Raw genomic sequence first — 72,089 nt, 5'->3', positions numbered from 1 at the left:
AATGCGGCTATATAAAAACTCACAACATTTGGGAAAACTCTTTTTTTTGTGCTTTTTATTCCAAAAATGATTCTAACCTTTTTAAAATAATTTTTGACATTATAAAAATATTTTCTAGGTATTTTAAAAGGTATCTAGGTCTAAGAAATTAACCTTAGAGTTTCAAAATATTTCAAACGATATTTTAAACATTAAAGCACTTACATAAAGACTTCTAAGATATTAACATTCTAAGTTCTTGAGTCTTCTTACTTTGTCCTTGGATTGAGTTCATCTTTTCTTCAAGCTACCATATACTTCGAGCTTTCTCACTTTGCCTTTCTTTGGCTCTTTGGACTTTAATATGCCTTGGCTTTCAACAACTCATTCATGTCCTCATATTCTTCAAGGTTTCATATATCATCTTTAAATCCATGCTTTGACTCTTTTAAGCTTCATTTGATCCTTGTGAGCACTTTAACTTTACTTTCTCATATATGAGCCTTAAAATATCATTACTCACACAAATATATTAAATTTCACTTGTTTGTTAGCATCAAAATAAGATAACAAGATTTTAAACCTTGTAAGGCCAACATCTAGTAAAAGAAAAGAAAAATCAAATACTCTCACATGTTACAATTGCAACAAAGTTGGGCACATCAAGCTGGACTGCCCATTACTGAAAAAGGATGCTAGGAAAAATAAGAAAGCCATGAAAGCAAGCACTTCATGGGATAAATTAAGTAGCAGTGACTCAGACTTGGACCGCAGCGACTTAGAGGTTGCTAATCTGTGCTCGATGGCACATGAGGATGAGGTGTGTTTGAGATCGTCCTCCTTAAAGGACATGTAGTACCTGGATAGTGAGTGCTCATGGCACATGACTGGCGACAAGGCAAAATTTGCGTCAATCATTCCTAAGGATGGAGGGTATGTGACGTTTGGCAACAATGCAAAGGGATGCATCATCGGCGTAGGTAAGGTCGGTAAGGATCCTTCCCTAGTTATTGATAATGTTCTATTAGTTGATGACCTGAAACATAACTTATTGAGCATAAGTCAATTTTGTGATAAAGGATATAAGGTATCATTTGAAAATGATAAATACATAGTTCAAAGTAAATCAGATCATAGAGTTCTTTTTACTGCAGATCACCATGAAAATGTATGCACTATTACTTTTGATAACTTAGCTTCACAACAAGTAACTTGTTTTTCTGCAATAAATGAAGCTAGTTGGTTATGGCATAGGCGATTAGGACACGCTAGTATGGATTTATTGTCAAAGCTAGTAAGAAAAGATTTAGTGAATGACTTGCCTAAAACACCATTTGTGAAAGATAAAATTTGTGATGCATGTCAAATGGGTAAGCAAACAAAATCTAGCTTTAATAAAAATAAAATTATATCTACCACTAGACCACTTGAAATGCTTTGCATGGATTTGTTTGGTCCTAATTCTGTGCAAAGTTTTGGTAGTAAATCATATGCTTTTGTTTTTGTCGATGACTTTTCTAGGCTCACATGGGTATTATTTCTCTCACATAAAAATGAATCATATGAACAATTTACTAAACTTTGCAGGAGAATTCAAAATGAAAAAGGCTATAAGATAACTCATATAAGAAGTGATAGAGGCATTGAATTTAAAAATAAAGGCATAGAAAATTATTGTGACCTAAAGGGCATATCACACAACTTTTTGCACCTAGGACCCCTCAACAAAATGGTGTAGTAGAAAGAAAGAATAGGTCATTACAAGAAATGGGTAGGACCATGTTGAATGAGCATGAGTTACCTAAATATTTTTGGGTTGAGGCCATAAATATTGCATGTTATGTCATGAATAGGGTATTGATTAGACCGTCACTTAATAAAACCCTTTATGAATTGCGGAACAACCATAGACCTAATATTTCCTATTTTCATGTTTTTGGTTGTGAATGTTTTGTGCTTAGGGATAATGAATTTTTAGGAAAATTTGATTCTAAATTTGATGAAAGCATTTTCCTTGGTTATGCCCTTAATAGTAACGCATAATAGAGTTTTCAATAAAAGAACATTGACTGTCATTGAATTTATCCATGTCGTATTTGATGAATCTAATCCATTTTCTAAGAAAGATGATGAAGATGATATTGACATTAGAAAATGCTTGGACAAGTTATCTATTGAAAATAATGCAAATGAAAATTCAGAAATAAATGATAAATCATCTGAAGATAATGAAAATGAGAATGAAGTTTAGGAGGTGCCTAGAGATTGGAAATTTATTACAAACCATCCTATAGATCAAATCATAGGTGCGCCATCCCGTGGTGTAGCCACAAGATCTTCCTTAAAGAACCTAGTAAGTCATTCTGCCTTCTTGTCCCAAGGAGAACCTAAAAATATTAAAGAAGCAATAGAGGATGAGTCTTGGGTGATGTCCATGCAAGAAGAACTTAATCAATTTGAGAGAAGCAAAGTGTGGACCCTCGTTCCTATTCCAAGTAATCATACAATTATTGGAACCAAATGGGTATATAGAAATAAGAAAGATGAGAATTGGGTAGTAACTAGGAATAAGGCTAGACTAGTTGCTCAGGGTTATAATCAGGAAGAGGAGATTGATTTTGATGAAACTTATGCTCCCGTTGTTAGGATGGAAGTCATTCGTATGCTATCTGCTTATGCCTCTTTAAAAAATTTTAAATTGTTTCAAATGAATTTTAAAAGCGTTTTTCTTAATGGTTATATTAATGAAAAAGTGTATGTAGAACAACCACTCGGTTTTGAGAATCATAAATATCCAAATCATGTATACCGGTTGTCCAAAGTCTTGTATGGATTGAAGCAAACTCCTAGAGCTTGGTATGAGAGGCTTAGTGGGTTTCTATTAGAAAATGAGTTTACCAATGACAAGATTGACACTACACTTTTCATCAAATCCAAAAAGGACAATATGCTTATCGTTCAAATTTATGTTGATGATATCATTTTTGGAGCGACTAATGATGAGTTGTGTAATTAGTTTGCCAAATACATGCAAAGTGAATTTGAAATGAGCATGATGGGTGAACTTAGTTTCTTTTTAGGGCTGCAAATTAAACAAACTAAATATGGAACTTTCATATGCCAATCTAAATACGTCAGGGACTTGCTAAAGAAATTTAATATGAAAAATAGTAAAATTCTTGGTACTCCTATGAATTCTTCCATCAAACTTGACAAAGATGAGCAAGGAATCTCTGTTGATGTAAAATTGTACCGTGGCATGATTAGAAGTCTTCTATATCTTACTGCTAGTAGGCTTGATATTATGTTTAGTGTGTGCATATGTGCTAGGTTTCAGGCCGCTCCTAAGGAATCTCATTTATTAGCAGTTAAACGAATTCTTAGGTATCTGGTTTGAACTATAGAGTTAGACTTATGGTACCCTAAGCATCTACCTTTGAGATTGTGAGTTATACTGATGCTGACTTTGCCGGTAGTAAGGTTGATAGGAAGAGTAGTAGCGGCACCTGTCACTATTTAGGACAATCTCTCATTTATTGGTTCTCCAAGAAACAAAATTCAGTTGCCTTATCCACAGCTGAAGCAGAATATATTGCGGTTGGAAGTTGTTGTGCTCAAGTTCTTTTGTAGTGTTAGTACCAACTGAAATCGTCGACAGTTTGGAGCAGAAAGAAATAATACCTATGCATTCTGCCTAAATCCGTCAACGATTACATCCCAAACCGTCGACGATTTGTCCCCTTTATGCAGCCTCCTCTCATACTCTTGCTCCTCGCCTTACATAACTTTCTCGATACATGCATCCTTCTCAAAATATGAGTCACATGCCCAACATTAAATTTTACGCGACTCTACTTAAATTTAAATCAAAAACTCAAAATTCATGCTCTCAAAACACTAACAAAAATACATATATGGTTATCTCCGATCCATGTTACCGACCGAAAGTGGTAAAGGAAAATTGTTGTCAAGGAAATGATTCCCTTCACTCCTATGCATGTTTGGAGAAATAGAAAACTGATCAAAATGTTTGGTCCCCAAATTCAACCTACTTTCTTGGAAAAGAAAAGATGAAAATGACATTGAGGCCGTCGCTTGCATGCAGCCAGCAAAAGAAATTTAAAACCCGTTCACTCCCACCACAGCCCTCTTTTTCCCACCCCAAACCCTGGACTATTTGCTTCTCTTTGAAAGAATTATTATTCCATGCCGCATGACACTTTTTTGGTTTCCTGACAAGCACCCACCAATGGCAACAACTTCCACATATGACATATCTCCCTCTCTCCATAGACTTTTGGGTGGTACTTTACACCACATCAAAGTAAATGAGTGAAGGTTTTAAACTAATCTAGTTACTTTTAGAGTTTACTAAATCTTTGGAGAAATAGCTATAGGAAACCATTTTTCTTATTTTATGTAAAATTTGAAATTCATTAATGATATATTTTTTTTTATAACTTGGGGATTCCAGTCAGCATCGCGCCACTTTGGACACTATGGTGCGACACTAAATTCGGGGGGATGAAAGTCGTCTGTCCATTGATATATCCCTGGTAATTCACCGTGGTAAACTCTAAAGAGGTAATTGAACCCGTGACCTTAGGGTCACTGAAGAATTAATGACAAAATGCTATATAAATATTTTGATTCACTAAAGTGTTGAGGGAACCACATTATTAGGATTCAAACTAAACCATATCCTTCACTTATATAGGTCTAAAAGATAACCTAATATTTTGTGATTGGTGACTTCCAAATTCTATGTAGAGAAATTGTTCCTAACGAGCCTTTCTCCATTTTTTTAAAACTAAAATACAAAAGAAAATAAATAAAAAAAATTGTACAAGAATTACTTAGAAGTAATGGTTCCTCCACGTATTGGAACCCACTAAGTGTAGAATGACATGTTTCCACTTGAACTCATATAAGCAAGGCGTCCACAATATTTCAGTAGACCCGAATACTAATATTACAACTTATGATTGGTGAATTTCAAATTTTACGGGGAAGAATTGTTTCTTCTAAATATTTTTCAATATATTGTTGGGAACTATGTAAAATATAAAGCCAACTATTATAGAATGGTATGGTAATTAATATTTTGGACGAAACTCACATCGATCTTTGGAAAATTACACCGGAACATATATACTTTTCACTTCAATAAGTTCAATTGCTAATTAGCCATTACTTGAAAAAAGAATATTATTCTAGATTAATCATCAATCGTAGTGATAATTAATCCAAAACTGCCCAACATTTTCTCTTTTTTCAGGTCAACAAGCCAACAGTAGTATATAAGGACACCCTGCCCTCGATTTTGTCATAACTAAAACTCCATAACTTGCACTAGTGCATTTATATCCCATCTTCATTCACTAGCCTCTAGCCTACACAAGCTAGCTACTTTCTGTCTTACTGCGAAATTGAAAATGAGTAGATGGGGAGCGGGGTGTTTTACCTTGTTGTTTCCTCTTCTTGTTCTGATCTTACTGGGCTTTGCCCTCTCCTGCAGGAATACTGAAGCCCGGCCATTGTCGAACCATTTGAAGGTGGACGGTTCTGCAGGGAGGGAAGAACTGCGAGGATTCTACGATGTCTCGGTGCACTGGACGATCAAGCGATCGGGGCCTAGCCCCCGTGGTGGAGGGCACAGACCGATCCAAAAACCTTTAAGTTCTAGGGGGAATTAAAATTTAAGGATTAATTTGCTAGTGATCTATGCCCCAGCCTAAGCTGCCGGGGACACTTGAATTTTCTTGGCATGCACTGCTAGCTAGCAGGAGCCATGACCAAAACTGTTGTTGAATTTCTTGTTTTTCTTTTTTATGCATTCATCTGCATGTTTAGTATTAATTAGTATGGCACCTTTTTTATGAGCAATGATTGTAGTGTTCGTTGTTGATGGCATATCAACTTGATTCAAAAGTTTAAGTCAAGTGTTCAACTCTTGTCATTTATATAAATAAGTCACTCATTTTCATTTAATTTTTCAATGTGCAAAAGGCAAAATTCTTAATATTTCTTTATTCTTGAGAGTTTATTATGAACTGATTAGCTCTGAAAAATAATTTTACTTTTCATTTTAAGTTTTTTAAAGAATTAAGAAAATGCCATTTTGCTTTTTAGTTTTTCATAGTATTGGTATAGAAAGTAGGAATGCATGCCTGGTTTTATTTTTATTTTTTCCAGTTTAATTTTATATGTAAAAGGTGGAAAACCAGAAAATAATTAAGATGACCATTTGATAAATTTTTATAGAAAATTGAAAATAAAAAATATTTAAAACTTTTATCCACAATTGAACAAACCCTTAAGCCCTATTTGGAACTATACAAAAATAAGAAAAAAAAAGTAAAAATATGAATAAAAATCCGCCTTTTCATGTTTGGAGAAAGTAAAATAGAAAATAAAATATGTAATAAGTGAATTAAAGAAAAGTGTAAGCGGAAGCCTTGAATTCTTATTGAATTAATTTTTCATGTGTACATCCCAATCTTATATACTAAATCACCTATTCCAAATAAGGAAACAATCCCCTTACCGAATAATATCAAATCCCCCACATTTACTCACTTTCCTAATTTGTTTATGATTTACAATGATACTTAGGATTTTAACACTCCCCCTCAAGTTGGATCATAAATATTAATCATTTCTAACTTGCTAATGAGATCATCAAAGTTCTGTCGTCCCAACCCTTTGGTGAAAATATATGCAATTTGTTCCTTGATAGGTACATAAGTCATATAGATAATTCCTTCTTCAATTTTCTCTTTGATAAAGTGTCTGTCCACTTCCACATGTTTAGTCATGTCATGTTGAACTGGATTGAGAGAGATGATGATAGCTGTCTTATTGTCACAATAGAGTTTGATAGGAAATTTCACCGGAACCTGTAATTCTTCGAAGAGTTGCCGTAACTACAGTCCTTCACATATCCCTTAAGCAATTGCCTTGAATTCAGCTTTAGCACTACTACGAGCCACCACATTCTGTTTTTTGCTTCTCCAAGTTACTAGATTTCCCCAGACGAATGTGCAATAACCTGTGGTGGACCTTCTATCTTCCACTGATCTTGCCCAATTTGCATATGTAAAGATCTCCACTTCCTTGCTTTCACATTTCTTAAAGAAGAGTCCTCTTCCCGGGGATCCCTTAAGATATTGAAGGATCTTGCACACGACATCTAAGTGGGCTTCTTTTGGTGAATGCATGTGTTGGCTTACTACACTAACAGAAAATGCAATATCTGGTCTAGTATGTGATAGGTAGATTAGCTTGGCAACCAATCTTTGATACCTTTCCTTTTCAACTAGCATTCCACAATCTTCAACCCTCTTTACCGCTTCAATCGGGGTTTTTCTGGGTTTGCATCCAAGCATGCCAGTTTCAATTAGGAGATCAGTAATATACGTTCGCTGAGAAACACTAATTCCCTTTCTTGTTCTCGCCACTTCCATGCCCAAAAAATATCGCATTTGTCCCAAGTCTTTAACTTCAAATTTAGCAGTTAGAACTTTCTTCAATCTCTCTATCTCTACTGTATCATCACCAATAAGGATTATGTCATCAACATACACTATTAGAATTGTTCTCTTACCTCTTTCAGACTGTTGGAAGAACAGGGTATGATCTGATTGCCCTTGTTGATAACCTTGATTCTTTATTACTTTTGCAAATTTGTCGAACTATGCTATAAGAGATTGTTTGAGTCCATACAAGGACTTCTTGAGTTTACACACTCTATTCTCTTCACCTTTCCCACTGAATCCTGGTGGTATAGTCATATATACTTCTTCTTCTAACTCACCATCTAAAAAAGCATTCTTAATATCAAGTTGTTGTAGTAGCCAATCTAAGTTGGCTGCTAAGGATAAGAGGACCCAAACTGTATTTAAGTTTGCCACTGGTGCAAATGTCTCTGTATAGTCAATGTCGCAAGTCTTTGTAAATCCTTTTGCAACAAGTTTGGCTTTATATCTTTCAATTGTCCCATTAGATTTATATTTCACTGTGAAGACCCAATGACAACCCACTAGCTTTTTCCCTCTCGAAAAATTTATCAACTCGCAAGTTTCATTTTTTTTTCTAGGGCCTGCATTTCCTCCATGATTGCCTCTCTCCATTTAGGTATTTCTAGAGCTTCCTAAATGTTCTTTGGAATTATCATCCTGTCAAGGTTAGAGACAAAAACACGATATCCTGCAAACAAGCTTTTATAAGACATGTATTTAGACCACGGGTATTGAGTACATGACCTGATTTGTTTTCTAATTGGAATAGGTAAATTGATATCATCAGGCACAGGATTATCAAAAGAAAGCACAATTACTAGATCAGGATTGGGCGTGGACTCATGGTTATTCAGAGCCATCACCGGTTCCAACGCTCTTGGTGCCTCAGGTATAAGATCCTCCCTGTTCTTTGTGTTTGGATTTCTTGAGTAAACAAATATGTCTGCATTGTTTTGCTTTATTGTATCTCCCCATGAGGTTAAGTGTTCGGTTGTGTTTAGTAGGTCAGGAAGTGATGCAATGGAAGGCTCGATAGATGGGTCAGGGAATGAAGCAATGGAAGGATCAATAGGCAGTACAGGTTCAAATGACGCAGATGTAGTAGTAAAGAGGTCAAAGAACCAATCTTCACTCCATTTCTCCCCCTGAACAGAGGGCTTTGGGAAATAAGGAGTGGTTTCAAAGAAAGTAACATCAAGACTAACAAACAGCCTTTTCGAGACAGGATCATAGCATTTGTAGTCTTTTTGGGTAAGAGAATAAGCAAGGAAAACACATTTAACGGCACGGGGATCCAATTTATCCTGGTGGTGTGCATGAACATGAACAAAAATAGCACAACCAAAGATTTTCAGTGGGAGACTGGAGGGGAGTCGAGAGGTTGGAAAGTGTTCTTGGAATTTATGAAGAGGGGTGACAAAGGAAAGTACTCAACGACATTCGATTAATGATATGTGTGGCTGTTAAGATGGCATTGCCCCAAAAATAGTTTTTAATGTTGGTAATGAACATTAATGCCTGAGTTACTTCAAGTATATGTCTATTTTTTTTGTTCAGCAACCCCATTTTGTTGAAGGGTATCCACACAAGAACTCTGATGAACAATCCCATTTTCTTGAAGATAAGTTCCCAGAATAGTATTAAAATATTTCGTACCATTATCAGTACGTAAAATTTGAATATAAGTTTGGAACTATATATGAATCATGGAATGAAAATTGATGAAAATGGAGCGGATTTTAGTTTTGTCTTTCAGCAAGTAAACCCAACAAAGATGAGTATGCTCATCAATAAAAGTAACGAACCATTTTGTATTGGTGCGATTAATGGAACGTGAGGAACCCCATAAATCACTGTGAATGGGCGAGAGGGTTTGTATATGGATGATGGGAAAGAAGAACAACGGTATTTTATAAGCTCAAACACTTCACATTGAAACTCAGAAGACATTTTATTTGAAAAAATAGAAGGAAATAAACGTTTTAAATATTGGAAATTGGGATGACCCATCCTTGAATGTCATAACAAAAGTTCACTATCTCTAAAAATAGATACAGAATCACAAATTGCACTATTACATAGTTCACTCAAGCTTGCCTCCTCAAAGTAGTAGAGTCCCTCATACGCCTTAGTAGTGCCAATCGTCTTCCCCGATGATAGGTTTTGAAAAACACAATGAGATGAAACAAATTTAGTTGAACAATTTGAGTCTTTTTGTTAACTAGCTGATGGATAACAGGTTACAAGATAACTTAGGAACATGTAGGACAGATTGTAAAGTTATAGAGTTAGATATGTGAATACTTTTTTTACCAGCAACTGGTGAGAGAGAGCCATCTGTAATTTTTACTCTCAAATTCCCAACATATGGTGAGTAGGATGAAAATAATTGATAAGAACCAATCATATGACCAGATGCACCCGAGTCAATTATCCATGGAGATTTGTAAGAGGATTTAGTATTTAAAGCTTACAAATAATTACCTCGGTGAGCTAGGGAACCAGAGGAAGACTGACCCAATGTTTGAATTGACGAAATCATTTTATACAGCTGATCTAACTGCTTAGGACTAAATGCACTACTTAAGGAGGTATTGGTTTTTTCTCCTTGTAATTTTTCAGTTGACCCGTCAATGCTATACTAGTACCCATAATTTTTTTGGTATTGTCTCGGCTTCCAATCTACCGGTTTTTCATGAATCTCCTAGCAAGAATTTTTTAAATGACATGTTTTGCGGTAATGTTCATACCATAATTTACCTTTTTGTGGTCGTTGACTGGATTCCCCCTCGGCCTTTTGATACAAGGGCCGAGACATTAGGCCTATTAGTGTGCCCATTTGGATTTGGGGCGGATACAGGAAGGTTCAGCCTGACACGGTCACTTTGGGGCCTCAGCATCACATGCCTTCTACTCTCCTCCCTCCTAACTTCTACGAAGACCTCTCGGGTTGAAGGAAGAGGTCATTGGCCAAGGATGCGTCCCCTCACGTCGCCCAAATCTCGGTTGAGGCCGACAAGGAACTCGAAGACCCTTTCGTTTTCGAGCATCCTTCGGTATCATGTGCTGTCGCCGAAGCACTCCCACTCCTCATTGATGCTCAGGTTGAGCTTCTACTAGAGATGGGTCATCTCCATGAAATAATCAGTAACATCTCTCTCACCTTGCCTCATCTGCCACAATCGGGTCTTGATCTCGAAGATTTGCAAGTCGACGTTGGAATATGTTTCACGAACGGCGTCCCTGACGTCCTTCGCCATTGGCAAGAACAAGTAGATTTTCCCGATTGATGACTGCATCAAGTTGATGAGCCAAGCGATCACCATGGAGTTTTCGGACCTCCATTTTTGTAAGGCTACAACGTCGGTAGAGTTTGGTTTCCTCTGTTCATCGATAAGATAACCTAGCCTCCCTTTTCCTTTAATCGCCAATTTTATGGATTGAGCCCACTCACGGAAATTTTTTCTGTTTAATTTCTCCACTGAGAGTGGAAAGGCTGTGTTGTCTAGTCCATTCGAACCCCCAACAGATGTGGCCTCTGAGTCATCATTGATATTTTCAGAAGAGGCCGACCCTGTGCTGTTGACGATGTCGCTCACTGAGATTGAAAAACCCTAACTCTGATATCATGTAAGCGGAAGCCTTGAATTCTTATTGAATTAATTTTTCATATGTATATCCCAATCTTATATAATACAATTACCTATTCTTAACAAGGAAACAATCCCCTTACCGAATAATATCAAATCCCCCACATTTACCCACTTTCCTAATTTGTTTATTATTTACAATGATACTTGGGATTTTAACAAAAAGTTTGATTTTGCATCATTAACATTTCCTTTTTCTTACTTTTTAGCCATACTAAAGCAAACATTAATTCATTTTTAATTATTTTTATGTATAAAAAATACAATAAAAAATAAAATTATTCCCTATTTTCTTTCGCTTTTTTTTTTTAATGGAAGTATATATCTGTTTTGCTTTCTCAAAAAGAAACCCATCAATTTATAAGCAACAAATAAAACTCGAACGCAAATGTAAATAAAAATGAAATGGATTAATGGTGCATTCATTTGACAATGAAGGGCTTGGTTCCCTGAATTAAAATTCATACTCCTAGTGAAAAATCTATTGATCAGCATCAATGCAATCCTGAAATTCATGTACCTGAACTAGTGGAGGAAGGTTTCTGTTACTGTCAATATAGGAGGTCTGTACAAGAATCCCACAGCTTGACGATGATCATTATTTTTAGGCATATACGTTTGAAAATAAATTAAAAGTGATCGAGGAGGGTAAAATGCATGCACCAAAATTTAAGTGCCCTTTAAGTCTTCTTTTGTTTTCGGTTTTTTCTTTTCAGAAGGTCAAAGAAGAAAGTTGCGCCAAAAGAAGCCAACACTGCTCCAACGTAAGGTACGATCGGCATACCCCAATCATTCTCACTGAATAATTCGGTCTTCTAGCTTTCATAATTAAGGTTATCTTCCCAAGTAGCTAGCTAGGGCAATTAAGCAAATGAAAGAGATGGGGCTAGCTTTTGTTTGGTAATGAATCACAGCACAGTTTTAATTCATGCAAAACTAAAATTTTGTTCATGTTCCAAATTCTATAATGTAAAGCCTGTCCATCTTCTTTTCCGACCATTCTTCTTCCTCTCTAGCTATTTGTCTTCTTTTTCCAACTATTGATGGCTTCCTGTTTAGTTGAATCCTAGAATTATGAGCGATAGTCGAAGTTTTTTGTTGAAATTCCAAGCATCCCAGATTTATAGCTTATTGACATGGTGGATGATTGTTTTTAAGGTGGTCTTTTTAGAAAATTGAGAAAAGGCGCAGAAGGTTTTTTTGCATGTGTCAGCCTCTTTTAGAGGGAGTGAGGTTCAATGCCATGGTTTGTTCATTTTGATTTTGTATTTCTATCAAAATCTTGATGACCGCAGCAATACTACGTCTGTTTAGAGAGGAACCCTCAATAGATGTGAATGTGCAAAGTGGGGTTGTGGATCATTTTGCAAATAGAGTGACTTCGAGCAGTCTAGAGTCATTGGGAGATAAGTAAGAAAATTTGCTCACATTCGGCCATAAGTGATGTTTTCTTCAATCAACAAAGGCACTTTTTAAGTTTATGGTGTTTTAAACCGATGAAGTCATGAGTTTAAGTAAGAACATAGAGATTCCAAGCACGTTAAAGTCATGATGTACAGTAAGGTTCATGTTTTTTTCTTCTAGATTTATCACGTACTCTCTCTCTCTCAAGCACATACACACACACACACACACACACACACACACACACCATACATGCACACATACACACTCTCTTACCATGCTACCATTTTTAAAAGAAAAATAAACTTGTGTGGATGGATGAAATTAATAAAAAACCCTACTTCAAACTATTCACTTCAATAAGAAGTTTCACATTATCTATGAAACTTTATTTAGATTTATAAACACACCCATAAGTTATTATAATAGTGCACATGAATACATTTGCAAATGCTTAATTTTTTTTAACTATTGTATAATTGTGATACTGGAGTATGAAAATTGCGTACATACACCAATGATCTTTATAAACAATCTCACACGATAATTCATAATATGGTAACATTTTTCTCTCTATGTCTTGTTTATTTTATTTTTTGTTATATGCCTCCTCTTATTAATGTTGTGATGATCTTTTGATTGTTTTTTTTTTTCCTATGTTTTTTAATTTTTAGTTTTTAAAACCTTTTGTTGTAAGCCCAACATAAAAAAATTCAAATTAATTTCATTGTTAAGTAGTTCCAAGTTTCCCCCTAAGTCTTATATACACAACACATATTTATATTGTCCTTCAAATTAAGTGTATGTTGCTTCAACACTTGTTTTGAAATTTGTTAGCATGAGTGTACTTTTATATTTGTTTCGGGAGGTTAAACAAAAAAATGACATGTAGATTTGTTCAAAATCAATTTTTGATGTCTTTTCTTTTTCCACATTCTTTTTGGATATTTTATTTTGGTGAACTTTAGAAACAAAAATGATGAAATTGCATTTATGGTGTGATAAACCTTTGAATCATTCAATCTTCAGCTTGAATTTTTAAATAGTCCAAATTAAATTATTGTAAATCTTTAGCGAAAATTCATTATATTGAATGGGCAGGTACATATAGAGAAAATAATGGTAAAGCTTCATCAATATAAAAAACTTTTGTGTTTTGAGTTGTTATTGTTAGGACCCCGTGAGCATTTAGAAGAAAGTGACACCAAGAAATTTACGTAGTTCGGTCAAAAAATGACCTACGTCCACGGAACACACACCAACTATTCAATAACTCGCCAGAAAATGTTACAATTCTCTCTCTCTCTCTCTCTCTCTCTCTCTCTCTCTCTCTCTCTCTCTCTTCCTCCCTTCTTCCTCTCAGCTCTCTCTGCACTCTCTATGCTCTCTCTGCACTGCACTGTGCTGTTGTTATATCACTTTCCATAGCCTTTTTATATAGGCTTGGATTTTACATTGTAGTCAAATGCATCAATACAAATTAATCACAAATTGGAAGTTCATAATCAAGAGATAAATGGAGAATAAATTCACACGTTTTCCGACTCAGCTCAACGCGTCTCCAGCTGTGTTTCTGGCTCCATCTCTAACAATCTCCCACTTGGAGACAGAGACACCTCCTCAACCAGAGTATCATGAATAAATGATGTGCTCATAATATGCGTCTTCAAGCATAACAACTTTAGTTCCTCTGTAGTCACCACCTTCCTGTTTGCTCAATTTCTGCGGACAAATCTGATGGCTGTCATCTTCACAACTGGTGTAAAAATGTCGGTGTAGTCAATCCCTTCCTTCTGCTCAAAGCCTTTGACTACCAACTGAGGCTTGTACCTTCTGGAGCCGTCATGCTCCTCTTCAATTCTATACACCCACTTGTTGTGAAGGCATTTGGGTAACTTCCACATTCTGTTGGAGGTGAGGGACTTCATCTCATCCTTCATCGCAAGCTCCCACTTGCTCATATCTGCCACCTGACATGCTTCATCATAGCATTCGGGCTCTCCTCCATCTATAGGAAGTAAGTAATCAATATACCTTCTATCTGGTATATGGGACCGAGTAGATCTCCTAAGCTCCGGAACTGGAGTAGGAGACGGTGGTGCGACAATCTGCTCCACTAGTTCCTTCACCTGAGGATTCTCGGTATTCTGCTGATGTGTCCCAACATATTCATGGGTGTTTATCTGGAAACTAACCCTCTTCTGTTTCCTGACTATACAATCCTCACACATGTCAACCTGCACTAACTATAGACCACTTAATTTTTCCTTTGAGTGCATCACCCTGAGTCCCTTCTCGCTCATGTGACCAAGTTGTTGGTGCTAGATGTTGCTGTCATCATTTCCTGCAGCAACTGAAATAAACATGGAGGCATTGGAGGTTAGAAAAAGTGTTCCGCTTTTCTTACCTCGCGCAATTGTTAGTACACCCTTTGAGACTTTCCATTCATCGCCAATGAATTTCGTCGTGTATCCCTTATCTACCAGCTGACCAACTGAGATCAAATTCTTTCTCAGGTCTGGAATATACCTCACATCCTTCAGCTTCCATACTGACCCATTTATATTGATCTTCACAACTCCCTTGCCGATTACGTCGCAAGGTTGATCGTTGCCAAGGTACACCTTACCAAAATTACCCGATGTGCACTCCTCTAGGCAATCTCTGCAGCATATGGCATGAAATGAGACTCTGGAGTCTAAGACCCAAGACTCTTGTTTGCTCTCCGAAGAGCATATCAACATCTCATCATTCTCAGAAGCAATATTTGCTTCTGTCTTTGCCCTCGTCTCGAATTCTTTCTTCTGACTCTTGCACTGGTTCCTGTAATGACTAGTCTTTCCATAGTTCTAGCATTTAATAACTTTAGTGCTCTAGGAACCTATATCTTGAGTACCTCTGGGATTTCCGGATTGAAACTGCCTGGGCCTAAATCTGCAGCAATTGTTTGATCATCCATGCCTGTTTCTCTTTGCCTTAATTCTCTATGTTCAAGGCTGAATTCGAATTGAAGCTATGGTTTGACTACATTCTTATTTCCTCCGTCAAAATCATACTGATGACCTCATCGTATACAAGCTTCAATTTTCCTGTGAAGCTACTGATGGCAGTGACGACACCATTCCAATTTTCAGGCAACTGACTGAGAATCAGTAGAGCTCGAATCTCATTATCAAACGTTATCCTGACTGAGGCATGTTGATCAAACAACTTATTGAAGTTATTCAAATGTCTGTTGAAACTCTCACCTGCAGACATGCTCATCGTAAATAGTCTTTTCATGAGATGTACCTTGTTTGCTGCTGAAGGCTACTCGTACATATTTGAGAGCGCATCCATCAGAGACTTTGTGGATGTTATATGCTTGATATTGAATGCAACAGATTTTGACAATGTCATTCTGATGGCTCTGAGGGCTTTTCGATCAAGCAACTCCCACTCATCCTCATTCATGGATGTTGGATTACCCTTCAACGATAAGTGCAATTCCTTCCCAAATAAATAGTCTTCTATCTACATCTTCCAGAAACCAAAATTGTTCCCGTTGAACATTTCAATTTTTGAGCTCTTTTCATTTGACATCTCGATTTGCTAATCTATAGATGGAATTAGCTCAAATGGATAGTACCTTTGGATCCAAAATGATCGAAACCCTAGAAATTGTTCGAGTCGCTCGAAAACAAACACAAAACGACCCTGAAAAGCTCATCAAAGTTTTTAGTCAAACCTGGTCAAACTGCTGACGTGGCACTGCGATATGCTGCTGACGTGGCAGTGGGGGTCCACCTGCTAACTTGGCATTGGGGTCCACCCGCTTACGTGGCAGTGGGATCTACTTGATGTCATGGCAGTGGCCTACTAACGTGGCGGCTCCGGTTGACGTGGCTCTTGCTGGTATGTTAGCTGACGTGGCCGGTTCTGAGGCGCGAGTCAAATCCGATCTGTGGGTCGGATCTCGGGTTCACCCAAGACTGAGAGTTTTTCGGGTCGGGCCGGGTAGATAACCAGGTCGGGTCGAGGCGGTCAGGCAAGGAAGACGCGTATGGCGTGTTACCGGCACGTGGAGAGGTGTCTTGCTACGGCGAGACGCCTGGGGTGCATGCATGCTTGTCTAAACTCCGTTCGAGCTCCGGTGGATACCCTTCTCTTCGTCTCAGCGAGCTGAATGCGATGGTGGCCTCAAAACACAATTTTGATCTACTAAACAGAGCTCTGAATTTTGGGATCTCTTCCAATCTGGCTTTTCTGCTCCAATCGGGCTCTAATACCACTTGTTAGGACCCTGTGAGCATCCAGAAGAAAGTGACACCAAGAAATTTATGTGGTTCGGTCAAAAAATGACCTACGTCCATGGAGCACACACCAACTATTCAATAACTTGCCGAAAATGTTACAATTCTCTCTCTCTCTCTCTCTCTCTCTCTCTCTCTCTCTCTCTCTCTCTCTCTCTCTTCCTCACTTCTTCTTCTCAGCTCTCTCTGCACTCTGCTGTGCTGTTGTGCTGTTTTTATATCACTTTCCACAGCCTCTTTATATAGGCTTGGATTTTACATTGTAATTAAATGTGAATCAATACAAATTAATCACAAATTGGAAGTTTATAATCAAGAGATAAATGGAGAATAAATTCACACATTTTCTGACTCAGCTCAAAGTGTCTCTAGCTATGTTTCTGGCTCCATCTCTAACAGTCATGAGTTTGTCAATATCCCTGGTACTATTGAGGATATTAATCCAATTCCAAACATCATCTATGAGATATTAGGGTCTCAATTTATTATTTTTCTCTTGATACTATATTATATTTAGGATGCTAAGATGCTTACTACCAAGTGAGATACTAAAATTTAGTTTTTGGTCTTTTATTAATTGTAACCTTTTTTAGTTGTCCATGTCTAGGCTACAACCCTATTTTTGTTGATGTAACAATTGAAAATGAAACTTGATTTCTACTTAGAGTTCACATAACATGATAAAAAAATATGATGCATAACTGTTAAGGCTACCATAATTTGATTTGGGATTCATCACAAATTAAGGGTCTGTTTGGTAACATTGTTGTTTTCTATTTTTTGTTTCTATTTCTACATAGTGAAGAAATAACTTATAAAAATGAGTTTATTTATGTCATTAGTTTTCTATTTTTGTTGTCTATTTTCATGGTTTTCAATTATTTTGGCAAATTTTTATTATAAATTTTAATATTCAGAATAGTTTTTTGGGATTAAATCATTCATTTTATACACTTTTAAATTAAAATTAAACAAAATAATCTTATGAATTTAAATATAATTAAAATAAAAATAAGCATAATTTAAAAAAATAATAATAAAGCCAATTAAAAAATATTTTTACTATTTTTCAATTGTCATGCACAACAAAAATTTTATTTTAAAGTCAAATTTGCAAGCACAACAATTAAGTCAAATAGTTATAATATTTTTATTTTTATTAGAATATTTTTAAATGTGTATAATTTTGCAATTTTAGTATTTTAATCATATTTTTATAATATTATTTGATCTAAAAATGAAAATTCGCATTTTTTAAATATTTTTTTAATTTTTTTAGTTTTATAAATATTAACTACATAGGTTGTAGGTTTATAGTTTTTAGTTTATGATTTTGGTTTTTGGTTTTCATTTTCATAAGTTTTGACAGTGATTCCAACAACCCCAAGGTTATGACATCATATTCCAATTCTATAATTTCTTAGTAGAAATTTCATGTCATTTCCATATTTCGATTTGATGTAACGATAGCTAAAACATTTTCTAGAGGAAAATTCAGAATTATCTATTGTCTAGTAAGGAAAATTTCGTTATGTTTCATTTTCAAAAATTTTGATTATCCCCTAATTTTTCTTAACTTGAATAAAACCATTTAACCATATGTATTTTAATATCTTCCTATTCAAAGTTGCTTCTATGTAGAATATTATTTAATAAAAAGGAAATGCTTAAAAATTTTTAATTTTTCAGGCTTCATTTTGTTGCTTACACCATGTAGATGATATATAATTACATATAGACATATTGGTGCTCTTTGTTGCAAAAATTTGGACTTTCAAATTACTACCATGGCAAATACTCATTTTTTTTTTCTTTTGCGTATTTGACATTTATACTAATGTGACATTTTTATGATTTATTTTATGTAGTGTGCATGGAGAATCAAAGAGAATGTTATTCCAATGGATAGATCCATTATGGGACCTACAACCAAATTAATATAAAGCCCATTTTTTGATGAATTTGGATAGACAAAATTATAATAATAGAAAAAAAAAATTTCGTGTATATTAATATTGAATTAGCTTTGTGTATACTAATCTTGAAAGTTGTATTTATTAGAAGCTTGTAGATAACTCATCCTCCAAATGTAAATTGAAGCGTTGAAGAAACTTCATAAACATAATGAGGCAAGATCATATAAGTCCAGCATCATTTTTTATCATTTATTTTATTTCGCATCAACGTATACTAATTTATCAAGAGTTTTATTTTCTCTTCAGGTGTAAAGACATTTATAGCTATATTTGTAACTGCAAATTGTAACCCAAGAAAAGCATTTATAGTAAGTAAATTGTTGAGTTTTAAGGATTAGATTCTTCAATTTGAGAAATTGTACAGGGGAGCTTTCTCTTGACCTGTCTGTGTGTTTGTTTCTTTAATGTTAGACATGTGGCAAATTGATCTTACATTTATTAATATCAAAGAGGGACCAATTTTTAGTAAGTGTATAATTAAGGAAATAGGCACACTGACACGTGGAGGGAGAGATTCCCTGTATAATTTATCTTGAATTTGATCTAATTTATGACTACTATATCGTTTACTTTATGGTTACTATTTATGAATTCAACATAAAAATTTCTTGGAATAGTATTTGATGTAGAAGAACATATTATTTCTGCACACAGGTTTGTAAAATAACATATATGGCCATAGAAGTAAATTATAGAAGAACAAGATGCAAATAGCTGAAAGGGGAAATTCATTAACCATGGATTCTCATTCACAAAGCTCAGAAATTACACCTGCTCGACTCTCTTCTTCCATCTCTCTACCTTCCACTATTAAGAAAACCACTTCTTCTAAGGTTACAAACCTAGTAGAATACTCGTACATTCCTGACTCTGCACAGATACAGGAAACCTCTCTCCCTCTTGTAAATCCTTACAACATTTTCAGAAGAAAAAAGTCTCTAGCTAATCAAGTTCGTACTTTGCTTATTTCACATAACCGACCACAAGTCAAGGAGTTCGTTCAGACAACTGCTCTTGACAAGTGTCTCATTCCAGCCTCATCCAAAGAACAGTATGTCGATCTTGAGCTCGATCAAGATCTCATCAACCAGTGGATTCAAGAAGGCTATACGCATCTTCACTTTGGTGCTGTCAGACTACTGCTCACTCTCCATGGCTGAAAAGGTCTTCCAGTCTTAGCCAGGATCACCTTACTCAACACGACGTATACGCAGTATAAGCATGCAGCAATCGGTACCTCGCTAACCACTCTCCAAGCTGGTAGCGTGTGTTTCACATTCTTTCCCAACTTCAACATTCCTCTCAGAGACAAGAACCTCAGAAACTGCATGAAGGTTCAACTGCAAATCACCGGTGCTCCACAAGTCTCATCAGCCTACATGGCTACCCTGCATCATCAACTTATCTACAGATTGCAAGATCATGCTGTTGATCTTCCTTTACCAGGACAGTCTGAAGATACCATCCTGATCACTGCGGAACGCGAAGATGATGTTCCAACCATTCTACAGATCCCACGTCAGATCCCTAGAGAAGAACTGAAAGAACTCATTCCTCTTGAATGGATTTCCAGCTATGAGCAGCTTCATCAACAATCTTCACCAATCCATCTCTCAGATCCAAAATTCCATAGACTTCCAGATGGTACGGTAAAGACAGTATTCAACCCGAAAGATACAGCATCATCTAGCACACCTCCGGTGTTCCAGTCATTAATGATAAGACCTGTTACTTTCGAGGATGACATTCCAGTCAATCATGTTGAAGCAGAGGGATCTCCCATCTATACAGACAAGATTGAAGGTCACTTCATATGGGATGTTGATCCCTCCATGTGTGATCCAGACTGCTCTTGTCGCCAAACACAAAGCAGACAAACTAAACCATCCTGCAAACCGTTTTCTCCTCACAGAAAACCCGATGACCCATCCAGCCCATGGATAGGCATCCGACGTCCAGAACCAAAACCAAAACCTTTGTGGATCTATGATAGAGCCCTTGAAATTCTTCGAGAAGAAGGTCTCCTTCCTCCTGAAGAACCAGAACCTAAACCAGAACCCTATCAAACTGAACCCTACCAAACTCCAGTTTCCAAACTACCAGAAATTCAGCCAATTCCCTGTTTCATGGCTTCTCCATATAACAAACAGTTTCCACCCTTGGAACCCAGATCATACGATTCCAACCTTCATTCTAGACCATTCATCCAACCCTCTGAAGTTCAACCAGATGGATCAAGGAAACTTCCATCACAAGCTGAACAAGTTCTGAACTGGCAAACCCAGAATGCTAGAACACAGAACACGACGCTGACTTCCATTGACAACAAAGTTGACAGACTCATCAACCATGGCGCTCAGATGAATCAACATTTTGATACCCTTGATTCCAGAATTGAAGCATTATATGACGACCTCAAAAGGAGAATTGATGTTCTTAGCTCTGAACTCAGACATTTCATCTCTGAAGGATACTTTGGATCCTTATTCAGTGCTAAAGAAGAAGAAATCAGAAGACTCAGAGAAGAAGTATCACAGATTGAACGAGAATATCGTCCATCTCCTCCTACACCAACCTATACACCTAAAGCCTTTCCATATTCTCCGTCATATTCCTTCATTCCACATTCACCACCTACACCATCCTACAGACAGCCTGATTATTCCAAACACTTCAAATCTACTGCTGAAATCCTGAAGAAACATTCCCTTATTCCAGCAGCTCCTGTTGCTCGCAGATCTCCAATTCCAGCAAAACCTTTGCCACCTGAACCTATTCATCAGCCACCTGAACCTGTTGATCAGAAATTCAAAAGCCCATTTGTTTCACCTGATCAGTCTCCATCCTTCCTTGCTGATCCCATTCCGGAAATGCCTATTGAAGACAATAGTGATGTTTCCACTGAAGCTGAAACATCCTCCTCCTCAGATCAAGAGATCACTGATCTCACCAGTATGATGATGGCATCTCCCACAGAACCAGGATTGTCCAGAACTCAAGAATTCCATGAAGAGACCGATACCACAGTCCCTATTGTGGAAGAACCCTCTGAAGCTACTTCGGCTCCTCCTCAATCGGTTCCTTATCATTCAAACAACAATTCATGGTTCTCTTTTGATGGATTACCTCCAACTAAGTGGAGAGACAGAATTGGTGAATTCGGTGCATGGATTGACCTCCAACTCTCAAAGCCCGGGAACACATTACAATCAGTCCTTGTTGAATTTACATCCAGATTTACTGGTACACTAAGAGATTGGTTCCAAAGTCTTGGTGAATTCAGACAAGTTACGTTCATTAATTCCCAGATTCCCTCCTTTGCCTTGGGAACACTCTACAGAGAATTTGTTGGTGATCCAGACATTCATGCCAATGTTGTTCGTCAAGAATATTTTGAAATGAGATGTTGCTCTTTAAAGAAGAAGGATCTTGATTTTCATTATCAAAGGATGTCTAAACGGTATTATCTTCTTGGTGGATTTCATGATGATAATCTCAGACAAGTTTACATTAATTCATTACCAGAAGATATCCAGCCAGACTTGCAGAGAAAGATCGCTTCACTCTCTCGACCTCTCAAAGATATCTCTTTAGGAGAAATTCATCAACTGGCACTCACTGCTCTTGAGAAGTTATGTGACACTCATAAATTGTTCTCAAAGATGATCAAGCAGAATCATAAGTTCACGAAGCAATGCAAAAAGCCCTATTTACAGATCAAATGCAAAGAGAAAAATTGCATCTGTAGTCCCAAAAAGAAGAAGCATTTCAAAGACTACGGTTCTGACAAGCTTTCCAAGAAAGATCACAGAAAGAAGAAAAGATTCAGATTCTTCAAAAAGAAGAACAGAAGAGGACATGACAAATCTCCAAGATGTTTCATTTGCAAGAAGAAAGGACACTATGCAAAACAATGCCCGATGAACAGGACAAAATCTGCAAAGCTTACTCAACAGTTACAAAATGAAGAAATTGATGCAGATGCAGAATCTATTCTCTCAGAACAAGAAGAGATGACTGAAGATACTATTCTCGTCCTCACTGATTCAGAAGATTCTGATTCAGACATTGATGATCACTCGGACGAATCTCTTCAAGTTCAACCAGTCCAACCTATCTTATTCTCTCAAGATTCTCATGTTAGTTCACATGTCCAGATCCAGCTCCTTCCTAAAAAACATGGTAAACCCATTCCTGCTGTTGCATTCATTGATATAGGATCTCATAAGACCATGATCAATCCTAAAGTCTTACCACCAGATTGATGGTCTTCCCACACTCAGTTTTTCAGAGCAGCTAATGATCAAATCTTTTCAACCACCTTGATTTCCAAAAGGAAAATTGGGATTAAACTCCTTCCTAATTGCATCATTTGGACTCAGGTAATCGGTAGTCCACTTCCTCAAAAAGATGTTCTTTTAGGATGGGATGTTTATTGTCTTTCAAAATCCTTAAGGATTCTTCCCACTGGAATTAAGTACAAAAGAGAATTCAAGCCTTTTACCCAGACAAACAAGATTTATTCTCTTTCGTATTCCTCTTCAGATTTCCAGCCCATTCAAAACAAACTTCTGAAGTTATGTGCAGAAAGTCATGATCAGTTCATTCATGATCATCCACTTTGGAAAAATCCAGATTTCTTTATCCACATTCCCTTCAAGCTCAATGAAGATGTTAGTCCAACTAAAGCTACACATCCGGGAATGTCTCCATCAGACCTTAAGCTTGCCAGAGAAGAATGTTATTCTTTATTTAGACAAGGTCTCATTGAACCAACCAATTCCTCTTGGGCATGTCAAGCATTTTATGTTGAAAAAAGATCAGAGGAAAAAAGAGATTGGTTATTGATTACAAGCCGTTGAATGTGTTCATCAGGGATGACAAGTTCCCTATTCCAAAAGCCAGAACACAGTTCATCCATCTCGCTGAAGCACAGATATTTTCAAAGTTTGATCTCAAAGGTGCATTTTGGCAACTCGGTATTCACCCAGATGACAGATACAAGACAGCGTTCTGTATTCTGAATGAACAGTTCCAATGGACAATTTTACCCTTCGGTTTAAAGATCGCTCCGTCACTGTTTCAAAAAGCGATGACTAGGATCTTCAATCCTATTCTGCATAGTACCTTGATATACATTGATGATATATTATTGTTTTCGAAAAGTCATGCAGATCACCATCAGTTTCTTGAACATTTCCACCAGCTGGCATCACAGTACGGGATAATGTTATCAGAAAAGAAAAGCGTGATTGGACAAAAAGAAATTGATTTTCTGGGGATGAAAATTTCCCACGGAACCATCTGCCCAGGTCCATATCTCGCAGAGCAATTATTGAAGTTTCCAGATACTAATCTTTCTGTCAAAGAAATTCAACAATTTCTTGGCATAATTAATTATATAAGAGACTTCATCCCACACGCAAGCCATCACACCAGCTCCCTATCACAGCTGTTGAAAAAGAAGCCTCCCCCACGGGGCCCTGATCAGACAAATGCTGTCAAACATTTGAAAAAAGGCTGCAAAGGATCCACCGCCTCTGACTATTCCATCTACCGGCAATCTTATCCTCCAGTCAGACGCAAGTGATCATTTTTGGGGTGCACTATTACTTGAAGATAAGGATAACAGAAGAGCCTATTGTGGACACGCAAGTGGAGAATTCAAAGACTCGCAGAAGCATTATCACACCGTATTCAAAGAGATAATTGCGGTGAAAAATGGAATCCAAAAGTTTGACTTCTACGTCAGATCGAAGCACTTCACTGTTGAAATGGACAACTCATCGTTTCCGAAGATGCTTGAATTCCACAACAAGATTCTCCCTGATCCACAGATTCTCAGACTGAAAGACTGGTTTTCCCGATATGACTTCTCCGTGAAGTATATAAAAGGCGACCATAATGTTCTCGCAGACATGTTATCTCGCCCTAGGAAAACAGCCTTCCTCATAACCGGTCACCAAGCCATACCACTAATACTCATGGCTTCGTCCTCATCCTCTCCTCCTGATATCCTCTACCTCAGTGCCTCTACCTGGATATACTTCCCTCCAGAAATAGACCCTGACATAACTAATCCAGATAAAATCAAATCTTGTGCCAGAATCTTCTATTATCACTATGCCAAGACCATAGGCCAATACCCTACCTTTCCAGCCTACCCATTCCTTAACCCATACGTTATCAAACCATCCTCTTTCCATACACATGTATTATGGTATCTCTGGTATATTTCTGTTTTGCAGGTACATGTTGTATTCTTCCCTCTACAAGAGACGTATGCCCATCTTCATGATCCAGCCAACCAGAAATCCCTATTCTGGACCTTCCTCCAGATGTTCGATCCACTATCCACATGGAGAAGGAAGCTGACAGCTCTCATGGGAAACCACAACCTCTGGAAGATGGACCCAATGGAAGCAGAAGCCGTACACAGTATTTTCATACTCCATCGACCGTATTTCTACAATCCTACCAGAAAGCTGTTATGGTCCCAGAATCAAGCTTATGAATGGGATACCCTTTACAACCTTTCTACCTGGCCAAGATCCAAGTTCTCATTGCTGAACCACCTCTGTGAAGTGAATGACCTGAGGTCCTGCTCCGACCTCGTCACACTCATCCCTAACGAGATTCCTGCTCCAAAGCCACCAGATCCTCCAGATCCAGATGATCCAATGGACATAGATGATGAAGACAACCCATACAAGAAAATGACGTTCTACCATCCGATTCATGGACAGATAACGGATGAAGACTACGTTGACCTGAATCTCTCACCATCATGCAGAAGTCCAAAATGACAAGCCACGTCCGTGTCTACTTTATGTATTATTGTTGTTAAAGTCCACATTGGTGGGCCGTCCTATGTCTGTGTGTATTGTAAGTTTGCTTAAAGTCTAAGGTTGTTGGCTTGATGCGTCAACAAGTCTTGCATAATTAAAGGTGGTGGGTCACTCCCGCACAAATGCAGCCGCCCATGTGCTGTCACCTTTATTTATGTCTGTCAGTAGTTGAATCGTCTTAGTCAAGTTGTCAGATGATGCCACAAAGTCTTCACCTACTTTGCTTTATGTCATCGTCCATCTTTATGTCTCTTTCGAGTTTGCTTTATGTCACTCTCGTTGTTTGCGTATCATCTAAGCCTCGGGGTCTCAGACCTCTATATAAAGGGACTGCCTTCCCTTTTGTAAGGCAGAGCGAGTTAGACTGAGATCAGAGGAAGTTGAACGCAGGAAGAAATAAAATTTCCTTTGTGTTTCTCTCTATGGCTTTCTAATCTCCTTCTTCCCCTAAAGGCTAACTGCCTGAAGGACTTCTATTCTCTTACTTTTATGGACTTGTAATGTCTATATGATGTTACGAGGGATATCTTTACAGTGGATACCCGTAACCTGCCGAGTCACTGAGGAGTGGCATAAGGCTAACTTCTGGTTTAACGAAACTGTAATGGGTTCCTTGCAACGATCGTATCATGGCGCCGAGTATACTCTGTGCTTGCCTCTATGAGGATCCTGCACATCAGAAAGGTAGTACGGTCCCCGAAGACCTCCTCTGGTAAAGCATTTGGTTGAAAGACCCGAATTTTTCGTTGAGTGGCCGTGTGGAAGGCCTGTGTTGGAGATGTGGTCTTAGATTGATTGCTTTCCTTTGGAAGGTCTAATTAAAATATAAAATAATAATTTTTAAAATAGTAAAATTCATTATATATTTATAGTGTTTAAAAAAATTAATTTTTTAATAGTTGAATATTTTTTTTACCAAATGCGTTATACCTAGATTTTATTTTTAAAAAGGAAAATTTGAGGGGAAAAAAAGGGAGATCAAACTGAGCATAAGAAAAAATATTTTGAAGGAACAGTTCCTTCACGTAGGATTTAGAACTTACCAATTATGGAATACCATGCATCTTAATACTTGGACCCATAGAAGTGAAAGATATGGTTTGATATGAGTCCCAATAATGTGGGTCTCAAAATATTTTATTAATCTATATATTAATATAACATCTTGTGATTGGTAAATTTCAAACTTTACGTATTAGAACTATTCCTTATGAGTGTTTCTTTGCCAGCTAAGTGTCATAGTCCCACATTAGATACGTACTAGTAAATCGTAAGGACAATTCTGATTCTGGTTATGTAAAATATTTTTTATAAGGTAAAACTATGAGATTTGTGGGCCAAATCAGATATGTATTAGAGAAATCATGAGTTTGTCTCTTATAGAATAAAATTGTGAGCTAAAGTAAGCCAAAACAAAAAATAACTCATTGAAACTGGGTTCTTGACCGGCTCTCAGAATGTGGTTGGGAGGAAAAATCTACTTTGGCATGGGCCACAGCCCTTTCCAATGACATCGGCCCACTGTCATTGTGGGTCGCTCAGATCCTCAGAAAATTCAAACGAGAATGGACTTCAATAATAATTGATGGGCTTCAATCTCTCATCCCAAGCCCAACAAAGCGATCTGGGATACAAATGCGCCTTTTACCGGCTACTGGCCACCATCCCCATATTTCCCGGTCATTTAAACCTCGCCGCCCTTTTCGGGCTCTCGTCCATCCCCAAAAAATGCCGGACGCCGTCGTTCTCCGCAGCGCCTTTCTCCGTTGGCCGAAGGCTGCCGCCGGGGTACGTCTCTGCATCTCAGCCTTTATCGAGCGGCGATGTCATTACGCCGCCAGCCCCAGCGCAGACGCCTCCTCCGATGAGCCAAAAAGCCGGAAAGTTAAGAATAAAGGGGAATGGTTCACTCTACCGCCGTTCGCTCCAACTGTCAACGCCTCTGCGTTGGGAAGGAGTCTCGCCGTCCGACATACGGATCCGAGGGGCGACACCAGCACCGCCACCGCCACGACGGCTCTCAAATGGGTCCTTCGATGTTGCCCACAGCTGCCCAGGTCACTTGTCCAGAAGCTGTTTCGTTTGAGACAGGTCTGCTCTTTATCTCTCTGTAGGTGTGTCACGTATGTATAGTGTTGAAAGAAATTTAATTCCCAATCCCGAATAACAGACATTATCTCAACTTCACATTACTCAAATTGGTGGAACAGTTTACCCAGAGTGTTGGTTTGATTCTGGAGTTCATTGGTACTCTTCCTGTATACTACTTCTGAGCATTTTTTTTTCTTACTTTGCTGATATAATAAATAAACATTGTGTTTAGGATGGCAACCCCTTGGTCCCCGGGAAGTTATTTTCTCTTTTGCTTGTCAAGAAAACAATGATCAATAATTTGCTTGATTCGTAAACAATAAAATCCTACTTAATTAAAGAAACTCCGTTGGATGTTTAAGTGGGAATACTAAAATGTTCTTTATTATAATCAAACAAAATTCACTATGTGAGTCTGTTGACTCATTTTAGTAATTTAATAACTTGCTAGTAACTTCTTTGAACCCCTTAAATTGTCAGGTGTTCTCTTAGTGAGAACACAAATTCTAATAACTTGAAAAATTATTTTCAGTAACAAAATAAAAAAAATTAAAATAAAATCACATGCAAAGCCTGTTAGTGACAATAATAAGAATAATAATAATAGACAAAAATGGTTTAATTGTTATTAACTGTGTAACATAATTCATGGTTATGTTTCTGAGTTCGAGTTGAGCCTATGAATGCATTCAATGCAATTTTCTCCACTGTTTGCAGGGTAATGAACTTATTACTATTATTGCTTAAAACAAGAAAATGGCTAGTCCTAATAATTCGTGTCCCAATTGACACCAAGTGGTACCAGAGCCCTTTGCCTCCAGAAAAAAAGTAATAAACAAAAAATTATGCACATGCTTATTGAGGGGGAAAAAGCAAAAACAAGTACAGTCAGCTTGATTGCCCATCAAACATGCATTTGTAAACCATTCAAAAGAAAATGTGCACATACAAGTATGCATTAGTAAACTTTGCAACACCAGACATTGTATTTTTTTATTTTCTGAACTTTTTCTTCATATTATCAAGTGACCATATTCTTATTTCACCATTCCTTGGTCACATCTTGTTGAGAATGTGATGAACAATGAGGTCACTTTTGACCTTTATGCGTGTTTGAAGTGGTGCAATCCATATGTTATTAAGTTGCACTCTTCTTGTCACAATTGTAGCAGCAAATTCCTCCCTAAATCACAGACATCGGATTCTGGTTTCCAATTTGGGAACTGATGAATTGTTGGTGGATTCATAGTTTCATTCCCAGAGGGAATCTCAAAAGATTTTGGGTTGAAAGTTTCAAAAGTTCTTATTATTTGGAAAATTTCTTGGAGCAAAGGTTAAAGACGATCTAAATTTTGACAAAATTTCTAAATGGCTTAAAATATAATCTGTCAAAATACTTGAAGTTCTGCTGATACTAGTGCCAAAGTCAATGGTTAGAATATGTGGTTGTATTAAGTGCAAAATCAGTTTCTCAGCTTTTGCTTTGTCACAGGTTCGAAGAGAATCCTCTAACACACGTTCTGATGCTGCTCAAGCAAATGAATGTCGACTCAGAAGGGTAAATTAACCCTGATTTTGCGCATTTGATTAAATAGCTTATTGTTAGAAGTTTGGGTTGTTTGATTATCTATTGAGCTATAGGAAGAAGCTTGTTGATGACTGTTCCTTTCACAATTATCATTCTAATTTGCATAATGATCTGATACTTGAATTATTGGAAGGTGGCAGCCAAAGACCCAATGAACTCAGGAGATCGAATCTTTCTTCCTATCACTGTTCAAGAGACACCAACTGAGAAATCGGAGTTGCCATGCAAAGAAGAAGAAATAAATTTCATACGTAGCCTTGTGTTGTATAAGGTCCTAATTTGACACTTTTAGACTCTACATGAATCACATTTCTCTGCTTCCAACTCATGATACAATTTGCTTTTGTTGATTTAGGATCCAGCCATTATTGTTCTAAATAAACCTCCTGGAATGCCTGTCCAAGTGAGCTATCACATATTCATACCTAATTTCATTATATACAAAGTTATTGTATTATAGCTCATTGACCTGATGTGAACACCTGGACAGGGTGGAATTGGCATAAAAAGAAGTTTGGATGAACTAGCTGCCTGTTGTTTGAGATATGAGTACTCAGAACCTCCTCGGTTGGTGAGTTTTTTGTTAGTTAAGCAGCCGATTATTCAAGGAGTGCTTTCTTATTTTGAAAACATGCTGTAGGAGTTGTTGTGAGTGCACTTTCTTGCAATCATGCACATGTGCATTAATCTGTCTTCTCCTGGCTATGTCACTGATTTCATGAATTGGTTATGAGGATTGACCTAACGGGGAATTCATATCCATTATAAAGCGTAAGCATAATTTCTCCCAAATCTGCATTAGTTCTGTGAGGATACACATTATACTAATGTCATTGACGATGATTGTTATCATGATAATTTTTTTTTAGCAATGTATTTAATAAGTCCATGGTAGTCTACTTACTATCCTAAAAGCTTCAATTGTTATATTGTGGGTAGAGTGGTGAACAATGTATATCAAGCCTTATTATTAACCCTCACGTATGGCCCAGACCCTCTTTAATGCCACATAAGTGGATATTATTTTTTGTAAATACTGTTACAGAGAACTGAACCTAAAAGCTCTTGGCAGCCATGGCTTTGATACCTCATTACACAATACTTGACCTAAAAGTGTCAGCTATTAGATTTGAGGTGTAATAAGGACTTAATATTCCCCCTCACATGAGTCTTCCCTTACTCAACATGTGGAAATTCCAAATAACATTTTGCCATATTCTAACATTGATTATGCATTGGGGTGCCTCCCTACAAGCGATGCATTGCACTTATACCATTTGTGTGTTGCAAAACATAGGCGAGGGTGGGCTAGGTCGTTTCCTTGAAGCAACGTGCCACGTAGGCACCCGAGTTCAGTATCAAATGTGTGAGAGTTCTCATATCATTTTGGATGTGGGCAAGTAATTAAGATAGTTTAGGAAAGTAGGGTTAGATTAAAGACATGGGATATAGGGCCACTTGCTGATAAAAGCATGGGGATAGTTGCCATAATGATTGGAAGAAAAATTAACATAATCTGCCTTCAAGAAACAAAGTGGGTGCGGGAGAAAATTAGAGAAGTTGATAAATCGGGATTTAAACTTTGATACACTTGAAAAGAAAAACATAAGCATGGGAGAGGAATTGTTGTAGACAAAGACATAGTATTGTAGATTTGAAAAGAGTAGAGATTAGAGTCATAAAAATCAAGATAGTTTTAGGTCAAGAGATAATAAATGTTAATAGTGTTTATGCTCCTCAAATAGGCATAAAACATTAAATAACAATTTTGGGAAGATATGAATAGTATTATACAAGAGGGCAAGCCTTGGATCTATGATATGCTTGCTCCTTTGCAACCAGTTGGTCACAAGTTCGAGTCAAAGACTCTAAGGAATTCCTCCCCCTAATCTTGCAAGGTAGGGAGCATTGTGGCCTAAGAATGCCCTTTATGGATACTATTATACCAGGGATATCATAGACTAAGAAAAGATTCATAGGAGCTTATTTGAATGCACACATTTGAAAGGACAATAAAGGTTATGAGAGGATACATGGAGGGCATGGATATGGAAATAAAAAATGAGTCTTGAGATCTGATCTTAGATTTCACCATGTCATATGATCTTATTACAATGATACATGCTTAAGAAGAGAGAAGAATACTTAATAACCTTCAAGATTGGAAAAAAAAAAAATCAAATAAATTTTTTCTTAATTAGAATGGTAGATCGTTTATCACGTAAGGATTGTAAAGTTATCTCTGTTGAAAGTTTAACCACACGACATAGAGTCCTGTCGTTTGATATATATATATTAGAAAATGGAAGAGAAAGGGTAACGTAAATCAATGCAAGAGAACTAGGTGGCGGAACCTACAAAAAGGAAATTTAATAAAATTTAAAAATAAAATGATCAAAGAGGGTAATTGGACAATAGGGGATAGTGTAGACGCAAACACTCTTTGGAGTAGGATAGCTAGTTCTATTAAAAAATCACAAAAAAGATTTTAGACGAATTTAGAAGAAGACTTTCGGCTAGTAAAGAAAGTTGGTGGTGAGATCAAGATGTCCAAAAATTCATAAAGACGAAAAGAATTTAGTATAGAAAATGGCAAAAAAGTACTTATATGAAAAAGTACTTAACTAAAAGTAGTCAGTAGTGTGGGATTACTTATTATAAGTTTTTTTTTGGATAAGTACTTTTTCAAAAAAAAAACTATTTTAGAAAATTATTTCCCTAAAAAAAATTGTTTGGTAAAGTACTTTTTGAAATAAGTACATATTCAAGTGTAAACCAAACTCTACTTGTTCACATGCATACTTAAAATTTAAGTGTTTTTCATAATAAATACTTATTTTTTAAGACTTTCCAAACTAGGGCAGGAACATGAAAAATTTCCATGAAAAGTATAAAAATGCAAGAAAAAAATGCTAAAAAGGTCGTTAGTGAAGCTAAACATAGAGTATATAATAATTTATATGCTAGATTAGATACTAAAGAAGGGGAAAGAGACATTTAAACCTTCTAAGGCTAGAGAAAGAAAGAGCAGTGACTTAGGTAATGTGAAATCTATTAAAAAAAAAAAAAAAATGAGCATGATGGTGTCTTGGTTAAAGAAGAAGACATAAAAGAAAGATGGCAAAGTTACTTTAATATGCTATTTAATGAAAACCAATTATCTCAAACTTAGAATTGACAAATGAGGAAAAAGTTAAAAAAATTTAGATTTATTCGCAAAATTAGAGTTAATGAAGTTAAGTCGACATTAAAAGAGATGAAAAATAGAAAAACTATAGAATTTGATGGCATACGAATTGAAAGCTAAAAATTTTAGATTTATTAGCAAAATTAAAATTTATGAAGTTAAGTTGACATTAAAAAAATGAAAAATACAAAAACTATAGGACTAGATGACATTCCAATTTAAGTTTGGGTATGCCTAGTGATAATGCAATCATATAGTTACTAATTTATTTAACACACTTATAAAAGCTAAGAAAATTGCTGAGTGGAGGAGAAGTACTTTAATGCCTATGTACAAAAGTAAAGGATATATTCAAAATTGTATGACTATCATGGAATTAAACTTGTCATATAATGAAATTATAGGAAAGGGTAATTAAACAAAGACTATGGTTAGAAATGAGGGTTTTAGAAAATAAATTTGGTTTTATGATTGGGAGGTTGACATAGAAGCTATGTATCCTTTAAGAAGATTGATGGAAAAGATTAAGAAAAAAATCGGGGACTTGCATGAAAGCTAATAGGGTAGCTAGGAAAGAAAGTACATAGTAGGTATACTTAAGTCATTAAGAATATGTACGATAGCATAATGACTAGCATTAGAACTACAGGTGGAGAGTCTAGAGAATTTCCAATCACAATAAATGTTTGCTTCGAGCCATATCTTTTTGCACTAGTGATGGAAGAACTTACTAGGAGTATCCAAAATGAGGTTTTATGGTGTTGTTTGCAAATGATATCGTCTTGATTGATAAAAATAGGGATGGGGTAAAATCTAAGTTAGAGAGATGCTTTAGAATCTAGAGGTTTTAGGATTAGTAGAAATAAGACAGAATGTATGACATATAATTTTCAGCATGGTAGGAGGAATATTGGAAAAAGATTTAACTTAATGATCAAGTAATTATTAGTACTAGATTTTCAATGCCTTATATCTGTTATGCAAGCTGAATGAGAAATCGAAGAAAATGTTATGCATAAAGTCAAAGCAAGGTGGGTAAAATGGAGAAGTACTTTGGGCATGTTTTGTGACCATAAAATACCATCAAAATTAAAAAAAGGAAGTTTTATAAGAAGGCCATAATACCATCTATGTTATATGGATCAAAATGTTGGGCAACTAAGAAAAAATATATCCAAAAAGAAAAAGTTTCCGAAATGGGAATCATAAGGTGGATGAGTAGTATAACTTCAAAAGATAAGTAAGGAATAAACATTTTTGTGGTACACTAGGCATAGCACATATAGAAGATAAGGAAAGGGAGAAACGTCTCTGATGGTTTGGGCATGTGCAGGGTAAGGTAAATAGTGCACCAGTGAAGAGGAGTTAGTTATTGTTAGTAACAGATGGAGTAGGAGTAGGCCTAAAATAACATGGAATGACATAGTAAATAAGTATTTACTCGCCCTTAAATTGTTAGAGGAAATTGCCCATGATCATGTAAATATGTGGGAAATTATTCATGTAGCCAACCGCCCCTAGTGGGACCTAAGGCTTGATTTGTTGTTGTTGTATTTTTACCGTAAACTAGTTAGGTTATCATCTTTCTCCCATTTTACACAAGAATTTTTTATGCCTTTAGATTTGCCATGAATATATAGCTTATTGTCATTTGTGAATAAGCTTTTTGTTTATTAGGTGCACAGACTTGACAGAGATAGTAGTGGCATCTTGGTAATGGGGAGGACACGAACTAGTGCTGCAGTTCTGCATTCTGTCTTCCATGAGAAGACTTTTGAAGCATCAAAGGATGTGTGTAAAATTCTGCTATTTTTTTCTTGTTTATTATTTTTTATCTGAAATCATACATGTTCATATGAAGTGCAATAGTGTTGTTTATGGTGTTCTACATACTTCAACCCAACATTTGTATTTTTCATGTTTAGGACTTTGGCAGTAACACAAGAATCTTGCAAAAAAGGTATTTGGCACTTGTTATTGGATCTCCAAAACTTCCAAGAGGGTTGATTTCAGCACCTCTGGGAAAGGTTAGAATACTTATAACTTTCAAAGAGCTTTGATTAGAAACTTCTTTCTTGTATTGAGCCTGAACTTCTACATGGAAAGAGTCTGCCCATATTCATCAGTCATACTGTGTTCTTACCAGTTGCCATCATGCTGACTTGTTTGAGAGAGAGAGAGAGAGAGAGAGAGTATTTTGCCATTCACAAGTTGTGATTTGTACCTTAACTGAAATGTATCCAAGATGTTTTCATCTGAGACCTGAGGCAGGTGTTTTTGCCAGAAGCTGGCAATGTCCATGCAGCAAAGCAATTGGCATTTTGGAAGTTTTTCCTGACTGTTGTTTTTGCTATTCAAATCCTTAAGCACTTTGTTGGCATGTGGCACATTTTAAGGTGGTATATATATGCAGTGGTGTGTGGGCAAGTTTACATGTTAGGAAGATTTTAAACCATCTAATTCGTATGATTGGCTTATTAATCCCTTTAATTAATTTGAACCATCTAAGAAAAATTATTTAATGGCCTCATCAACCAAATTTTTCTTTATGGAGGATTTTTCATATTTTGCTCCAATGCGCCGCCATATTAGATTATAGATGAATATGGATCCACATGCCCATTTAATATGTGGAGCATTATTTTTGCAACTTGTAAGTGAAAGAGTCACTTGATTATTTTATTTTATCTTCAATTTATAATCTGATAAGAATTTATTTGAGAATTAAGTACTCATTTATTTTTTTTTTTTCTTTTAAGATATTACGAGTGGCAGACAATTCTGGAATCTTTAGTTTAAGAATTAGGATATACATCATTTGCCTACATTTTCCTCTCTTTAGTTTTTACTTGTGATGTGTATACATGTGTATATTTTGTGGGGGTTGCTATGGAAGTATGCCCCTCTATTACTTGGAGATTGCATGTGATGCACCCTCACCTAAGGAGAACCAATTGCGTAGGCATCACCTAGACACATGCTGTTGCATTGTATATTGGCATGCATAACCTCTTTGTCAACTTATCTTATGATGGTCATGGCTTAGGGAATAATTGATTCCACATCTGCATTTAAGCGAAATGACTAGTGTTGCCAATTGCAACCATTACAACGACATGTTTACCTTGTTATTCTAATTACAAAAAATTACTTAAATTTTGAGCTTTGATTATTTTCAGGTAGTTGTGGACAGTGGAAAATCTGAAAGGATCACAATCATTGGCAATGACCGGCCTGTGTCATCTCAGCATGCTATTACAGAGTATCAAGTGATTGAATCCTCTCATGGTTAGCTTTTTCTTTTTCTTATATTTTTTAATCAGCAGTCTACGGAAACATCTAGTTCTGACTTAATGACTTAACAAAGTTGACTACCATTGTTTCCACTTATGCTTGCTTGTTAATGCATGACCAAAATTGCAATGTAATGATATTTTTTGGTCTAGGAAAATAAAAAATCTGGGATTATACTCAGAACACTATTTCCAAGCCCTACGGGGTGTAACACAATGTTTATATTTTTCTATTTAGATAAAACTGAATGAAGTGTGAACAATGTAATATAATTGAAAGTAATCTTGTAACTTATGGTACATACTTCATTGATCTATTCCTTTTTTGCAGCAACCTATGTATGTTCACAGTAAATTTGGTCTTAAGGTTCAACCAGGTCTGAGGGATTGACTAAGCTACTCAGTTTTGATGGAAATTAAATCTGTGCACTGTGTTACACAGCTTTTTTAGGATGCAAAAGTTGCTCCATGACAGATAAATTTAAGCATCTTTTATGTTATTTAACTTATTTGAAATGGCTATGCCTTTGGAACCAAAGAGAAAGAAAAAGGTCTTTGGGATGGGTTTCCTTTCATGGACAAACAATATTTCCTTTTTTTCTTCGACCTTTGCATTGAAAGAAGGGATTAAAAACAATGATATGATTCAACCTCAAACCCATTTGAATGTAACAGACAATAGCAGGGCTCGAAAATTGATGTGTATTCAAATTGTAGATGGTAAGGTGTGGTTATATTGTTTTCCTTAACCCTGGGAGCATAGGTGCTATGGCAAGGGTGTCACCGACTCGTTGTGTGACCTGGAGATCACGGGTTCGAGGTGTGGAAATACCCTCTTGCAAAAATGTAAGGTAAGGTTGCATACTATAAACCCATTGTGGTCTACCCCTTCCCTAGACCCTGCATATGCAGGAGCTTTGTGCACTGGGCTGTTCTTTTTTTTATTTTTTAAAATTTTTATTGTTTTCCTTTACCATGCATTTGGGAATGTGGATTTGAGCCTTGGACTTGGATGTGTGAATTTAAAGAAAATGTAATATAAAATTTTATTGGGTCTTGTCCAAATCCATACAAATCCAAATTCAAGGCCCGAAATGCAATCTCACAAACACTATCTTAGTAAATTACATAAATATTTTCCTTTAGAATTTGGGAAGCTAAACTATAGACCCATTGTGATGCGCTCTTTCCCTGGACTTTGTGCACCAAGCTTCTTCTTTTCTTCTTTTTCTTTTAAATTATCTATATATAGATGGACTGTAAGCCTATGCCCTTTTGGGTAGTGTTGAACTTTGAATAGAATTGTTTTGGAGTTAGGGTTTCATGCCCATGTGTGTGTGCCCGTGTTATGCGTTCTTTCCAATGCACTCACTGAAAATGTGAACCACCTGTATATCTGTTTGCAGTGTGGGACGAATAATGCTGTGCAGTTTTGTTCCACATCTGGATTTCGTTTTTCTCTCCTTTATATTTTATTTTTTCTAAACCTTAATAAGAAAATGAATCGCTGCAAAATAGTGCCTCTTCGCCCACACACCAATGCACACAAAAAAAACAGATGACTTTCTACTAAGATTCATTTGTGGGCAACAAGCCACTAAAAATTTTAAAAATATAATTTTTGCTTTTTCCTCTTTTTTGGTTGTTGATGAGTCTTTTTTTCTTCTGTTACGTGTTATGCGAGGTTTTAAATTTTTATTTTGACTAAGATTTCAAGGCTTCAAAAGTATGGAAATTTCATTGACAATGTCAATTTCAGTTTTGATTCTGAAAAATGATAGAAATTAGTTGGATATTTTTCTGAATAGACATGATCATGCAAGACTTCGAACTAAAATATTGTTTTAAAAAAAACCGGTACATCAATGACAAGAATGTAGTATTCGAAGTGTAATAACTGTAAGGCAATTATCAAATTCATAAATAACTAAAATATTAGTCGTTTTGCAAACATAGCTAATTTAGACATAATTTTAGGAGTTCTGATTCACATCTTCCTCATAATAATTTCTATATTCAATGAGAAAAAAAAAAAACACTGATCTATTAGGAAAGAAATTTCATTTTGACTTTTGAATCTCAAAGATCCATTTTAAGGAAATTTTGTTCCAGTCAACAAAACAAAGCAAAATTTTCTAAATGGCTTTAAATATTCATATGGAAATTACTCTGCAGTTCATCTCTGTCAAAGTATGTGCTTCTTATGCTAGGGTATTTTTTGCAGGTTGCACATGGTTAGAGCTTTCTCCTCGGACTGGTAGAAAGCACCAGGTAAGAATCATAACTGAATGCCATCCTAATTTCTGGATGCATCTTTATCTCTTTGGCTCCTTACTTTATTCTGTTCTTGTCTATATGGCTGTAATACAGCTTCGTGTACACTGTGCTGAGGTATTGGGAACCCCAATTGTTGGAGACTACAAATATGGGTGGCAAGCTCATGAGAAGCTGAAACATTTTCATAGTAATAATCTTGAAGATAACTCGAATGAGATGTCTCCCAAGGGAAAGACATTTGCCTTTGGCCTTCACGTAGAGAATGGAAGTATCTCTGAAAAGCATCCTCACCTACACCTTCATTGTAAGCAAATGGTTTTACCAAATGTCTCTCTGGCCTTGCAGAATCTGCAAGCATCTTCAGATTGCCGTCTTTCAGAATTAGAAAGCCTCAAGTTGCTTGCTCCTTTGCCTCCGCATATGCAGAGAAGTTGGAAAATTTTGAATTCATGAGCGACACCCCGAACTTTGCATGTTCTTGTTCAGAGGTATTTCTTCATTCTCCAATTTTTTTCCATGAGAAATGGGAAAACAAGAGTTACTTCTGCAGTCTTTGCCCTGCATGTATGTCCAGACTCCACACCAAGCAAGGGCTCTAAAGGGATTGCTTGGGGAGCTAGAAAGTTCATTGCATGTGGGAAAATCTTCCACAATATACTATTTTTATTGGAGGGAAAAAGTATGAAGGAAAATTTCTCATGGTTATGGTCCAGGAATGGGATCTCAGTTGACTTGTTCCAAGATATGTCCTGATCTCATCAGCGGAATGAAAGCAAGTCTCAGTTTTTAAGCTGATCTATGTTGTGTTGTTTAAGCCTAGTCTTTAGGCAATTTCTTTTGTTCCTTTAAAATTGACTTCCTCAATGAATCAATCAGTTATTATTATTTATGGACTTTGGGTTATACGTCGAGAATGTTCTACCTCAATTTTCAATTCTCTCCTTGGTTGGCCAGTGGCTGCGCATGTGGACAGCTTGGAGACTACATGCATGCCAGAATCTGCCCCAGAAGCACAGAGCTTCAAAAAAAAAAAATATTTAGGTATTTGGCTGGGAAAAGCACACAGGCTCCTCTCTCTCTCTCTCTCTCTCTCTCTCTCTCTTGCAAATCGGAACCACACAAGGCTTTTTGATTGGAAAATCCCTGCAATTATTGTTTTGTTTGATTCTGACAACTTCTCATAATTCAGAAATTATTTTATGTTTCATAAACAATTGAGTTGTCACCTCTTAAAATAAAATTAAAAATTATGAATGGTTAAATAATGAAATGAGGGAAGAAATGAAAGGAATAAAAATTTGAATGTCAGGCATTATCAAATCAAGTGATAAATTTGGTTCTATTCTTTTGATTTTCTTATATTATTGTTATTAATGAAATTTGGTAAGGTAATACAAATCACTTGTGAGGCTGAAGAAAAGAAAGAAGCTTGGGGGACATGCTAATGCCAAAGTGAGAGAATATGGAAGGATGTTAAATATTGCAACAAGTTGAGTGTAGATAAAAATGAGATGAGATACCTCTTTTAAGAATGACCTTTTTATAGGCCTTAGGGCTCTCCCTCATTCGTATCTCATTAATGCTAAATCAATGTGATACGAGGGTTACTACCATTAACACGTCAGGTCTTTATTAGAGGGAATTTAATGTGACATTATTATGATGCCTCCAATTAATTGGTTTCTTTGATAGCCTTTGATCCTTGGTACTGATGATTTCCATTTCGATCCTTGTAAGTCAATGTGTGTATTTTATGCTATATCAATTGCCCCTCACTCGTAAGCCTTGGAAATATTTTCATGGCTTGGGAGTAACATAACTGCTATAGGCTTTAAGGAAATTGAGGTTGTTATTGTGCAAATGGTTCAATTTGAGCCATTTGCTCTATTAATAGCTTAAGCGAGCCAAGATTCTTCTCGAAGGCTAATTCAAGTCAATTGCCTCTTAATGGATCAATCTGAGTCAATTCCTTTCCCAACGACTTAAATTCGAGCTATTTTGTAGCACTAATGACTCATTTCAAGTTGAATCCCTTGCTTTCATGGCTCCATTTGAGCCAATGGTCTTCCTAGCGGCTTAATTCCGGTTGATGCTCTTGCGTCAAAACATAATCCGAGCTGATGCTCTTCTTGGAAGCTCAATTTGAGTTGGTGTTGACTTTTTGAATCCAATCCTTGTTTTGATGCTGACAAAGTATAAGTATCTTATCTGTGTACTGAGCTTATAAACATGGTTAATTCTTTATATGCACGGATGGTAAGGATACAAGGAAACCATAAGGACCACAAAGATCATACTTCATGATGGCTTATCAGGAGGCAAAAAGAATAAAGACATTTTTTTGTGTTGTATTGTAATGGATTTAATTTTTGGGTCTATAATTATTAATGATCTGTAATAATGTTCTGCATGCATGATTTGGATTTAATGCTCAAAAGGCCATAGACTGAATGTAGGGAACCAAATTCGGTCGACCGATGCCAAATTTTTGGGCTTAATTTAAAAGCCTAGGCCGTAGACTAACTTTTGGTCCCCCAGCACCTCATAACAAATCTCCTATAACTCCAAAGTTATAAGTATATGAATAGGGATGAAACTCAGGCAAAAATTGGACCTATCCTTATTTTTGAATAGGCTTTGGGCAACCAAACTCAGGACGTTGAAAACGTCTCGGTCGACCAAATAGGTAAGGGTCAATAGTTGACCAAAGCCTCGAGCGACCGTACTCAAATGAACATACTGTTCACGGTTGACCGAACATAAAGGGTGTCACTTTTTACCTTCCCCGGGCGCCCGAACTCTAAGTTCAAATAATATACACCAAGCGAACAAAGTATGAAGTTTGACAGACCGAACTAACCTTTGGGCACCAAACCTCGAGCGTTTGGAAAATCACCTTGGCCTAGCCACCTGAACTTTCACTCAAGCACCTAAAGTCAGAAAGTAAACTTTTCTGATTGTGTTTATTCACGCGACCGACCCTAAGGGTCGGGCGACCAAATCTCTCGGGTTGTCATATTTTTAACCATAGTAATTGGCTTTAATCAGGGGTTAATTGTTAATTAAACTTTTTATAAATTCCCTCTGTGTCCCCAATGGTCTAAAATTAAGGGAATTTTATATATACCCCTCATTTGTCCAGATTAGCACACGATTAGCAATATAATAAGACAAAAAATTCTCTCTGATTTTTCCTTAGCCCACATTGCATATCTTTCATATCTTCAAGCCTATACTTCAAACTCTCATATATTTTTTCTTGAAAAATCTTTTCAAAAACCAGGGTAATTTTTGCTTACTCTTATCTTGCAAAAAAATTACAAGCTAGAGGGAGTTTGATTTTCACTTTGTTGTGTGCTTTGATAGATTTATTCTTCAAGCTTACTACTCTCATTTTCGTGTATTGATTAATATTTTTCTTGGAGAGTATAGCTACGGTTCTTTCTCAATATATTTGATTGATAAATATCTTTTTGAGAAGAACCCTTGTCAGCTTCTAAGTCTCGGCATCTTCATTGCCAGATTTGAAACAAGTCATTCATGCAAGTTTCATCATTATATAGTCGTTAAGAACAATATACTCATATAAAGTTAACCAACAATACAATTTAGAGTTAATGTAGTCATATAAATTCATGTATAAATTGGCAAAATCTCGAGGTATGTGTAATGTGTATGATTCATTACACCCAAGATACTAGTGGACACCTATAGAATGGTCCTTTTGACTCGGCCTAACTGGTATACTCTAAAAAAAACTCAAAAATGATGTGTTCATTCGTCATATGTGAGGAGGAGTGTCGTGATCAAACATCCCACATATTGTGAAGAAAAAACGCTAAATGTATGGAGTGGACTAGTCTGAAAAGGATCCAACCTATTTGTGAGGTGTCGGGTCCTTCACCCTAACATCTTCTCACCTACTCGCCATATCAAACCAAGACCACCCTAGACCAACTTACTCACAAATCAGGCGTGAATACATCTGAGGCATTAGGCAATTAAAGAGTCTTCATATATGGAGAACATGTGTTGTCTCCCTGACTTTTTGTTGTATTTGTTTGGAGCAAGTATTAATTTTTTCACCCCGTTCTGGTGCATTTCTATTTCTCTTATTCTTTCTTCTACTCATTCTTCAAGTTCTTTCTTTTATGGTCAATTAGGACAATCATTACACTTCTTTTATTGTCTTCATACCACTCATGTGAATTAAGCTCGAACAGTAGTCCATGAACTAAGTTTATCTATAGGAGTGGCTGAGTCTTCACATCTTAAGTAGGCTACAAGACCTAGGTTTCTATCTTCCCACTAGGTGTCACCTCTAGGTTAGCAAGTCAAAAACCGAGACTAGTGGACAAAGAATATCCAGAAAAAAAAAAAAAAGGAAAGTTGAGATCATGAACTCTAAGCTGACATAAAAAACTCAAAAGAATGATAAATGGTTCAACAGTACCTCACGAGGTGTCATAGTCGCCACGAGCGCTCTCTCAGTGCTCACAAGGTACCCTAAGTGGTACAAGTCACGTGAATGTGTATTTTTAGCCTCATGAGATACCATGTAAATACAAGAGTTTATATAGCCAAATTAATACGAATGAACTACTAGTCAACCTACATAGAGTTACAATTCTTAGATTAGCCATATAAAGAGAAACTACACATAAATAACGCACTACACAACTTAAGTGTGTAATTCCTAGGTTATATGAAAGTATGTAGAGAGTATAAGTCAGTATTAATCACGACCTAATCATCCATATTAAAATTTTTTTTTCAATGTATTTTCTCATCCCCCCCCCCCTCCAACTAAAGTGGAACATTGTCCTCAATGTGAAAGCATAGGGGAAATAGAAAATATGTGCACAAGGGAAGTAAAGCATACCTAGGTGGAGAAGTAAGGGAAAATAAAAACATAAACTACGGAAAAATCTACCTGAATATTAACTAAAAATAAAATAAGGTAAAACAAAATGAAAAGAATGGAAATAAAAACATCATAGTCTATTTGGCGAATGCTCTAGAGGAATTTCATCTAGTGGGTGCAGGTCTATAAATTGAACCGGCGAGTCTCCAAATTTGAGTCGCCACAATGAATCAATCTTGTTACCTGCACAAAAGTTAGCCTCAAATAAATCAATATGTTTTAAGGTACTAGACAAAATATGTGCAAATTATCTTCTTTGTTTTAACAAGAAGGGAACTTTATTCACTATTTTTTACCAGAAATTCACTTCTTTAAGAATTGGTCTTTGAGACAAAGGTGTCAGAACAGTTACCTTTGGTTCGTCAGAAACATTAACATTAAAATTTTTACCTGGTTCCTTGAAAGTTAAATTCTCACCATTATACTCATCCTCTTTATCGGGTGTACGAATCATCTTACCACTATGGGGATTTGCTTCAACATTGCACTCCTTGACATTTACTCCAATATGGAGTGATGGTTCCATGGCTGTCAATCTCTGAGGATAAGGTACATAGGTTGGTACTCTTTATTAGTCTCGACCTCCTCATTAATTGACTTCTTCATTTCTAGGTTCACTTCCTCTAATTTTTCTTTGACTTCATCTGTCTCAGTCGTAACTTCAAGTGTCAGGACAACTATTTGTCAGTCGATGAGTATCTCAGGTTGGGAAACTTTTTTTCCACTTCTCGAAGTAATAACAGTTTCTACTGTCTCAAGAGAAACTTTTTTGTATTTGTTGCTGTTGGTGTTGACATTCTTGAGGATTAGGCTGAGGTTCTACTGGAAATTCCCTTTTTTCAAATATATTCAACTGCGTGCTCATCTCATTAATGGTGTCCTGTAATTAATTCATGGTCTGAGTATTAATTTGCATAAATTCCTGAAGTGTATTAGCCATTTGTGCCACGCTATCCTCAAAAGACGTCGTTGGTGGAACAGGATCTTCATTAGATTAAAATCCTAGAAGTGCATAGCTCTCATAGATCTGTTGTGGCAGATACTGATGCAGAGGCGCATCTAGATAATATTTTGGCTCATATTCACCTCCACCACTGATTGCGCTGATAGGTTGTACTGCCATGGGTGCCTGATCGTATCGTGTATTCCATTGTCAAACACTTTCAGCTAAGTAATCAAAAAATGATAGTGCATAATCTGGTTCCTTACTAAAGGGTTTTCCATTGCACATAGTTTAGACAAATTTTTTGCAATCAGGAGTAAGAGTTGTATAGAAATAATTGACTAACCACCATGATTCAAACCCGTGGTGTGGACAAGTATTTATCAAATCCTTGAACCTTTCCTAGAAAGCCCAAAAAGTCTCGCCACCCTTCTGCATAAACTGAATGATCTATTCCTCCAAAAAATGAATTCTCTATGAGGGACAAAACTTATGTAGAAATTCACGTTCCATATTAGACCAATTAGAGATAGAGTGAGGTCTCAAAGAATTAGACCACATCTTCGCCCTATCCTTCAAAGAGGCAAGAAATAGACGAAGTCTAGTAAATTCATCAATTCTAGCACTAGTAAAAAAGGTATTGCAAGTCAACTCAAACTTCGTCAGGTGTCGATAAGGACACTCGGATTCCGTCCCGTAGAAATGAGGTATTAATGACGTCCTCCCGCGCTGAATCATGAAATTAAGTGCGTCATTAGGTAAAGTCGTGTAAGATGGTGCAGTGATGCATATAGGCTGTTAAAAATTCATAAGATTATGTGGTGCAGGTCCAACCATATTCTTTTATTTATTTATTTATTTATTTATTATTATTATTATTATTATTATTATTATTATTATTTTCAAAACTCTTTTTTTTTTTTCATGAAGAAAAGAAAAATAAAGAGAAAAACACTAATTTGAAACTAAATCTGGCATTCCCTGGCAATAGCGCAAAAAACTTGACTTACTAAAAAAATGAACAGCTTGGAAGCTATCCCAAGTATAGGAGTTTAGTTGTGTAATATTTAGCCCAATGGTCAAATCGTCTCCTTAGGGAATGCAGTCTAATTCCAAATTTAGTGTAATTCAAAAAGAAAATAAGAAACGAAAAGGTTACTGAGCACAATTCAGATTTGGTTTCCTGGGAAATTTAAGATATTGTGACGAAATTAAAATGAAACAAAACATAAACTATATTACTCAACTTAAATGTAGAAAAATATCCTACATTAAGCATGCATACAAGAAATAAAACTTACGTTCAAAATTTTAGATAAAAAAAAAAACCCTAAAGATGAAAACTTTATTACTATGGCATTTAAACATAAAATTAAACACCAACTGAAAACTTGAACCTAACCCAATCAATAACATAAACAAAAATTGAATTTAATCCGACGATGGTTTCACCGAAAACAAACTTGACTCTTCAACAACTTAAATAATAAATTAAACTACAATAACAACTAGTATCTCAACTAAACCAAACTCAAGATAAATAGAACTCAACAAAATATTTAAATTCAAAAGGAAAATTTTAACAAAGACAAACCGAACTTAATAATGAAATTAATCCCTATCAAAACTAATTTTAATAAGGATATTAAATAAAAAGAAAAAAACAAACTGAATTTAATAATGTAAATAACTCAACAGAATTTAAATCCAACAAAGCCTTTAAATAAAATAAAACTGAAAGTAACAAATAATTGTTTAAACAATTATTTCAAATGCAAGAGAGAGAGAGAGAGAGAGAGAGAGAGAGAGAGAGAGATAAAGATGTAGGTCGTGTGGGAAAAAGTTGGCTGGGTTCCTCCTTCAGTAGCAACAGACAGTGGCCTCGAGTTCGTGGGAGCTTGAAGCAGCAACAGCACAGCAAGGGCTCTTAGGTCCTCCTCCAGCAGCAGCAGCAAGAGTTGCAAGGCACAACAGCACGAGTGAGGTAGTAGCAAAGAGCCATATGTAGCAGCGGGAACACAAAGCAAACAGCAGCTGAGGGAGAGAAGGAGAAAACCGAGACAAAGAGGACTGAGACCAAAAGGAGAGAAGCCGAGAGTTTTTGGGAGAGAAGGAAAACGAGAAAAAAAAAAATTGAGATAGTGAGAGAGAATCGAGATGAGACAAAAAAAAAAAAAAAGGAATGGAGAGACTGAAAGAGGGAGAAGAGAGAAAGAAGGAGAGAGGTGGCGAGACAGAGAAGGGAAAAGAGGACTGAATAGAGAGAGAGGAGAAGGTCAAGAGGAAAATTGAGAGAGAAGGGAATAAGAAGAGAGAAGAGAGGGAGAGAAGGGGAGGTAGAGAAGGATGAGAGAATGAGGGGTGTACCACCCAGAAAAAGAAAAAGAAAACAAAAACCTCTAGAAAGCCCTACTTCAGCCGTGCATGTGGCCCTCACGTGTTTTTACTCTTTTTTGTATGGCCGAGTCACATCAAGACCTAGCCCACTTTTTTTTTATTCTATTCTCACTCACACAAAAAGCTGTGGCTAGCTTCATGCACAGCCCACGCGAACACACCAAGCCCACGGTTGAAGCCCAATTTGCCCTCAAGTCTATGGCTGCTTAAGTTTTTTCCGCATGGCAAGCCCAGTGCACTTTAATTTCAGCTTTAGCATCCAAAAATTATCTTACAATAGTAAAATAAAAAAAGTCGGTAAATTATTGAATAAAAATTAATTATTATAATTTGAACGCAATGTTAAAATATTGAACATAATTAGGTATTTAATAAATAATATAATCTTTATTGCATGATTTTAAGCACATAATTATGCAATTTAGATGCATAATCACCTCACAAGTGACAGAACCCTATGTTGTCTACTGATGTACCCAACAATACTGGCATAGGAAACCTTTGACATGATCCAAACATCACTGTTCATCTTTGAGTATTGAGCAGTAGACCGTTTACTTAGATTCACCAATGGTGTGCCAGTGACTGGGTTAACACTAAGCATGCTAAACCTCACCAACACTTGATCCCCAAAACCACCCTAAGATAACCAAAATCTCCATGTAGTTTTGTCCATACAACCGCCATAAGATAACACCAATCTCCTTGTAGCTATAAAGTCACCTTGACATAATCCCAATCTCCCTGTCACTTTAACATTGCGAATCTCTAACCCAAGAACACTCTTGGAAGTACTCGACACCTTTATGTCAAATTCCTTTCTCAACAGAGTTCTTAACTGATTTACCTAAGTCGAAACCTTTCCAGCAATTGACATGTCACTCAAATAAAACCACAAAATTATTTCCCACTTGCATCCTATCTCCCTCAGAATTCTCCAATAACCCCCTTCGTCTAATTCTTATACAGTACTTCCATCTCCTTCACCATGGCACTTGTCCACCTACCCTTCTCCTAGTCGTGCACTACATCTTAAAAGGTAGAAGGATCCTCCCTAGTAGTAATGGTTGCATAAGACATCAGATTACACCTGGGTGGTGGCTTGATAGTGCCTCTAAGCTCAATGTGATTCCGCTGGTTTCCCGAGTTTGAACTCTCTGTATTTTTGCCCTGAGTCTGAAACTCCACCTGTAACACAATCTCCTTTATGCTCCAATTTATCCTATGATATTGCAAGTCTTCTGTGTTAGAACTCCCCACACTCTTGCCTTGAGTCTCCAACTCCACCTGCATGACATGCTTATTGTTGCTACTGCATCTTTCTAGCACCCGTTTTTCTTCATCTACCTGAGTACGCTGTTCCATGACTTTAACACCTAAAGTCAAGTCTCCATCAATCGCCACCCTATTTGCCATTGGATCACTTATCTTGAACTCATATTTCTTATATACCAGAAAGATGCACCATTCAAACAACACACTAAGCCTAGATCCCACCTCACTAGAAACATGCAAAGCTAAACCTCCAAAATTTACTGCATAATCAGTCCAAGCCTCTCCTACAACTCTCCTATCTAATGATTCCTTTGGTGATCAATCAACCGAGAAACACACCATACTCGCTGACTTCACCAATACAGTAACGACCCCAAATTTCTACTATATTTTTCTTTCACACACTAATAATACTCTAATACCATAAAATGTAGTCAAAGTCAACATGTACCCATTGGTACCGAGGATTTACCTGTTTATACATACATGTCATCTAAGCAACAGAATTGTAACATACTTAACTTATATATAGTATCCGAGATTCACTGTTCTACATACACACACACACACACACATACACACACACACACACACACACATTCAGGGGGAGCAACATCACTTAATATTCACAGTTGGTTAAAAATTTCATATTCAGCTCATTTGTTCCCAGTTAAGAGGTTGCCTAGAATTATATTAGATGACATAATTCAGGGGGAGCAACGTCACTTAATATTCACAATTGGTTAAAAATTTCATATTCGACTCATTTGTTCCTAGTTGATATCACATTTGTTCATATTTGGCATTAAACTCATATCATGATAAGAGCATATTGACTTAAACCTGTTAATCCTCACGTAATCTTTGAACTTTAGTGACTTTGTTTGCTTATTCATGTATATGAAAATTACCACACTGTGTATGTTCACATTGCAATTGCATTCAACAACACATCTTTCTGCATTAGCAAATGGGAGAAGTAAATTGAAGTAACACAGAGAGACACATTTCATAATACAATTTTTAAAATATGATGGTTGAACAAGTTTAAAACTTTAAGATTTAAAGGAGGAGAAGAATATTAGGTTATGTTCACTCATGTATTATTATACACCTTTTTGTTGATGTCAAAAGGGGGAGAAGAATCAGGCTATAGCAAAAATGGGCAACAATGGATGGCAAAACTAATTGTGTATGAGCATGAGCATATTTTATTTGGTTTGAGCATATTTTATATTGCTGCATATCTGTTTGTACATTATTTAAGGGGGAGCCTTGTTAGGCGTAACCCATTCTATATTTTTTCTCGTGTATTTGTCATCATCAAAAAGGGGGAGATTGTTGAATCTATGAGTCAAATCCCGTTTTGATAATGACAAATCACATGGTATTTGATCTATGCATTGAGATTGTGAATAGGAATAATATTTAGCATGCACGGAAGACTAGAAAGTCATGGAAGCCATGAAGACTAAAGTATATACATCTTGGAAAAATTCATGGAACTAAAAGAGTTAAAGAATGAAGATGCAAGCGGCAAGTTCAAGATCGTCATGGGAATGGGTATTTAAAACTGAATGTATTTACATATTTCATATGATTTAATTCGAAGTTCAAAATATACCCTAGTTTGACCTTAGGACTCATGCATCTCATGAACATCTTTAGGGGATATTTATGGATTTAGAGATATTTTAAAACCCCGAAAAATATTTTATAAAAGAGCAAAGAAAGAGTGCAAAAGAAGATCTTTGAAACTAAAAGAAAAATCCAGAAAATGGTTTATTCAGAAGACCGAATTGTAACACCCTAACCTGGGTCCACCAGGGAGCACTGCGTCTCTCCTCCTCCACCTTGACCAAACAACAGGGGGGCGGGCCTTATCAGACTAATGACTGGCCCCACAAACCAATACGTGTTCTTTTCAGTGTGTTTTGTCCTCACTCACACACTTCCTGAGAAAACTTCCCAAGTGATCACCCATCCCAAGATTGCTCCAAACCGAGCATGCTTAACTATGAAGTTCTTATAGGAAAGCTCCCGAAAAGAAAGGTGCACCTTGTTGATATGGGTAGTAACATCTAATCTTTTAAGTCTTTCATCCATAGGGTATCACATTCTTCCCCACTTATAGAACACAACGTCCTCGTTGCGAACCCACATTTCCAAACCCAGGCGATGTGAATCTCATCACACTTCCGATTGGGTGTTGGCTCTAATACCATTTGTAACGCCCCAACCTAGGTCTGATAGGGAGTACTGCGTCTCTCATCCTTCACCTGGACCAGACAACAGGGGGCGGGCCTTATTGGACTAATGACTGGCCCCACAAACCAACACGTGTTCTTTTCAGTGTGCTTTGTCTTCACTCACACACTTCTTGAGAAAACTTCCTAGGTGGTCACCCATCCCAAGATTGTTCCAAGCCAAGCATGCTTAACTATGAAGTTCTTATGGGAAAGCTCCCGAAAAGAAAGGTGCACCTTGTTGATTTGAGTAGTAACATCTAATTTTTTAAGTCTTTCATCCATGGGGTATCACACGAACTCCTTGACTAGAAGACTGAAGTGTCAACTTTAGAAGTGTACGCTCAGTCATCTAAAGATTCAACTTCAGAAGACCGAAATTCAAGCCCAATTGTCTGAAGAATTTCTTCAGAAGACTGAAGATTAAGTTCAGTCATCTGAATAATTATTGGAGAAACATAGAAACAGGCAGAAGCATACCAGAAGAGTGAACCCTAACTTCAGTCATCTGAACCCACAACTTCAGAAGTCTAAACCCCAACTTCATATGTTTGACCTTGTGTCCAGGTTAATTTTTCAAAGTTCTAAGGAACTTTAGTCGTCTAAGCCTTAACCCTCAGTCGTTTAAACCTACGGGAAAGTTAAAAGTTTAATTTCTAATGAGAGAACACGCGAGTTATTTTTTTAATCAAGTTGATCCAATGGTTAAGACTCATCCTAAGGGCAAGGTTATCTATATAATCAACATCTAAACCCTAGTGCCCCCAAAAGAAACAACCTTTGGCATACGATTGAGTGAATTGAACGTTTAGCACAACTTGAGAGAATTTTGAACACACTACTGAAATTTTTGCTTGGGATTTCAAGCTTATACGTCAAATCCGAGCTAAGCCTACATTGATCTACAAAAGACATTCTAGCAATTGTTGTGCATTCAACTTGGTATTGGGGTTTGATAAATCGGTTTGTTTGTTAATACTTATTCTCAAAGATTTTTTCATCTCTATATCTATTATTGAATATTATTAGAGAGATTGATCTTGAGTGTTCATATACATATATAGATTGTTTTGACATGATCACTACTTGAGAAAAGTTTTGCCATTGGTTCAATATTCTTTGATTCAAGTGTGTATTCATTTAAAGATTCTATATTTTCGATAGTACAAAACCACTTGATTTAATATCCATAGAGTTCATAACTATATAAATTATCGTGGGATATGTTTTAAAAAATATTATATTAGGTTTTTGATCCTTAGAACTCATATTATATATATACATATATTTACATATTACAAAGATCATATTGTGTTTGGATATTTGGAAGAGAACTTATCGATCTAGAGCTTTATAATATGCAAGACAAATCTTTTAATAAGATCACATTTGGTATTTGTGCATCTAGTAAGTTGAACTAGAACCCTAATTTCTCCAAAGCATTTACTTATATCATTATTTTGGGAGATTTGATAAAAGGGAAATTGTGTGAAGCATATCATTCATATAACGATTACGTCATTACATACATACTGAGTTTCAAGTTTCATCGTATGGATATGTGTTAGGTTTTCAATTGTACTCACTAGATTTGTTAGAAGCAATATTGTGTTGTTTTGTAGATTTGAAATTCTATATTGTAATCACGGTTCGGGTTGTAAACCGGGTGAGAAGGAAGCTGTGTCTCTTTTAAACAGCAAATGTAAGGGAAGCTCTATCCCAGTTAAAGGAGTAGGGATTTAGTGGAATCCTTGAGTAGGTTGCTCAAGGTGAGAATGTAGGCCAGAATGGTTGAACCTCGTAAAAATTGTGTTTGCCTTCTCTCTTCCTTTACTCCTTTTAATTTTTGCAACGCATTTCATTACTTATATTGTATGCATGTATGTTGAATAACCCCACATGGATTTGATAATTAATTGGGAGAAATAGAATTCATTGAGATAATAATTTGAATCAGTTTCAAACCCCTGCAATTAATTTGTTAAATATAGAAATAGGGATTAAGTGATATATAAAATTAAAGGTTTTTTAAAAATACCCAATCCACCCTCTATCTTGGAATTACACCTAAATTAACATAGCGTGTCCTTGTCTTCTATGCCATAACCAACTAGCCTCGTTCATAGACACTAAGCATGTAATATTTTGAGATTTCATCTTTTCAAAGTTTATGCAATACACATTGTCAATTCTTTGAGCAGTGAAGAAAACATTGTGTTTTTCTCTATTTTCAACAACACATTTATCTTGTTTAAAGGTTACATCAAATCCTTTGTCACTTAATTGGTTAATGCTTAATAGATTATGTCTTAACCCTTTAACTAATAATACATCATCAATAGTAAGGGAAGGTTCTTTACCTATCTTACCAATCTCAATGATTTTGCCCTTAGCATTGTCTCCAAAGGTGATGTATCCACCATCTTTTAGCATTAGAGTGGTGAATTTGGATATATCTCCGGTTATGTGCCTATAACATCCACTGTCTAAGTACCATTTGCCTTTTGATGTGGTTATCCTAAGGCAAACCTACAAGAAGGATTCAATGTGTTGTTCTTAGGAATCCAAACTTTCTTAGACTTCTTAGATTCATTTTTGTTTTCCTTAATTTTCCATACTTTCTTTACTCTTACACCCTTTCTTTTAAATGGACAATCAAATTTAATGTCTCCCTTTTTCTTGCATAGGAAACATGTAGTGTGCTGATAGATATTGTTTGAGGAAGTACTTGCATAGTATTTTGACTCTTTGACAAAATATCCCATATCACCCTTTTTCCTTTTATTCTCTATTCCATTATATCCAATTCCTTCCTTGTCTAATGACATCTTTTGTTTACCACGCAACTTTTCAAAGTTTTCTTTTTCTTTGGTAAAATTGTATATGATTTTCTCTTTATCTTCAATTTTGTCTTTAAGATCCTTAATTTCTAAGTCTTTCTTATTTTGACCATTCACTTGTAATTTAACTATCGCTTGAGATAAGTCATTTATCTTTTTCATAAGTTCATCAATATGTGAATCTTTTTCTTTTTCAACTGATTTTAGTGTGTCAAGTTGTTTTTTAAATGATTCATTTTGTTCTTTTAAGGCAATATTCCTTTTTGTGACTCTTACAAATCTATTGTGCAAAGCAAACAGTTCAGCTTGCATTTCTTTGTATGATGACATACTATCACTAGAGTCACTACATGAACTATCACTAGATTCATTGGATGAATAGTAGGAATTTACCTCATCATCATGCACCATGAAGCATATGTTGGCCACTTCTTGATCACTTGATTCGCTTGAGCTAGTGTCATCCAAAGTAGCATTCATTGCCTTCTTTTTCTTCTTTTTAGCATCCTTTTTGAGTTGTAGACAATCAGGTTTAATATGTCCTACTTTTTACAATTGTAAAAAGTAGGTGGTTCTTTCTTGTTTTCCTTTTTACTACCTTCTCCTTTTTTAGTTTTTGTTCCTTTAAACTCTCTAGCAAACCTTTTATTCTTTTTAAATAATTTTCCAAACTTCTTAGTAACGAATGCTAGTTCTTCATCATCTAGTTCACTTGACTCTTCATCTTCTTCACTAGAGTTTTCCTTAGTTACCTTAAGGGCTATTGATTTTTTATTCTTGTTAGTATTTCATTCATTCATAGCCATCTCATAGGTAAGTAGAGATCCTATAAGTTCATCTAGAGAAGTATTCTTAAGGTTTCTTCCTTTCGTAATGACTATGGCTTTAGGTTCCCAAATGGGTGGCAGCCTTTTAAGAATTTTTTGGGTCATTTCATAAGTTGAATAATTCTTTCCTAAAGCATTTATGGAGTTTATCATATGTGTGAACCTAGTGTACATATTAGTTATTGTTTCATCCGGATTCATCCTAAAGGCTTCATATTCACTAGTCAACATATCAATCCTATTGTCTCTAACATCTACGGTGCCTTCGTAGGTTACTTCTAATTTGTCCCAAATTTCCTTTGCAGATTTACATGTCATGATTCTATTGAATTTATTAATATCCAAGGCGCAATACAATGCATTCATAGCACTTGAATTTGCTTATAGCATCTTATGGTCAATATCGGTCATATCTTTTTCTTCTTTGGGTACTTCTTTTTCATCTATAAGTTTAGTAGGAATTAGGTGACCATGTGTGACAACTTTTCATGCTTTCCAATCCATTGTTGGAAGATAGATTCTCATGCGTTTTTTCAAAAATGTGTAGTTAAGTCCACAAAATATGGGTTGTCTAGTTGAAGATTGACCCTCACCAAAGGGAGCTACTCCTATTTGTGTCATCTAGATCTTTCTATAGCTTCTAGTTAAGATTTACTATAATGTGGCTCTGATACGAATTGAAAGTGGAATAGTGATCCCAAGAGAGGGTGAATTGGGTTTAAAAAATTTAGATTCCTTTTTAAAAAATTCTTAAGTTTCTTGATTTATTAATTCCCAAACCAAAACTTAATCACACAACTCATTAAACAATTCACACACCAAAACCAAAACTGACCACAAGTTAATTTAAAGCTTAACCAAATAATTAAACAAACAATAATTCAACTAATCACAAACCAACCAAAATGATGCAACACTTAGTGCACTTTTAGCTTTTGTTAGCAACCCTATAAATTATTATTCAAGCCCTGTTTTTGAGTTGATTTTTATTGTGTTCTCTTAATTAAGATTTCCAAAAATTAACCAACATACTCCCTTGTAGGTTTCCACAAACGGTTAATTGAAACGTATTTTCTTTGAATTAAGAGTCTTCTTTTAATTTAGCGTTTGAAACTTGCAACATGCACTTAGCATACACAACCAATGTATATAGTTCTGAAATTTAAAAGAGTAGGGCAAGAAGAACACCACAATTTTATGAGGTTCGGCTTATCCCCAACCTATGTCCTCGCCTTTGACCAATACCACCAAAAGATTCCACTAGTAACACTCTTTCTGGGTAGAGCAAACTGTTTACAAATTTCCCTCCTTAAGGGCAGAGCACCCTCTCCAAATGATTCTTCTCGCTCGGTCCAACGATCCAATCACCTTGGAATCATCAATAATCTACAAGAAAATAATCAAGAGATTTTTGTACACAAGATATTCTCCAATAGAGCTTATTAGTACAATAACAAAACTATATGCTTCAAAGTAAACCAATGTGAAATTGAAATTGAAGCTTATGGAGTTTTATCACCAGTTGATTCTTTCAATGAATTAAAGATTTAGACTTGAAGCACAAACTTAGTGATTGAGAGTTAGTAATACTCAGTGGAATTCATGAGCAATATGTGAGCAAGAGAGCGTTTGAAAGATGAGAGTAATTGAGAGAGTTTGAGAGCTGAAATTGATGCTTCGTGAATAAAATCAATGGCCTTGAGGGGCCATTTATATATTTAGAAAAGCGTTCAACTTGATCCCCAATTATACTTGGAGTAGTACCCAAGTTTTAGATAAGTTAAAGCCCCAAGTAATCAAATTTTAAAAACTTTCTCGTTAGGAAAATTTGAATTTTATCGCGTGGCAGTAGCCTACCATTTTAGGTTAGGCGCCTGTCAATTTAAATCTTAGTTTAATTTGAAAGTCAGTAAGGTGGCAGTCGCCTCACAAAACACAGTCAGGCTTCTTAGTTTACCTCGTCAAGCTTCTGTCAAGGTCTGGTCAGTCGCCTGGCGACCTTCTGCCTGTCCATCTTAAAAACCATTAAATATGTCAGCCTATTGAGGATATTCAGTCAAGCATCTGTCTAGTTCAAAATGCTATTTTTAAGATTTCATTTTCAAAAACTCTTTTTTGCTTCTCAAATCTTGATTTTTTTTTTTTTTTTGCTTACTTAAAAAAATATATTTTCCAAGATTAAAAGTTTAGGTCTCTAGGTCTCTTATATCTAATGAGCTTCAACAAATTTCATATCAATGTATACTTGAAGTACTTACATACTATGCCCGATGAACTCTTTCAACTTTTCATTCCTTGAAATCTTTATATATAAATTTGTATGCTTTGAGTCCTGAACCTCATCTCCTTTTGAGCTTTCATTCTTGATCACTTTGAGTTAGATGTAAGCTTTTAAATCCTTCCATGTGATCATTTATGTATGCTGAACTTTCATGTGTTTAAGCTTCCAAGATCTATTTTTTCTGAAACATTACAACTTTGAAGCATATCAAATTTCCTTAATTTGTTATCATCAAAATAAGAGTCGTAAGCCTTGTTAGGCCAACAAAACGATTAGGTCTAAGCAATTAGGCTCTGATACCATTTGTCGACTTTACTGCAATCCTAAAAGGGGGAGGTGAATTGGTATTTTTAAAAATTTCTCCCCTAGGTCAATTATCCAACACCAATTTCACAATCATATGGTCAATCTAGAGCAGATAATAAGGTAAACCAATAAATTCAGTTGTAATTTAAATTACACAATTAAATCAACCAAGCATGTATAGAAAAGCGCGTAAAGTAAAAATAACACCAAATATGTTATCAAGGTTCAGCAAAAGTGCCTACGTTCCCGCCTTGGATCACAAGTACAAGGATTCCACTACGACTCACTTAACGGGTGGAGCGGCACCGAAATACAACCAAGTCAAATTAAAGTAGGGTTGACCTCAACATTTACAACCAATCCTTCCGGGCTGGATTAACGCCCCCTCAGGCCGCGCCTGGAATACAACCAATTCACAATATAAATTTTGTGTACAAAATATATGCTTCTCCGATAAGCAAATTTGTATTAGTATTAACCAACACACATCAACCAAGTAAGAACTAGCTCAGTGCAACAATGTGTATAAACACTCAATCAAATTTCAATTAGCAATCAATGGCAAGAGTGTATTCTCAATCTAACTTTGAAATAGTTTATCAATATATATCAATCAAAAGTAGAGTTTCAAAGATTTTCAAAAAGTGAAATCAAAAAATCTCAAAATAATTTTCTCAAAATTCTAACACAAGGGATATTTGAACACAAGCTTGTCAAAAGGATTTTTGCAAGAACACAATACAAGACAAACTTAATAAGTTTTGCAATAATAGTGCTAAGACTCACAAGTTAAAAGTTTCCCCAACCAATAGATTTATTAATTAAATCGGAGGAAAACTTTTGACTAACTCTCAATCAAAATCAATTAAACAATCAAAAACAATGAGAGTTATAACTTTTGTAAGCACTGTGGGATGGTTTGGAATACTTTCACTCAAAAGGATTTTGCCAGATATTGAACAATGAAAGAGTATTTGGGACTTGAATGAGTAAAATGAGCTCTCAAAAATTCAGAGGATTTTTCAGCTAATCAAATCACTAATCTTGTCTTAATCTTGCAAATGAGGACCTATATATAGAGATGCCCAAAATTTTTACCGTTGGGGACATAAGGGTAATTCTTAAAATTATTTTAAATATATTGAAGTAAAATAACCCTGAATTACCCTTAATTATCCATGGTAAAAATTGGCTAACCCGAGAGTTTCGGGCGCCTGACCCTTGGGTTCGGCTGCCCGAATAGACACATGAAGAAAAGTGTATTTTCCACGTTTGGGTGCTCGAGGACAGGTTCAGGTGGCTGAACTAGGTGATTTTCCAACTTGCTCAAGATTCGGTCGCCTGATCAGAAGTTTGGTCTGCCGAACTTCAACATTCGATCATCATAGGTGAATTTGAATGTGAAATTCGGGCGCCCGAGGCAGGTGGAAAAGTCAGCATTATAAGTTCGGTCGACCGAGAACACTTAGTTCATTCCGATTTGGTCGCTCAAAGTCAAGTCAACTATTTGACTTTCCCTACATTCGGTCGACCGAAGCGTTTTCAACGCCGAGGTTTGATCACCCGAAATCCTAACACTTTAAAGACCTAAGTCATATGTTTTACCCCTAAATGTATAGATGGTAATAGGGATTATCCTTAGTGTTAGTGCAAGGACTTAGGGTCTTTTTAAAGTCATTTTGAGATTTAGTTCTTATATGCATGATATGCATTAGTTGTTACAGACTTTGGCTTAATAAATATTACAAACCCGGATAAAAATGAATATAAAATACAAGCGTTAAACATTTTGGGTCTTCATTTCTCTTCAAGTCTCCATACGACGCCATACGATTTTATCAATACATGTAAGACTGATCCTGCACACAAACTCGACAAACATTAAATACCAAAGTATTTGTCATAATCAAAATGAGATATGACTTATAAGGTCAACAGTAGATAAAGTGAGATGAGATACCTCTTTTTATATGCATGCGAACTCTCCCTTATTCATGTCTCATTAATGCAAAATCAATTTGGCATAAGGTTACCACTTGGGATCTTTATTAGGAAGAATTTAATGTGAAATTATTCTCGTATTCAATTAATTGGTGTCGTTGATAACCTTCCACCCTTGATACCAGTGATTTCTATTTCAACCCTTTATAAGTCAATGATGGCATTTTGTGTTATACCAATTATTATAATCAAACATGCAATTAATTGTTGCCTTTTTATTTAAAATTAAGAATTTCGAGCAGATACCTATTGCATTTGATACAAGAAACCAATGGTCAAATGCACCTTTATAAAAAAAAAAAAAAAGAGGGTGTCGCGGGGGGGGGGGCGGGGGGGGGTGGAGAATAAAAAGAGTAGAAGCCAATCACAAAGTAAGAGGAAGAAAAAAAATTATGTGGGTATATATTAATATAAAGAACATAGACAAATTAGCAATGAAGTAACAAGAAATGAAATTTTTATTATTGCTAATTAATATTAAAATATAAATTTGATTTTGATATGAATTGACCAAAACATGGTTAAATCTTTAATGCACACCTATTTATGGTTTGTTGCTACAAATGTAAAAATGTGAATCCAAAATTGTGTTGGTTTGGAAAACAATTTATTTCACTATAAAATTTTATTTTATGATTTTATAATTAAAATTTAATTGCATGATCTATAATGATTATAACAAATATAGTCAATTTTAATTTTAATTTTTACAAATCATTATAACAATATATTATTTGTTTTACCTTAAAAAATGTAGCAACCCTTTTTAGCCTATATTCCTAACACGAACGGTTGATTTTGATATTCGTCCACACTCACTGAGAGAGTTCATTATTTGATATACCATAGTGTATACCAATTTGATCCAAAAATAATTATTAAGTGCCACATATTTGTCTTTAATTTTTTTTAATATGGAGCAAATTAACAAGCGAAGTTTTGAATAATACTATATGAGAGAAGTTGATTACAAGAATTTTATTTGGAGCATATCCTTTTTTGTTTTAAAAGAAATTACTTTTTATGTATCCAAATTTATCATGTATTTAATATCCAACATATAGACACTCCATAAACCTAGATCTTATTGGATTTTTTCACTATCTTTTTCCATAATTAGAGGGCAAACTGTTCAATCCACTGCAAACCCTTATTTAATAATGATAAATGAAATGAGAGGTTAGTAATTTACCTTTATTAAAAAACAAAAAAGGAGGACAAACCTATTGGGGTATTCACCAGTGGCTGAGCACTCCTATGTATGTATGAAAGAGACACATACCACTATGTATCATTCAAAAGACATAGCAAACTCTCACTTTGGTAATGTTTTATTTTACCAGCAACTACCCTATATAAGAACTGTGTCACATAATACAGTGGAGAATACTGTTCAAGCAACATTATTTTTTATAAAAAGGTACAAAATATATATATGCAAACAGTAATATTTTATTAAAATGTTAATGGGGGGTAACATTTTTGTATAATTCTCTTCAGTTTATTTATATAGTTCTTTCGGTGAATATGTCTTCGATCCAAATCTTTGAAACATTCTTGCTGGAGCTGAAATCCTTCTTTTTAATGTTGACTTTTAAGTTTTAAATGGGTTTTATGAAGTCTAACTTAACTTTCTAAAAATTTAAAAATTAGACAAATTCATTTGCCGCTCCAAAAGTAGCCATCAAGATGAGGTTTATGATATCAATATTGGAACACATAAATGAAAAATATTTAGATATTTGGGATATGATGTTATGGACCTACATTTATAATATAAATACTGCTAAAGCATATTTAACAAAAATCAAAAGATCCTAACGATTTAAAAGATATTTTATTTTACCAACTTTGTGTTGATTTCTTCAATCACTTAACAATTTGAAAATAAAATATACATAGATACAAATCATTTTCATTTATATGCAATTACTATTTTATTGTTTATAATTTATTTATTTATTTTTGATTACATAGGAACTTCAGCCACCAACAAGCCCTTCGGACCCTCTGGTGCGGCACCAAACCAACGAATTAACGTCCTCCCCCTAGGTCTCACTGATCAGGTAAAGTCCGAAATACGGACACGGCTTCTATGCATCAGTTGGACGTTCAACCAACTCAACCCCCGGCACACATCTCCATTACCATTCATGGTTTCTGTCGGCTCACAGAAAACTGTCACCATTCACGGTTCCTGCTGGCTCATAGAGCGAACTCTCACAATCCACGGTTCCCGCTGGCTCCGTGAGTGTATTTACCTGAAATTGAACTCCCAATACTTTTTTTTACGTGCTGATGTATTTCCACCGCGCCATGCCCATGGGCACAATAAGAGGTTTACTAGTTGAGACTATATATGTTCTTTGTTTTCTTTTTGTGAAGCCCTGGCCAATGCTTCCAAAGCTATGTGACAATAGTCTTAACTTTTTTTACTTCAAATAATATTTTATAATTTAAGCAATGAAAATGAGGTTTCATAGTTACATGCTAGACACCTAAGCACTCTTTACACCTGAAGATGAAATAACTGATTTCATATATAATTTCTTTTTTTAAATCTTCCTTAAAGCATCTCCTAAAAATAGGGAGATTTGATTTTCTCCGATTTGAAAATGGGGTATTGAAGTGCTAAACTAAGGTGAGGTTAATATGATTATTATTATTTTTATTATTTTTTTCTTTTTGATTTGTGTTATCGCTCATGTCGAAGTCCTAATGACCATCACGTGAAATTCATTTTATTATACTCCTTCTTCTTTGATTATACCGGTTTGTAAGGTCAATCTCCTTCTTCATAACCATGTGGAATTCATTTTATTTTACTTATTCTTCTTTGAGTATACTGCACGGCACGGAAGGTCACTCTCCTCCTATAAAATTGGTCCATAATCTTTCTTGCCTTTTTTTGGATTACAAGGTGGTCCTTTAAGGTGAAGCTTGAGGTGGCTAGCGTCACAGGCCAGTGGCTGCATAATTCCCTTTGTTTTGGAGGTGACGGAAGAGTGACGTACCGCCATCGCTCCCACCAACCCCATGACACGACGTCGTCCCTGGCTTATAATTAGGCAAGGTTGGTTGGCCCTGGGCCCCCACCCAATCCGACCTTGCGACATATACTCACACCGCATCATTTCGTTTCCCTTACAAATTTCGTTTCCCATTCAATTCATATATACGAACAGTGTTACATTCTCTGCCCATATCCCTTTCTCTGAAGAAGAAGAAGAAGTAGTTTGGGGAAATGGGTGGTCTAGAAGCGGAGAGGACAACAACGGGATGGGCAGCGAGAGACCCTTCTGGGGTTCTTTCTCCCTTCACTTACACTCTTAGGTAATGTCAATTTCTCGACCATCGATTAATTCATCCCCATAATCCTAACATCTCTAAGCGTTATCTGTTTTTGTTACATAAAAACTGCAGAAACACAGGCCCAGAAGATGTCTTCATCAAGGTCCTTAGCTGTGGAATTTGCCACACTGATCTTCACCAGATGAAAAATGATCTGGGCATGTCCAACTACCCCATGGTTCCTGGGTACAAATTACAAACTCTCTCTCTCTCTCTCTCTCTCTCTCTCTCTCTCTCTCTCTCTCTCACACACACACACACACACACATACATTGATTTCTGACTTAATTTATTCCTTCTTTGCCGTGATTTGTTTGAAAAATTCAGGCATGAGGTGGTAGGTGAGGTGGTGGAGGTGGGATCAGATGTGACCCAGTACAGAGCAGGGGACACCGTCGGAGTTGGAGTCATCGTCGGATGCTGTAGAAACTGCCGTCCCTGCAAATCCGACAACGAGCAGTACTGCAACAAGAAGATCTGGTCCTACAACGACGTCTACACCGACGGCAATGTCACTCAAGGCGGCTTCGCCAGCGCCATGGTCGTCGATCAGAAGTAAGCCCATCCAACGATCCCACACCCCCTTCCGCCCGATTTATCTTACTCTGAATCGATCATCTGTTATTCTAATCTTCCAGGTTTCTGGTGAAGATACCGGACGGAATGGTGACGGAGCAGGCGGCGCCGTTGCTATGCGCCGGGGTGACGGTGTACAGTCCCCTGAAACACTTTGGGCTGAAGCAGAGTGGGCTGAAAGGGGGAATATTGGGGCTGGGAGGAGTGGGACACATGGGGGTGAAGATCGCCAAGGCCATGGGCCATCACGTGACTGTCATCAGCTCGTCGGATCGGAAGAGAGAGGAGGCTCTGGATCATCTCGGGGCGGACCAGTACTTGGTCAGCTCCGACGCAGAGAAGATGCAGGAGGCTGCCGATTCACTGGATTATATAATTGATACGGTGCCCGTGTTCCACCCTCTCGAACCCTATCTGTCTCTGTTGAAGCTTGACGGGAAGTTGATCTTGATGGGTGTCATCAATACCCCTTTGCAATTCGTCACTCCCGTTGTCATGCTCGGTGAGTCTTTCTCCTAAATTTTATCTGGGTTTAGGGTTCTCGATGGTGGGTGCCTTTTTCTTTTGGTGTTTTAGGCGGAAGATTCTCTTAATTTCTCTGGAAAGAGGGTAAATTGTTTTCTGGGTATCTGGTTTTATTGCTTTTCTCAAGGAAATCTCTGTGATTGAAAATCGATAAAGATTGATCAATGGGTTTATGATTGGTCTGCGGTTTTGATGCTGTGATTTTCGCAGGGAGGAAGACGATAACAGGGAGCTTCATCGGAAGCATGAAGGAGACGGAGGAGATGTTGGAGTTTTGCGTAGAGAAGGGGGTGACTTCCAGCATCGAAGTAGTGAAGATGGATTACGTCAACACGGCCTTCGAGAGGCTGGAGAAGAATGATGTTCGCTACAGATTCGTCGTTGACGTCGCCGGCAGCAAGCTCGACCAGTGATCCATCTACAAAAGAAACATCCAAAATCTCATATACTGAACATGGCATTTCTGGATTGGTGACACAAAACAAAAAAGAACTTGCTGTGCTCTGTTTCAATGGTATTGGTGGAGTCAGGCGTGGGGTGGGGAGGAGTATGGACTATTGGCCCATCGGGTGCCATGTTATGTTGCTCTTTCTTTCTTTCTTTTACTTTTCCTCCTGTAATAAATATAAGAAGGGATGAGATATGCTTTGGACTTTGGACATCGATGGCTTACGCACCTGCATTCATCCTCGAAAATTTGTATTATCTGAAAGTGATGTTTGGAAGCCTCTATTTTTCCTTAGGTTTGGTGGCAATTAGTGTCAGGAATAAAGGACAAAAATAGAGAAAAAATAATGCCGAAAAAAAATTAATCACACGCATAAAACAATATTTACGTGGTTCGATAATTTTGCCTACGTTTACGAAGTTGTAAAGATTTCAATATTATTAGGAAGAAAACACAGAGAGTGCGGCGATACAATGCTCTCCCTCTCGCTCTTTCACAGGTACAACAATGTCAACCTTAATCATCCAAAAGCAATCCTTTTTATATGTTGCGCCTAGAGTTCCGTTCCGAATGGGCTTTAAAAAATTTCTCGGGGGCAACCCTCATAAGTACGACTTGTGCCACTTAGTCCATGAGCGCTGCGGCTTGGGCCGTGGACTAAGTTTTAGAATAAAAATCTCTAATTAAATAGAGGTCGGGTCGTCATCCAAATTAAAACACAACTAAACTCCATAAAAGCCCAATAATTAGTGGTGATAGTTTGCTAGATTCAATGATAATTTTGTAAATAGAGAGGTCTAGTGTGACAGGATACTTAGGATAAGATTGAATGAAATGTGTTGTGATTAATTATTTACATGCTTCTTGTTCTTACTTTAACCAAAGTTTCACAAAATTTCTACTATATTATCAATAGACTATTTTAAGGATATTAGATCAGTAGACGCAGGTTAAGAGGGACTTGACACCTTAATGATAGTGAGACAATATGAGATATAGAAAAATAGGGGTTGCCCAATCTGTTAAGTTCGATAATTTGTTGCTTTCATTATATTTAAGTACCAATTTATAAAAGATTTAAGTCAAATTTAGGGAAAATAATTAGAAAGTTTGGTGGGTGAAAGTTGTTGGACTTCCCTCTGTTGAGCCCAATGCCTTGAAAAAGTTTTGTTTTGAAATGTTTGTTAACTTCTCAGTAGGAGTAAAATCTAGAGATTTTATTTTGAAATTTAAAATCAAATCAAATGTTTGTTAGCTTCCTAATAGGAGCAAAATCTAAAGATTCTATTTTGAAATTCAAAATCAAAGATTATGCGCAGCAGTTGTCCCTCCACTTTGAATTTCTCCACACGCGCAGCAAGCAATTCAATCAGCCCTCATTTTTTCTCCATTTTTGGTTTTTCACTCATATAGCCTTTAGCGCTTGCAGCCAACACCTGTAGCCTACAGTAAGCTCACGCCTGCGCCAGTCATCTCTCCAGTATAGCAACCTGCTACTACCTTCTTCTTCGTGTGACTCCGGCTGTAGATTATTTACAACATATTAGTATTTCATTGTGCTCTACTTTGGCTGGTTGGTTCTTCTTTAGAATTTTGTTCAAAGTATTTGGTGAGATATTTCCATCATACTATATTTTTTATATACTCTTATGTATTTGCAAGGCTCGTGCTTTTTGTATTCATTTTGTATGAATTTTTTGGTGATAGTAGATTTGGTTTGTCGTGCCCCGTGGACGTACCTCAACATTTGAGGGAACCACGTTAAATTTTGTATCTCATTTTTATTTATTATTTTGCATTACTCCATTGATTTACTTGTGGGAATTGGTTCATATATATTCGAATAATTATTTTTTCCCAACAAGGGGTATCAGAGCCAAGTTATTGAGGGCGATAGTCGAAAGCCTAAAGACACGAGTGATAATAAGTGAAATAAGCTTAATAGAAAAACCGTTGGTGTCATTTGGCAATAGATTGATGATAGTGTTTTTCATCATATTTCTACCAAAATTTCGGCACATGAATTGTGGAAAAAATTGGAGGGTCTTTATGATAGAAAGTCGACTACAAATAAAGCTTTTCTTTTCCGAAAATTGGTGAATTTGAAATATAAAGATGGTGGTCTTATTACTGAGCATTTGAATGAAATGAAAAATATTATTAATCAGCTTGCTACTATGAAAATAGTTTTCGATGATGAATTGCAGGTCTTATGCTTCTTAGCTCTTTGTCAGAAAGTTGGGAGACTTTGGTTGTGACAGTTAGTAATTCGGCTCTCGATGGAATTGTTACTATGAACCTAGTAACTAGTAGCTTGTTGAATGAAGAAATTAGAAGAAAATCAGTTGGCTCTTCTTATTCAAAGGCACTTGTGACAGAAAATCGGGGGAGAGGCAGAAGCAAAAGTAGGTATTTTCACTGTAATGATAAATCAAGAGGCCGGTTCAGCTCAGTTTCGAAAAAAGATATTAAGTGTCACTATTGTCATAAGAAAGGGCATATGATGCGGGAGTGTAAAAAATTGAAATTCAAGGAGTAAAACAAAGAGAAAATTTTTGAGAAAAAGCATGAAGACACAACTTCAGTTGCATTTGATGGTGATCTTATGGTTGTTTGTGATGAAAATTACATTAATTTGACAAGTCAAGAGACTAATTGGGTTATTGATTTCAGTGCATCATTTCATGTCACTTCTCGGGAAGATTTCTTCACTTCTTATTATGAAGGAAATTATGGAGTTGTTCGGATGGGAAATGAAAGTTTGTCAAAATTTGTTGGCATGGGAAATGTTTGTTTGGAAACAAATATGGGATGCAAGTTGGTGCTCAAAGGTGTGAGACATGTACCCGACATTCGACTAAATTTGATATCTACCGGAAAGCTTGATGATGAAGGTTTTGACAACCATTTTGGTGATGGAAAATGGAACCTCGCAAAGGGTAATTTGGTGGTGGCTCAAGGCAAGAAGACTAGTACACTCTATATGATGCAAGGTAAAATTGGTAATGGTATTGTGAATGCAATTGAGAGTCACTCTTTCATCGATTTGTAGCATAAGCAGCTTGGGCACATGAGTGAAAAAGGAATGCTGTTTTTGTTCAAAAGGAAGCTTCTACTCAGAATGAAAGGTACTTCTCTTAAAACTAGTGTTCATTGTTTGGCCGGTAGGCAACATAGAGCTCATTTCCGTACAAAGTTTGTTACTAAAAAGTCTAATGTTCTAGATTTGATACATTCCGATGCATATGGTCCTTTGAAAGTTAAATCTCATGGTAATGTACTTTATTTTGTCACTTTTATTGATGATTGTTCAAGAAAAGTTTGGGCTTACACTTTGAAAACTAAAGATCAAGTTTTAGATGTGTTTAACCATTTTCAGGTTAAAGTTGAAAGGGAGACTGGAAAGAAGGTGAAATGTGTGCGCTCGGATAATGGTAGAGTACTGGTCCATTTGATGCATATTGTTATATCCAAGGAATTAAACATCAAAAGACTGTCAAGAAAACCCCTCAACAAAATGGTATTGCCGAAAAAATGAACCGCACCATGCTGGAGAGAATGAGATGTATGCTCTCTCATGCGAAGTTGCCAAAATCATTTTAGGGTGAAGCAATGAGGATGGCAGTGTACTTAATTAATTTGTCTCCTTCAACTCCTTTACTTGGTGAAGTTCCCGAAAAAAAAATGGAAAGGTAAGAATGTCACTTATGATCATTTGAAAGTGTTTGGTTGTCGTGCATTTGTTCACATTCCAAAAGATGAAAGACCCAAAATTGATGACAAGACAATGCAATGTATTTTTCTTAACTATGAGCATGATGAATTTGGATACAGATTGTGGGATCTGGTTGACAAAAAAATTATTAGAAGCCGAGATGTATTTTTTGAAGATCAAACAATTGAAGATTTTGGCACAATTGAGCAACCACAATAATGGGAATGATTTTGTTGACTTAGAGTCACCTTCTCCACATTTGGCACATGATGAAAATATGGAAGATGTTCTTTCACCTTTTGAAGATGTTGGAAATGATGAAATTCCTAATGATGTTGAAGATGAAAATGAGGGGGAGTAAAAAGTTCAAGAGCAAGCTCCATTGAGAAGATCTTCAAGAGAGTCAAGACCTTCAACTAAATATCCATCAAGTGATTACGTTACTCTAACAGATCAAGGGGAGCCCGAAAGCTATCAAGAAGCCATAAACCATGAAAATAAAGTTGAATGGATGGAGGCTATGCAAGAGGAAATGAAGTCTATAGTTGACAGTCACACTTATAATTTGGTTAAACTTCCTTCTAGAAAAAAAGCTTTGAAAAATAAATGGGTGTTTAGGTTGAAAAATGATGAAAAAAATCTTTGGCACAAGGCTAGGCTTGTGGTAAAAGGCTTTGGTCAGAAAAGGGGAATTGACTTTGATGAAATATTTTCACTGGTTGTGAAAATGTCATCTATTCGGGTTGTTCTTGGCATGTCAGCATACTTGAATTTAGAAGTTGAGCAACTAGATGTGAAAACTGCCTTCTTACATGGTGACTTGGAAAATGAAATTTACATGGAACAATCGGAAGGTTTCAAATAAAAAGGGAAAGAGAATTTAGTGTGCAAATTAAAGAAAAGTCTGTATAGGTTGAAGTAAGCAGCACGAAGATGGTACAAGAAATTTGATTCTTTCATGAGTGATCATGGTTACTCAAATACCTCTTCGGATGATCGTGTGTTTATGAAAAAAATTTCAAATGGTACTTATATTATTCTCTTACTCTATGCTGATGATATGCTTATTGTAGGACAGGATTTCTCCAAGATTGACAAGTTGAAGTCGGAGTTGAGTAAGTCTTTTTCTATGAAAAACTTGGGACCAGCAAGGCAAATTCTTGGCATAAGAATTGTTCGTGATCGTGAAAAAGGGAAAATTTGGTTGTCTCAAGAAAGTTACATTGAAAAAGTGCTTGAGAGGTTCAATATGGATAAAGCAAAATCCATTGGTTGCCCACTTGCCAGTCACTTCAAGCCTAGTACAAAACAAAGTCCTACAAGTGAGAAAGACAAGGAAGAGATGAAGAAAATTCCTTATGCTTCGGCTGTTGGTTCCTTAATGTATGCAATGGTTTGCATAAGACCGGATTTAGCTCACGCCATTGGAGTTGTTAGTCTGTTTCTCTCTAATTCGGGAAAGGAGCATTGGTTAGCGGTAAAATGGATTCTCCGATACCTTAGAGGTACTTCAAAGGTGTGTTTGTGCTTTGGAAATGGTAAATCTATGCTCCATGGATTCACGGATTCTGACATGGTCGGTGATGTTGATTTTAGAAAATCCATTTTGAGTTATTTGATGACTTTTGCAAGGGGAGCTATGGCATGACAATTTAAATTACAGAAATGTATTGCTTTATCTACTATGGAAGTTGAGTTTATTGCCATTACAGAAGCTTGCAAAGAATTGCTTTGGTTGAAGAGATTCTTAAAAGAGTTGGGCATGGAATAAGAAAGGTACGTTCTTTATTGTGATAGTCAAAGCGCAATTTATTTGAGTAAAACTTTTATCTTCCATTCAAAGTCAAAACATATTGATGTAAGATATTATTGGATTCAGGATGTGTTGGATAAGAAATTATTGCAGCTTGAAAAAATTCACACTGATGACAATTGTTCGGATATGAAAACAAAAGCATTAATTAAAGATAAGCATGTAAAGTGTCAAGTTTTGGCCGGATTGGTGGAGTTGTCCCCATAAGTTGGGAGGGGGAGATTTGTTGGGTTTCCCTCCTATGGGGCCCATTGCCTTGAAAAGGTTTTGTTTTCAAACGTTTGTTAGCTTCCTAATAGGAGCAAAATCTGGAGATTCTATTTTGAAATTGAAAATCAAAGATTATACGCAGCAGCTACCCCTCCACTTTGAATTTCTCCACACATGTAGCAAGCAGTTCAACCAGCCCTCAGTTTTTCTCCATTTTTGGCTTTTCACTCATATAGCCTTTAGCGCTTGCAGCCAGCACATGTAGCCAGTGCCTGCAGCAAGCCCACGCCTACGCCAGTCATCTCTCCAGCATAGCAACCTATTGCTACCTTCTTCTTTGTGTGACTTTGATTGTAGATTATTTACAACATATTGGTATTTCATTGTGCTCTACTTTGGCTAGTTGTTTCTTTTTTAGAACATTGTTCAGAGTATTTGGTGAGACATTTCCATCTTACTATATTTGTTTATACACTCTTGTGTATTTGCAAGGCTTGTGCCTTTTGTATCAACTTTGTATGATTTTGTTTATACAACCTGCTTCTTCACAGGACAAAGCTTCCCTTTACATCAGCAAAAGAAAAGATATAACTTATATAGGTTCATATCTTGCCAAAAATGTTCATAAAAAAATTTCCCCCTTTTTACTATCAATGAGTATTGGGGATTCATCGAAACTCCTATAATGGAATGAAAATAAGTTTTTTTTTTTTTAAATAAAAACTTGTAATACATACTTATTTAATTATGTATTATTGTTTTTACTTTAAAATAACAATTTTTATTAGTGTTATTATTATTTTTTATAGTTGTTATTGTTATTTTTTATTATTTCTACTAATTAGTATCCTTAAAATAATAATTATTATTATTTTTCATTTTTATTTGTTATTATTATTTTTATAGTAACAGATATTATTGCCATTGTAATTATTAGTTGTTACTATTTTTTTTTTCCATTTTCAGAATAATTATTTTTCTTAAAATAATAATTATTCTATTTTTTACATTATTATTATTATTATTATTATTATTATTATTATTATTCTTGTTGTTATTATTATTTTAATAGTAATAAATATTTTTTTAATTTTTATTACTGTTATTGTAATTATGATTAGTTGTTATGTTTTTGTAATAATAATAACAATTGATATTATTATTTGTTCTTTTTTTTTTATTATTATTATTTTTCTATTCTCATAATTGTGTCTATTATCAGTGTAAAAATATAATTATTATTATTGAATTTATTACTATCATTTTTCTTGTTATTTTTATTATTTTAATAATAGAAATTGTAATTATTTGTTACTATTTTTATTATAATTATAATTATTTTTTTATAATAATAATAATTAATAATATTATTTTTATTGTTTTTGTTTGATTATGATTTTTATTAATTTCATAATAATGATTATTATTACAGTAATTATTATTCTTATTGTTTTTTAAATATTTTTATCAATTTTATAATAGTTAATATCCTTAAAATAATATATAATTTTGCCTTTTTTATTATTATTGTTCTTGTTGTTATTATTATTTTGTAAATAATAAATATTGTTTTATTATAGACATTATTAGTTATAATTTTTTTTTACTATTTTTATAATTTACGACCCTTAAAATAATAATAATAATTTCATGTTTTCTTAATTATTACTATTTTAATTTATTATTATTATTTTTATAACAATAAATAATATTTTTATTGCAATTATTATTGGTTGTTATTATTTTTATTTCAATAGTAATGGTAAGTAGTATTACTAGTAGTTGTTGTTATTTAAAAAATATTTTTTATTATAAAATGAGTTTAATTCAATGAAATAAAAAATCTTGATTTTACAAATTTAACGACTCAAGATGCAACTTTATTCTTAAAATTTGATTCAATTTCAGGTCTGATCTGCAAATTAAAAGGGTTAAATCCTAACAAATGTCAATTTGGCATCTTCTTGATGAAACATAGCCTTCTATTCTCCGGCCGAGTGAATATCTTATCATAGCATCCTTAACTTTTTTACACTCGCTATAAGATGTTCTTGTTCGTAAAACCCCTGAGGTTCTGTTTAATCAAATGGCAAATTAAGTTAATGCAAATTATGAAGATACAACCTTCCTCAGTTGCACAAAGACACTCCTAACATGCATAATTGCATATGCCCAGATCCCTGTCCTTTCCTTTTTAAATAAATCAGTCAATGGAGGAGCAACCATTATTGAGTGCTCTTAAAGGATGGCCTTGGCCTTGACTTTCCCACCGTACATTCTAACATATCCTTCGCTGACCAAATCTCCCAAGGACATCACCTCTTGGCAATAAAAGCTCATTTTTTTTTCGCTTGTTAAGATACAACTTGGAGCCACATCATTTTGTCCGGCATATTTCCAATCTTAGGATAGGAGACCTTGTGCAGGTCTCTCCTTCCTTCCTCATCTTGAATGGCTCTCATTTTCTTCATCATCCCATCTTACTGAGCTCTCAAATGGTTTTGGTGGGCTTTCTCTTTCTTTCATTTTCATGTCTCTCCTTTCTCTCATCCTCCCATCTCACCTAAAAACAAAATGATAAGAGTTTTATCCACTACGTTATCCACTACATGCATTGTTACATCTTCACCTTTCAAGTACAAACATTATGCCATGTGGCGGGTGACGTCACACTGACGTCACTCTACTACAATAAATTTTAAAAATAATAATAAAAATAAAAATATCTTATGTCACGTGTTGCCACCTTAGCTGACAAGTAGCAACCCTCTTCTTCGACCAGGTTAACCTGAGCCAACCAGTTCAAACTAGTTGAATCAGTCTAACCCTCTGAATCACTAGTTTAATTTTTAATTTATAAATTAATTTTTATTTTTAAACATTTAAAATAATAGTAAAAAATTATTTAAAAATTAAGAAAAATATTTTAAAAATTATAAAAATAGATAAGCACTATTTGAGTAATTATTTACTTGGACAACAAAAAAAAAAATAGAAATACCAAAAAATTTTAAAAAAAAAATGGAGGAGAAATTATTTAAAAATCTAAAAAAAAATTACTGAAAAAATGCTAAAAAAAAAGTCAGAAAACAACAACAACAACAACAAAATCAAGCCTTAGTCCCACTAAGTAGGGTCGGCTATATGAATCCTTTTCCGCCAATTTATGCAATCATAGACCATTTTTTTTGATAGATTCAAAGATATTAAATCCTTACTCACTATCTCCTCCCAAGTTATTTTAGGTCTACCCCTACCCCTTCTACTGCCCCCCACAGTAACTAAGTCACTCTTCCTCACAGGTGC

At 35.8% G+C, this 72,089-nt stretch overlaps 2 protein-coding genes across 2 annotated transcripts; both read left to right on the top strand.

Moving 5' to 3' along the window:
* Positions 1-27,301: 27,301 nt before the first annotated feature.
* Positions 27,302-38,994, top strand: LOC131154799 (RNA pseudouridine synthase 4, mitochondrial). Its single transcript, XM_058107555.1, has 10 exons — positions 27,302-27,760; positions 29,253-29,318; positions 29,482-29,619; positions 29,704-29,751; positions 29,839-29,919; positions 34,213-34,326; positions 34,461-34,562; positions 35,715-35,823; positions 38,053-38,099; positions 38,199-38,994. Exons 1-10 carry the CDS (start codon positions 27,305-27,307, stop codon positions 38,556-38,558), a joined length of 1,521 nt encoding a protein of 506 aa, XP_057963538.1. The 5' UTR covers positions 27,302-27,304; the 3' UTR covers positions 38,559-38,994.
* Positions 38,995-61,055: 22,061 nt separating this feature from the next.
* LOC131154798 (probable cinnamyl alcohol dehydrogenase 1) lies at positions 61,056-63,256 on the top strand. The gene is made up of 5 exons (XM_058107554.1): positions 61,056-61,478; positions 61,569-61,682; positions 61,824-62,051; positions 62,135-62,574; positions 62,808-63,256. The coding sequence occupies exons 1-5, from the start codon at positions 61,390-61,392 to the stop codon at positions 63,008-63,010; spliced, it is 1,074 nt and encodes a 357-aa protein (XP_057963537.1). The 5' UTR covers positions 61,056-61,389; the 3' UTR covers positions 63,011-63,256.
* The last annotated feature ends 8,833 nt before the right edge of the window (positions 63,257-72,089 follow it).

Source organism: Malania oleifera, chromosome 5, assembly GCF_029873635.1.
Source record: "Malania oleifera isolate guangnan ecotype guangnan chromosome 5, ASM2987363v1, whole genome shotgun sequence".
NCBI lineage: Eukaryota > Viridiplantae > Streptophyta > Magnoliopsida > Santalales > Ximeniaceae > Malania > Malania oleifera.
Note: the sequence above shows the minus strand (reverse complement) of the source record. Positions and strands in the feature narration are given on the sequence as shown.

Coding starts and splice junctions, on each gene's coding strand:
- LOC131154799 (XM_058107555.1), top strand. CDS start 27,305: ATGCGCCTTTTACCGGCTACTGGCCACCATCCCCATATTTCCCGGTCA. Junction 29,920..34,212: donor ACTCAGAACCTCCTCGGTTG/GTGAGTTTTTTG, acceptor TTTGTTTATTAG/GTGCACAGACTTGACAGAGA. Junction 34,563..35,714: donor TTTCAGCACCTCTGGGAAAG/GTTAGAATACTT, acceptor GATTATTTTCAG/GTAGTTGTGGACAGTGGAAA.
- LOC131154798 (XM_058107554.1), top strand. CDS start 61,390: ATGGGTGGTCTAGAAGCGGAGAGGACAACAACGGGATGGGCAGCGAGA. Junction 61,479..61,568: donor CCCTTCACTTACACTCTTAG/GTAATGTCAATT, acceptor TAAAAACTGCAG/AAACACAGGCCCAGAAGATG. Junction 62,575..62,807: donor CACTCCCGTTGTCATGCTCG/GTGAGTCTTTCT, acceptor TGATTTTCGCAG/GGAGGAAGACGATAACAGGG.